This window comes from Daucus carota, chromosome 1, assembly GCF_001625215.2.
Source record: "Daucus carota subsp. sativus chromosome 1, DH1 v3.0, whole genome shotgun sequence".
Classification (NCBI taxonomy): domain Eukaryota; kingdom Viridiplantae; phylum Streptophyta; class Magnoliopsida; order Apiales; family Apiaceae; genus Daucus; species Daucus carota.
In genome coordinates, this window is record NC_030381.2 from 11,333,865 (window position 1) to 11,405,953 (window position 72,089).

General features: G+C 40.4%; 3 protein-coding genes across 4 annotated transcripts; 1 reads left to right on the forward strand and 2 right to left on the reverse strand.

Moving 5' to 3' along the window:
* Window positions 1–12,293: 12,293 nt before the first annotated feature.
* LOC108204794 (kinesin-like protein KIN-12E) lies at window positions 12,294–22,645 on the forward strand. The gene is made up of 22 exons (XM_017374409.2): window positions 12,294–12,658; window positions 12,883–13,038; window positions 13,121–13,204; window positions 13,406–13,525; window positions 13,975–14,088; window positions 14,361–14,453; window positions 14,893–14,982; window positions 15,093–15,163; window positions 15,291–15,365; window positions 15,522–15,609; window positions 16,773–16,831; window positions 17,100–17,163; window positions 17,347–17,412; window positions 18,429–18,587; window positions 18,657–18,761; window positions 18,833–19,068; window positions 19,261–19,330; window positions 19,413–19,469; window positions 19,556–19,618; window positions 20,118–20,177; window positions 20,280–20,359; window positions 20,471–22,645. Exons 1-22 carry the CDS (start codon window positions 12,437–12,439, stop codon window positions 22,563–22,565), a joined length of 4,227 nt encoding a protein of 1,408 aa, XP_017229898.1. The 5' UTR covers window positions 12,294–12,436; the 3' UTR covers window positions 22,566–22,645.
* Window positions 22,646–31,170: 8,525 nt separating this feature from the next.
* Window positions 31,171–35,991, reverse strand: LOC135151643 (uncharacterized). The gene has a single exon (XM_064090612.1). The coding sequence runs from the start codon at window positions 35,989–35,991 to the stop codon at window positions 31,171–31,173; it is 4,821 nt and encodes a 1,606-aa protein (XP_063946682.1).
* A 4,061-nt stretch (window positions 35,992–40,052) lies between these two features.
* On the reverse strand, window positions 40,053–43,525 carry LOC108205029 (uncharacterized). 2 transcript variants are annotated; one of them, XM_064091935.1, is made up of 2 exons: window positions 43,187–43,524; window positions 40,053–43,050 (listed from the first exon to the last, which is right to left on the reverse strand). In XM_064091935.1, exon 2 carries the CDS (start codon window positions 42,873–42,875, stop codon window positions 40,194–40,196), a length of 2,682 nt encoding a protein of 893 aa, XP_063948005.1. In that variant the 5' UTR covers window positions 42,876–43,050; window positions 43,187–43,524; the 3' UTR covers window positions 40,053–40,193. The 2 variants fall into 2 exon arrangements, with proteins under 2 accessions (XP_063948005.1, XP_017230265.1); XM_017374776.2 differs by having other exon boundaries at window positions 40,053–43,525.
* Between the last annotated feature and the right edge of the window lie 28,564 nt (window positions 43,526–72,089).

The following is a 72,089-nucleotide window of genomic DNA, read 5'->3' on the forward strand; positions in this document are numbered from 1 at the left end:
CCATTCTCCAGAATCCCAATGTACAGGGGATTAGCAACTCTGATGTACAGCAATATTTTCATTTTCCATTTGTTGTAGTCATCCTTGTCAAATGGAGGTACCTTGATTCCTAACTTGTGTGTCGACATTGTTATCAGATAAAATTACGATTGTACAGACATCTAGCTTCTCAGATTGGTAACAGATCTCAGATCTGTATATCGATCAGCGTGGCTCTGATACCAATTGTTAGGTCCAATCAGACGTAGAAGGGGGGTTGAATACGTCTATACCAATTTCTTCGATTAATTTAGTTGCGAAATAATTCTGTTTAAGTCTAGTTAAATCAATCGTAATCAAACAACTCTAGAAACTCGGGGAATATTCTTATATTATAATAATCCTCGGATGCTACAAATTCCAAAACGTATGTCGGCTACAAAGACTACAACCACTCTAATACAAACTCTCGATTAAATCGATATTCTAACTTGGCTCTCGAGAATGTGTATAGTGTGTGCACTTACAAAGTGTGTAGTTAGTTTCAAATGAAACTACAAAGCTCAATTTATAGGCTTCAACATCTAGCCATGGTTAACGAGTTCGTCCTGGACGAATTCATATTTAACTGTGGTTAGTTAAATATAAATTGGCCAAAACAAACTCAATATATATAAACTTGCGCTACTGACCAGAGATGGTCAAACCTTGCGCTTGACCAAACTTGCGCTTCCAGTGCTTCACTGTATGTATGTATATTACTTAGAATAAATTTTAAGTGACAACTGAACTTGTGCTAGTTGACCATAAGTCAAAGATTGCGCCACCATATTGTTCCACTGTGTTGTGTACTTAGAAGAATTCCAAGAGAAGGAATTTGCACCAGTGTTGCACAGAGTCGAAGTCAAAGCAGTACCTGGTCAAAGGTTGCGCCAATTAGGCCACAGGGAAGTTGCACCTTGACCTCGGTCAATGGTTGTGCCACTTCAGTAGAGAAAGAAATGACTTAGTCTATTTTGACTAAGTATGAACTTGCGCCAACAGTGGGTGACCCCACTGTTATCTTTCTTTTGACTGACTTGGACTTTAAAGTCAATACTTGCGCTTGACTTCGAGTTTGCGCCTCCTCTGTATACAGTAGTAATGCCTTAGCTTCTTGACAAGTTAGAGACTTAAACTTGCGCCAAGAATTATATATATATGTATATATATTTATACTATATATTGTGTTTAAATAATTACTTGAATTGTTTATATTCAAGTAATTCACAATTAATGATATACATATATATATATATATATATATATATATATATATATTAATTCAATTCTTTGGAGACTCTTCCTGGAACAGCTTGATTGACTTGATCAATAAATTCGTTGATCGAATCCACTGAATAATTTCGTACGTCCTGACGTCCTGTGCACTGGTCTGGTTCACGAACGACTCGAACTGAAATAATTTTTTAAATCCTTTTGCTTGATAATGTACTTGATCAGTCATTCCGGGTTAGATGTGCTTCGATAAGTTTGATTATAAAATCAAAATGGAGATACTGGAATCTTCTGGTCTTTGATACTTGATCGTCAGGCAATCTTTGATAGCAGAAACTGATTGAGCTTTATTCATCACTGAGGCTTGAACATATTAATGAACTTCTTCCAGTGGACGGTTGTTCGTCTCAGATATCTTGATTGTCTTTGTCTGTTCGTATCGGATCTCCAACCTGTAGATTCCTGTATTATACTTACGTATTGTTTCCTGTCCTTTTGTTGTGTTGAGTTATCGTAATTAAAATTAGGTTACATTATGCTTTACAGCTTCTTTCCTTTATAAAGTTGAAAAGGAGTCAAACTGTGAGATTTGGTTATCAATGATATATTTTGAGTGAAGCAAGCAGTGTTCATAGCCTCAGCCCAGAAATAGGTTGGCAATTGAGCTTCATTAATCATGGTTCTTGCAGCTTCTATCAGGGTTTTGTTCTTCCTCTCTACTACTCCATTTTGCTGTGGAGTTTTTGGTGCAGAGAACTCATGAATAATTCCCTTTTCTTCACAGAATTCTTTCATCACTGAATTCTTGAATTCTGTTCCATTATCACTTCTGATTCTCTCAACTTTGACATCTGGATTGTTGTTTAATGCCTTGATGTGATTGATAATGATTTTCCCAGCTTCATCCTTAGAATGTAGGAAGAAGGTCCAAGTAAAATTTGAAAAATCATCAACAATTATTAGACAAAATCTCTTCTTTGAAATTGACATAATGTTGACTGGACCAAACAAATCCATATGCAAAAGTTGAAGAGGCTTCACAATTGATGAAAGAAATTTACTTTTGAAAGAGCTTCTCTTTTGCTTCCCTTGCTGACATGCTCCACACAGACCATCTTTGGAAAATTCCAACTTTGGAATTCCTCTAACCAGATCCTTCCTAACCAATTCATTCATTGTCTTGAAATTTAAATGGGACAATCTTTTATGCCATAGCCAACTGTCATCTGAGCTTGCTTTGCTGAGAAAGCAAGTGATGGACTCAGATTTAACAGAGTTGAAGTCAGCTACATACACATTCCCTTTTCTTTGACCAATTAGTACCACGTTGCTGTCATCTCCTTTGGTGTCAACATAGGCTGCAAGAGTGAAATTAATCTTGAAACCTTTGTCACAAAGTTGACTAATGCTAAGCAGATTGTGCTTAAGACCAGACACCAATGCAACTTCATCAATGATGACATTTTCTTTTGCTATCAAGCCATATCCCATAGTATATCTTTTGCTGTCATCTCCAAAGGTAATGCTAGGGCCAGCTTTCTCTACAAACTTTGTGAGCAGGGGAGAATAACCAGTCATATGTCTGGAGCATCCACTATCTAAGTACCACAAATTCTTCTTATGGTTTCCCTACACACATGTTCAAAACAGATCAAGTTGATTTTGGTACCCAAATTGCTTTGGGTCTAGATTTTTTAGTCCTAACAGCTTTTCCCTCAATCTCAACCTTTCCCTTGGATTTCAATGGTTCAATCTTTGGTTTTGACTGAGAAATTGGGATATCAACATTACTATTAATGACAGGCATTTGAGGCATACACACACTGTTAATACCATGCAAGTTTGAGTGAAATTGAGGCATGTTAAAAGCATTGAAATATGGATTGAACATGTATGGCATGCTAGACTGAGAGTATGGATTGTGAGGCAATAAACCAGGCATCATGTTCATAATAAATGCATGTTTGAAACAGATGGCATAGACATAGGCATGGATAAATTAGGAGCAATCACAGTTAACAATTTGCAGACAAATGATCAACACTACCCCATTTACTGCAAGTTTTCCTAGGAGCACTAGCATTGGGGGTGTAATTAGTGTGCTTATTGACTCCAATTTTACCATTTATATTTCCTCTTTTCTTTTTAGTCTCTTCTGATTTGGACTCACCAACATTTAATTTCTTCTTAAGCTTCTTATCAAAATTGTGATTTCTATTTTTACTCTCATTTGTCTCAGAAGAATTATCCTCCCCTTTAAGAAAATTTTTGTTAACAGGACCATATTTCTTGTTTAATTTCTTGAGAATTTTCTTGTCAACTGATGAGCTGTTTTTCAAAGGATTCCATTCATCCGTTGAGCTTTTTGTTTTCAATGGATGATCACTATCCGTGTTCTCATCAGTTGAACTGACATCTGACATCTCAAGAACTTTATTGTCTCTCTTCCACTCATTCTCCACAAAGGTTTCTCTCCCTTGAATGTTGATTAAGTTTGCAGAAACATCTCTTCCAGATTTCCATCTGGCAATTATCTCTTGTTCCTTATCAAGCTGTTTTCTGATAACTTCTTCTCTTCTCAAAACAGCCAAAAGATCATCCTTGGCTGTTTGACACTCAATTTTCAGTTTCTCAAACTCAATAAATTGAGCTTCTAGCACACTGTTTCTATCTCTGAGAAATGTTTTAGCATCCTTAATTCTACAATTTTCCTTAGTGAGAGATTTTAAAGAAACATGCAAATGGTATAGTTCTGTAGACATTTCATTTATAGTAGCATTGCATTCATCTTTAGTTAACTCTACTAAGTTAGTGGTGAATACCTGACTGCTATTTGCAGTGCTCTCTTCTTGATCTGTGGAGTTGGCCATTAGAGCAAGATTGACAAACTTTTCCTCTTCATTAGAATCATTTCCAGCTGCCCAATCATCTTTTGTAATGAATGCCCTTTCTTTTTGCTTAAGAAGTTCATAATATTTCTTTTTGTAGTCCATACTTTCATTGGACCTCTTCTCAACCTTAGGCTTTCTGCATTCATTTGCAAAGTGACATGCATTCCCACAGTTGAAGCACTTGAACTTGGATCAATCCACCATGCTTCTATCAGAATTGGGATTGCCTTTGAATGGTTTTGCAGAATTAAAATTCTTTTTGAATTTTAATTTAGAGAATCTTCTTGACTGGAAAGTCAGATGCTCATCAATCCCATCATTATCTTCACCAGAATCATCTTCATCTTTCACCTTTCCTTTTCCTTTCCTTGATTCTGAGCTCTCTTCCTTGATCAACTTCTCAGTTTCTTCAACTTGAGATTTTCCCTTGTCCTTGACAGAGTCCTCAAAAGATGCAACCAGAGCCACATATAAATATCCTTTCTTTTGACTCTTTTCTATCTCTTCATCTTGTTCCATTTCAAGCTCATAGGTTTTCAAAGTTCCATACAGCCTCTCAAGAGTGTAGTCTTTAAATTCTTGAGTGTTCCTTAGAGAGACTGTCATGGGCTTCCGTTCTTTAGGAAGGGCTCTTAAGAATTTCAGATTCAAATCCTTGACCTGGTACATTCTTCCAAAAAGCTTTAGACCATTTAACAGTTCTTGAAATCTGTTAAATGTGTCACTCAAATTTTCACCAGCCTTGAAATGGAATGACTCATATTGTTGAATCAGCAACTGCATCTTGTTCTCTCTTACTTGCTCATTTCCTTCACAGATGGTCCTGATGGTGTACCAAACTTCTTTGGTACTTGTGCAGCTGATGACACTATCAATCATTTCTTGATCCAGACCATTGAACAGAAGGTTCATGGTCGTTTTATCCTTGTGCACTTCTTCAGTGTCTTATTGAGAATATTCATGAATAGGCTTGGGAACCATTTTTCCTATCATGTCTTCACTATCAGCTCCAATACTGGTACAGACCTTCATGGGAACATGAGGTCCTTTCTCTATACAGTTGACATAGCTTTCATCAATTGACAACAGATGCAAATGAATTCTCAATTTCCAATGAAAATAGTTGTCTTCGTCAAGAACGGGAATCTTCACTCCAGCATCCTTCTTTCCCATCTTTCTCTAGCAGTGTTGATCTTTTTCCCTGTTTGTTGGGAACCTGGCTCTAATACCAATTGTTATTTTACACTAAGTATAAGAAAGATTGTAGAAGGGGGGGGGGGGGTTGAATACAATCTCTTAAAAACTTAAAAGATTCAAGAACAAATAACACTTATAATAACCGAATGAAAAACACCAAGTACTAAAAATACGGGTAGATTGAATGATCCACCCCTGAGATTTTATATTGAAGAATCTGTGGATTGGTTACAACTCTCACAGCTGCAGGTTCAACACTTGAACTGTTTCTAACTCTCAGATTTTCTCTCAAGTAATTTGAACAAGTTCAACTGATGCTACTAACTTGGTTATATATTCCAAGTTTACAAAGTTTTAACTAGAATACAAATTCTGCACTCTAAATCTAAACTATGTTGCACATCTTTGTCTTATGCATGCCTTCTGTGATGTCTTCATCTTTGACCATCTTCTTGATTTGATCCAGATTGCATTGCATGAGATAAGAATATTTCTGGTTCTTCTTTATTTTCCTAATCAGGCTTCCATGTCCATTTTAGTGCAATTCGATCCATGTGACTTGTCAGAATTAAGCTCCAGTCGCTTTCAATGGATGTTTGCTTCATCCGTTGAAAATGCCTTCATCCATCGAGCGAATTACAGACTTTATCGATCGAGTACTGTTCCAGTCTCATCAGTTGAATACTTCAGCTTCATCAGTTGAACACTTTGTCTTCATCAGTTAAATGCTTGGTCTTCATTAGTTGAAACACAGTGCACTCTTCATCAGTTGAATTGTTACAACTCATCAATTGAATATCCTTCACTTAGAAAAAATTACATGGCATCGGATATTTACAATCAGCCATCCTATTCTATCCATCCGTTGATAATTCCAAAGATAAGTGATACAACAACTACAACTGAATTTTGATAAAGATTCTAATAAAACATGTTACAAGGTGTTTATGTTATCATCAAAATTATTGATTTCTAACAATTGGTTAATAGAATCTTACTATTAATTTTTCACTTACCTCAAAAATAAAAAATTATAATACATCACGTTTTTAATTAAATAATAAAAAATTAATCAAAACATTAAATAGAAAACATTTAGTATTCTACCAGATGTTCGTAATATCTAATAATTTTTTACGAACAATACTATTAAAATATTCTTATTTAACATCTTACAAAATATACACACTATTTGATTAACATAAATAATAATATTTGCAATTTATTAATTTCTTTTTTATATTATTCATATCTCAATCAATTAATCAGACTGACAGAGCATTTAGTGTATATTAAATTTGAATTTCAAATTTTATATTCAAAAGATTCACCTTGATAAATAGAATAGATTTAATCACATTACTTTAGCATTTATTTTTATTTATGATTTTTTGACGGAAGAGATTTCTTAAAGTGTTCCTTTGGATATTATTATAATTTTTGTATTAGGATTCTTTTTATATTAATTGGTTTTAGATTCTTCAAAATATTGATTATTAAAAGTACGAGAAGAGTCAAAAGAATTTCATACGGTAAATAATTTATACAAGAAAAATCTTAAATTTTAAAACAATTTTGCATATTAGAAATATCTATTATTAAAAATAATAAAATATCTTGGAGACAATAATCAAATCATTTGATATTAATATTTTAGATTATAGAACTTAAAAACACCCGGTGATTCTACATATTGATATCAGATAACATCACGGTAACATAGAATACCAAACATGTTGAAGACACAACGGAACTCTTATAAATTACATACTTAAACAACAAATTGAATTCTAATTAGAAACATAACTGCAGACTTTTTTTTGATAAGCAGCAGAAATTATATTAATAAGCGAATAAAATCCAGAATAAAAGACCCCAACAAAAATCCAAAATACAAAGACCCCAACAAAAGAAAACCCAAGTTGATAATAAAAATAACTAGAACACAAACTAGATCACCCAAAAACTAACTCAAGATCAACTTCCACCTTAGTAAAGAACCTAGTATTCTAAGCAGATCATTTAGAATCATCCAAGATTTCCAACTCCAAGAGAACCTGATCAACATCCATCAAGTCTTTACTCACGTCGCAGAAACGAGAAATCGAAGAATCAAAAGGGACGATCTTCGAGGAAAACAAAAGCTCTTCAGAACCTAGCTTAGCATCCTCTGATATGTTTAGATCATGGAGATTTTTAAGCATTTTACCCCTCAACACATCCTGAGCATTTTATCCTCTAGACTTAGGAACTCACAGAAGAACCAATTTTCTCATAAATCAGTTTCCACCTCGTTCTTCTTCGGCCCAACTTCTTCCGATTTCTCTTCCAACAACTTTCAACCCAAGAAAGCCACTCCATATCCGGACAAATTAATCGAAGTCACTTGATCCTTATCACCGATCACGAAAATGCAATCAACAACCAATTCTTACCTACCCCACCAACATTCATAGTCAATGCGGAAGTATTCCGAACAAGCAAAAAAACACAGCAAGATTCAAAGAAAATGCACAAATTGAATTAGTCCCAAAAATCCAATAATCAAAATGGAAATTCGAAGTCTACCCCAACAATATGAACTCAAAAATCAACCAAAGCACTGACAGAATCACAAAACAACATAGTGAAACATAATAAAGCGAAGTAATTGGGTTCAATTTAATCCCTTTAGCATCCAACAAAATCTGAATCATTACCACTCGTGTTGTCATGGAGATTCTTCTCCGTCATTGAATCCCTGACAGAGATTGGATGATTCTGGAGGTTATACGAACGTGATAACAAATAAATTTTATAATTTCATTTAGGATCCATGATAATGAGACGTAGTATAAACCTTGAATCGATGAAGCACGGTGTTTCATCGTGGCTGTCTTTTTCTTACAATGAGGGAGATTCTTCTCAGAGGAAAATATATGTAATGATTTCAGATTATTTTGTGCTTTGATTGAATTGTGGCAGATGCCAAAAATAAAAAATCTTAAATTAAGCAACAATAGATTCTTTATGATTTGCCCCTGTGTGTGTTAGATTAGGATATATATTTGATTGATTTCAATTTAGGAAATAGTTAAATATGACAAAAATAATCAACGGTATCTAGGAGGGTTCCTCGGTTTTCTTGATAACATAGTTTTCTATGGAACCTCATATATATATATATATATATATATATATATATATATATATATATATATATATATAAAGAGAGAGAGAGAGAGAGAGAGAGAGTCTTGCTATAATAGAAACCTCCTTATCCTAGAAACTAAAAACCCACCTCAAATATCACTAAATTCTAAAGCACATATCACTAATACCTACACCTTCTTCTCCATCTGCCCTGCCATCTCCATCGATTTTGTTCTTTCACCTCCATTGTCGCCTTTTAATTGCAACCCCTGTTGTCTTCCACAGCTCCGGCGAAGCTACACCGCCTGAAACCACAGCTTCATCTCGTTGTCTACCTCCTCCATCATCTCAGCTGCCTCCTCTGCCGCCCCGCCTCCTCTGCCGCCCTGTTTTTGTCTCGCCCCATCCCCTCCATGCTCCCGCCCTTCAATGTCCACCTCCTCTGCTATCTCCACTGTCGTTATTACTCCCAGAATCGATAACAAGCACAGATCTGGAGTTTTCGCTGACTCTTGGAGATTTTCACTAAATTTTCCAACACATATCACTAAATTTTAAAGAGAATATCACTAAGTTGTATTGAGAATATCACTAACTTGTATTGGTTTCTAATTTTTATTTTAAGAGTGGTTTATATATATATATATATATATATATATATATAGAGAGAGAGAGAGAGAGAGAGAGAGTTGGGCTCTATGGAGACCCATTTTTTTTTTTGGAGTATTTGGAGACCACTATATCCACCGTCAGATGAACTAAAATCTCATGGCTGATAATTAAAGATGATTAATAAATATTTTTAATTGAGACAAGGCTGTATTATATTCAACCCCAAACATCCTGCACTACCTCAATGGTAGTAACACTTTCAAAACACATCAATCCATCTTTACTCTTTAATTATGATTGAGAGATACAAAAGCACACATCACATGCAATTTCGAGACTAGGGTTGAGATCGAAATTGGTCAGTCAGGTATCGTTAATATTTATTAACCCATTGTGATTAGTGTGACCATATTTAATATAAAGCGATTGTACTTATTTATAGTTGGTTGTTCATCTCGATTTTGTTCTTTTATTTTGGAATTCTGCAATTCGTGTATTTCATGTTTGATACTTACATAATGATGATTGTGTTATGCATTTTTTCACTTTTATAAAAGAGTTATTGGATTTATCTATTGCTTGAATGACCCTGTTATACATATATATTTTAGAAATTTATTATATTTTAATCATAGGTCTTGATTCAAGTGAGAACAATTTGATTGTGAGAATAATGAGAACAGTTGTTCATTACTTTTCAAAAAGTGCAGAACAAATGTTTTACAGTTATTTTATGTTTTTAATGTTATATTGATCTGCAGCAGAACAACAGTGTTCCCAGTGTTTTCCATAGAGGGCGACCCTCATATGTGTTGTATGGTTTTGAGAAAAATGTTGTTCGTATTTAAAAATCTAAGGTCTAATCTTGTTTCAAAAAAATTAATATTATTTCTTGACCGTAAGTATTGTCCTTGGACAAGGGGAACCGTAGGACATGCGTGTCTAGTTTTAAAAATGTTATAAAATATTACAAGTTTTGGAATCAAGAATAAATGAGACAATAATTAATAATGAGACGAATTACATGCATAATAAATTATATGTATAACATAGCAGGACTTTATCATGTAAAAGTGCAGTACAAAAAAATATGAATGAAGTATCGGGAATTGATATGCTGGTAGAATAATTTTCGGGAAAAAAACCAAGCATAATATGATAAAAGTACTGGGAAAAAGGATGGATGAGAGACTGGTAGCTAACTGCAAGATAACTCCTTGAAGGAAACATAACTGTCAAAGTGCAACACAAATATAGCAACAAGATTACGCAAAATCTATGATTTTTAAATATAGAGTTTATTAGTAATTTGTTTTTGTTTTTTTGAAATATATTAGTAATTTGTTTTATTTGTTTTAATCAGGGCCATTAAATTTAAAAGAAATGGATGGTTGAGATGGAGGTTTCCAATACTCCACTTTACATAGGATTCCAGTGAACTTCTCCCTAATAGATGCTAATAAATCATTTATTTGTTAAAAAAAACATAATTGCTAAATGCTGTGAACTTTTACTTTGTGCAGTAAGTAATAATAAATTACAACAATATCCTTATATTGTATTCCACGTATAATCACACTCCGCCCCCTCTTTAATGTTATTTAATGAATCTGAACACTCTCTGATGAAAGCTTTTCACCGGGATTATTTTGTAAATCCTCGTCAACTTCCTGTATGTATTTTTTATAAATTGTTGTTTGAAAATTATTTTCTGAACACAAGTATAGTGAAAATATTATATTTTATAATTTGATAAATTAATAATCTCAATCAGCTAATTAGATTTTTCTCTAACCATTAATTTGGAGAGGTGTATTATTAATTTATTATAAATATTATATTATATTTTTTAAATTAATAACATCTTTACTTTTACTAATGCTTAATAAATTTATAGATATAATGTTTCAAAAAAAAAATTATAGATATAATATTATATTCTCATTTTATTATTTATACTTCTACTTTGAAAATCAATCTTGTTTATTTATATATTAAGATATGAAATTTAATATAAAAACACTGACAAAAATAAGTAAAAAGAAATAAATAAATGCTCTTTTGATGGTATATAAATTATTTGACATTTTTCGATTACTCTAAAAAATTTAGACTCCATTGTTAAACAAAATATTCCAATTTTTCCGAAAAATTTAATATATATAGTTATTAGAGAAATTTTTTTATAAACTAATAATATCAAATATTGAATAATAAAAATATATATAAGGTCAAGTAACTATGTTATAAATTAAAGTGAACTTTTTTTTTTTTTTTTTGAAATAAAAGGTTGATTTCATTCAATAATCAAAGCATCCGACAAGATTGTCTCCAACAAATAGGATGGAGGAGACGAGATAACAACATAGCTATTAGATACACATGAAATTTTAGCGAATTCATGAGCTACCTTATTCGCTTGTTTTCTACTCAATAAACTTAACCGAGATATCCCCTCGATTTCTAAGCAGATCCTTGCATTGCTGCACTAAAGTTCCGAGCTCCATGTGGTTCAGGAAGTCGTTTACGGCAGTAACTCCTAGAAGCGAGTCACTCTCAATAACTTCGTCAATATATTTTACAAGAATTAAAATATAACTTCTGATATTATATGATCAATATATCTCAATATATATATATATATATATATATATATATATATATATAAATTTAATGAATAACTAATTTAAAACAAGATTAATTATTATAATTAATCAATAAATAAAATATAAAATAAAATAAATAAAAATAAATTAGCCGAGAAAGATGAACATTCGGCTTTCTTATCAAGAATATATTTTTGTTATAATGAAAAGTAGCATCGATAGTGCATATAGACTATACGGCTTCTTAAATTAATTTTTCAAATTTCATAACTACACCTATGAGTGAGCTGAGTTGGGAGTCCGGGAGCTGAGCAATCGGTGAAGTCACGGAACAAAAATTAATCAGAGATTAATCGAATTGATCAGTGATTAATCGGATATTTAATCAGTTCAGTGAACTACGAAACATGGATTAATCGATGATTACTGGTGATTAATCACCAATTTTTAGAACTGACGTTAATCAAATGATAGTCGATTCCATTTAACGAGGCCCTGAACAATGAACATTACGCACAAAAAAAAAGGTTAGTAACGTAATTACACATTACTGCATTAAGCAAATTTTTACTGCATTTACCTATACTCAAAAAAAGTTATTTGCGTTACAGCTCCTCCTCCTCCTCCCTTCAAAATTTGAATTTTGAATTCAAACAACATCCCCCCAAAACTCCCATCTCAAAAACAACACACACAAACACACAGTTTCTAAACCCTAAAAGAAACGATCTGGATCTTGTAAAGATGCCATTCATTTCGGAAGCGGCGAGTGCTATTAAGAGCAGATTTGGCTTCCACGACCGCAATTCGGAGCACAATCCCACACCCATTCGCAGCACTCCGGATGTGCAAACGTCGAAGCAGCAGCTGCTTAATTCTTCAGCTCTACGGAACATTTCGTCGTCGGATCAGACTTGTTTCCAGATTTACGAAGATCCTTCCTTCTGGAAGGACCACAATGTTCAGGTATTTATCTATAATACCATAATACCATTATTGCTATTAATCTAATTGGAATTGGAATGAATTCATTATCTATTCTGCTTATTTCACTAATGAATTCTTCATGTTTGTATATAAATAAGTGTCTAGTATACTCATTTGTAAGTCTATAGCCTAATTATTCAATAAATAATAAAACACACACACACACACACACACACTCTTATGTGATTTTGGATTTTACTCAGGTGATTATAAGACTACGTCCATTGAGTAGTTCCGAAGTATCTCTGCAAGGATCCGGTAAATGTGTCAGGCAAGATAGCAATCAGACTGTTACTTGGACTGGACATCCAGAATCACGCTTTACTTTTGATATTGTTGCGGATGAAAATGTTAGCCAGGTATGTTGCTCAATCATTTCGTTTACTTATTATTTCATTTTAATTTATATACGCTGGGTAATTCATATTACTTAAATTGTAGGAAATGCTATTCAAAGTGGCTGGAGTACCCATGGTGGAAAACTGTATAAGTGGCTATAATAGCTGCATGTTTGCATATGGGCAAGTGAGTTCATTTTTATTCTTATTTTACATTGTTTAACTTATTATTATTTACTTTTACTCCCCTTTTGTTAATACACCCTCATATTGAACAATAACCCGTTTCTCTCTGAATTCATGTCATCAAAGGGCTACTTCCAAATTTTAAAGTTTCTAAGTTTTTGGCATAATTTATAATGTCAATAAATTATTTGTTCATATGTAGACTGGAAGTGGAAAGACTCACACAATGCTTGGTGACATTGAGGGTGGCACTCGAAGGCATAGTGTGAACTGTGGGATGACTCCTAGAGTTTTTGAATACTTATTCTCAAGAATTCAAAAGGTAAATGCTTTCACCTTGATTCACATTATGAATCTGCCTATAGTTTTGGAAGATGAACTCATTGAGAAGAACATATGAATGCTATTTCCAGGAAAACTGAAGTTTCTATGAATTTTGATATTGAACTGTAATTGAATATTTGTCATTGTTTAAGCGATTATATGACCGGTGGTGAGTGAATTTTCTTTCATTTTCTCTTCCACTTGCAAATATACATGTCTATATGTTTTTTGTACCTTTTAACTCTCATGATTTAATTATAAAGGCATATGGGAATAAGTATGCAAAAGTTATAACAAGTGTGCGAAAATACAAATTTACCTTGCTTGAAAGTGGCTAAACTCTTTAAATTTTCTAATTTCACGTAATGTAATTTTGCAATCTATCAAGTTTCTTGTAATTTGTATACAAACATTTTTATATTAGAAGTAATTATATTGATCTCCCAGGAAAAGGAGGCACGCAGAGAGGAAAAGATCAGATACACTTGCAAATGTTCATTTCTGGAGATATACAATGAGCAAATTCTTGACCTTCTTGATCCTTCGTCTATCAACTTACAGGTAACTACAACATTCAATGCTTTACATGTTATAACAGCTTTACTTGCTGCTTAGTAAGACCAACCCTTCACTGTACTTGAAAATAAAGTCATTAACTTACCTACATGTAAGTTTAATACTTTGATTATTACATAACTAGTATCCCTGAGTTTCACTTGGCGTGTAATGGACTTAATGGTCATATATACTGTTTTCAGCTATATCGCTATTCTCTTGATATCTTTTCTTTCCAACAAACATGATTTAAATCATTTGTCCCTCTATGTGCACAGATAAGAGAAGACACTAAGAAGGGGGTTTATGTGGATAATCTTACTGAGGTGGAAGTTTCAAGCTCTCGAGATGTGCTTCAACAACTTGTTCAGGTACTGCAGTTGCATACCTATTAACAATATGCTTCTCGGTATGAGAAATACAATCCTCAACTGTTAGAATCTTCTCCTTTACTAAGATAGCACTCACTTATATATTGCTACAGAACCTTTTAGTTTGTAATGGACACTTGCGAGTAGTAAGTTCTCATTTGTTCACCAACATAAATTAATCTTGTAATAGTTTTATTCTGTAGATCATTATCTGTTACACATATGAGGAAACTATAATTTGTCAAATTAGAATTTAAGCTCACAACATTCGTCTACCACACCCTTAAACTTGCCTTTTCTATGATATATAGTCCAACTTACATGCCCTTATATTTTTCTTTTAGCATCCCCTCATGGTTTTCTAATTCTATCTGATCCTTGTTATTTATGGCTGGACTCTAACTTAATCTATATTCTGATAAATATTTATCCTATACAGGGCTCAGCAAATAGAAAGGTAGCTGCCACAAATATGAATCGTGCAAGTAGTCGTTCTCATAGTGTATTTACATGCATCATAGAAAGTAAAGTAAGTGTTATCTAATCTTCTTTTCTGTTTCAAATTAATTATGAAATTGTCAGATATATCCAGTTTTCTACGATAAAAAACTGGACAAGCTAACTAGTGTTTCTTTGTAGTGGGAATCTCAAGGTGTGACCCATCATCGCTTTGCCAGGCTTAACCTTGTTGATTTAGCAGGCTCTGAGAGGTAACTGATTGTTTTGCTATGCAAACTCTTAAAATTTGCGAATTTTCCTCAGTGTATTGTGGTGTTGACCAAGATATTATCAAATGTTATCTGTACATAAAATTTGGCCTTAATTTTTTTCATTTAGGCAGAAGAGTTCTGGCGCTGAAGGTGAACGCCTTAAAGAAGCTACCAACATCAACAAGTCTCTTTCGACATTGGGGTCTGTTGTTTATGCTTTACAGTTTGCATACTCAATGAATCACGTGTAGCTGATTAATAAGTTGTTCCCAGATAATTTATAGAACTAGACATTTATCATATAGTATGCTTTCTGTTCCTGACAATCGATTTTAAACTGAACTTGTGTGGGATGCAGACTTGTGATTATGAATCTTGTGAGTATATCTAATGGAAAATCACTGCATGTTCCTTACCGTGATTCAAAGCTCACATTCTTGCTTCAGGTAATGATCCTACACTATAAGCTTCAACCCATATCATGGTTGTCACGTCGGTAAGACTAAGCGAGTTCATGACCTCTGGCTAGTCTACTAGTCGATAGCTGTAGACTAGTCAGCAAAAAACAATATATTATTATGTATTAAATATAATAATATATACATTTTGTAATTTAGGTTTATAAGTTCTAACACCTTCACAATATTATATTCCAGATTCTAAGGAATTAAAGATCGAACACTTGAAGAGAATGATGGAAAAGCGGAAAGAGTTAACAAATAACAACAAAGCAAATTACTTGTGATCATGTAAAATATGTAACAATTAACAAATAACAAATAACAATTGTGTGATACTGTGATTTGATCTAATTGTAATTAATTTAGGTACTGGTAGTGCAGCGCAACAACAAAATTATACAAAAATAATATATATATATAATTATAAATGTACAATGCAGATTACTAATAAATAGAGCAGAAGCAATAATCTGCAGAAAATAGAGAAGAAATCTGCAGAAGTGCAGAAAAAAATCACAGAAAATAAAACTGCAGAGTGCAAAAATTAAAACTGTAGAATGCAAGAAACAAATAACCAGAAACAGTTAACATATCAATAAACAGTAAACACATTCTGCTGAAAAGTGGAAACAATAAGAAGTCAGCATTTAAAAAAAAAGTCAGAGTGCTCAATCTGCAGTTCAAGTAGTCGATCGCTTACTCAACTAGTTACCCGACTACTTGACCAGGCGACTGAAATATCGACATTCAGCTAGTCGACATCCCTTTATCGCTTAATCGACTAGTAGTTGACTAGTCGACCGAGATGACAAATATTCAATGAACTCCTATCTTCATTCAATCAGTACATGATATCAATCTAAAGAATGGAGTTCACATTTAGGTTAGTATGGTCAGGTGCAGTGTGTCTATAAAAGTTTTTGATTGTGCCAATCATATATGAAGCATATGCAAATGATCTATATTGATGTTCTGCACGACTTCTCTCTCTATATTTACCTAATACTTATACTTTTTTATTTAGTGTCCTTATCTCAAATTGTGATATTGCATTAATCTGATTCTTAGTCAAAGTATCGGTTGTTTGAGAAAGTCTGAAACCTTCTGTGGCCTCTAACGTTTTGTTTAAACGCTTTTTACTCTTTCAGGATTCTCTAGGAGGGAATTCGAAGACAACTATAATAGCAAATATTAGTCCTTCAAGCTGGTTAGTGATTGTCTGTCTAGATTTTCCCCATAAAGTCGAGAACTTTTGTCCGCTTCTAATATAAATACTTAACAGGGGCATCATTTTATATTATTTTATTGAACAAAGTGGTATCATTTTATTTATTTCATCGAACAAGATTAATACATCAATTGCTTATATAAGAAATTTCAGCAATCTGCATAGTCCAACAAGTAATTGAATTATGTATTTGGTTTCGATTTTGGTGATGGTTTATTTTGTAACAACTTTTTTTGGCCTTGCACAGCTGTTCTTCGGAGACTCTAAGCACATTAAAGTTTGCTCAGCGGGCTAAATTCATTAAGAATCATGTATGTCATCTGTATTGGTAAATCTAACACTTTCACAATAGGCTAGTGATCAGCTCGTATCCTATATATTTGCGGGATCACATTCAACTTGCAGAATTTATAGATTGTATAGCGTCGTTCTCTATTTTGAACTCGTGTATTTGCGAATGTTGGTTCTAATAAAATACATATAATTTTCCTCAGGCTACTGTCAATGAAGACGCTTCTGGAGACGTCCTTGCTATGAGGATGCAAATTCAGCAACTCAAGGTCCTTTCAGTTTTTCTGATTCCATCTACGATTAGATTTGACCAATATTTAGAAATAAAGCTCTACTTTCATGTGTGCGGGTATATAGATTTACTAGTCTCTTATAAATTGACATTCTATTAGAATGTCTTAGCTTATAAATTATAATCCTGATTTACTCTAGTAGGCCTACTTGCTTGACCCCCTCTTACCCCTCCATCTCATTTGCATACATTGTGTGCATGATGACAGGCCTTTTAGTTTCGGTTTTTATTTATCTCCTGCCGTTGCAAGTGGACACTATCCTAGTACATGTGTTCGGTAAACCGTAAACATAGCTGCAGCATTAGACTCTTAAACCAGGATTTTATAGAGTACCCCCTTTAAACCAATATCTTTGCGACATTCTCAGCAGAATGTTTCGAATTTCTTTGTAACTCCCGCATAATCTTGTAACCCGACTCAGTTTTCGTGTGTACAGTGTGCTTTGGCTGTTGTCATATTACAAATTAGAATAATATTACATCAGATACAGACATGTCTCCATCATTTACAAACTCCTTTATAATAGATCTACAAGTCTTACAGTTGTCAAACGTCTGAAACAAGTGACACCCGCATAATCTTGTAACCCGACTCAGTTTTCGTGTGTACAGTGTGCTTTGGCTGTTGTCATATTACAAATTAGAATAATATTATATCAGATACAGACATGTCTCCATCATTTACAACCTCCATTAAGTACAACCTTGTTATGGTATAGACAACTTAAAACCATATGAACTTTTGTGAAACAGAATCATGTTCATTGATTATAACTTTTTCATTCTTAGTTATATGAGAAAGGAATGTCCACTGGTGTTTGCATTAAGATAGAAATCTATTGAGTCTCATAAAGTTGCATTTTTTTCCTTGTTGAAGGATTAAAAATATTAAAGTTTAAGCATGATATTTAGGTTTATGCCCTGGGAGGAATGTGTGGTCTTCCATATATGTTAGTGATTTAGCAAATCTCATTATTAGTGTCTTATTTGCAGAAAGAAGTTTCACGGTTACAGAATGTAGTCAATGGAGGAGCTGAAAATCTTGAGAGTGACGCTTGGTCTGTATCCTTTCCAGGATCTCCAGGATCCTTTAAGTGGGAAGGGCTTAATGGATCATTTAGTCCATTCAAAGTTGATAAAAGGATGTCACAGGTACTACTTCTTTGCAGAGAGATAGTTGTCTAGCTGACCTAAATTTTAAGTAGTTTTATTCCATTTCAGAAAAGAGAGTACGAGGTTGCCCTTGTGGGAGCTTTCAGGAGGGAGAAGGACAAAGACATGGCATTGCAAGCATTGACTGCATCAAATGTGGCAGCAATGGATTTGGTAGGTTCACTAATATTGCTTTTTGGTTGAAGAGAAATGTTAAATGGTGCATGTACTACTTTGAATTTCAGGCTACACAAAGAGAAAAGGAGGTACAGGGATTGAAAATGAGATTAAGGTTCCGAGAATCTGGAATAAAGAGACTGGAAGATCTTGCTTCTGGGAAGATATCAGCCGAGACACACTTGCTGAAAGAAAAGGAAGAATACCTACAGGAAATTGAAATGCTGCGCACCCAGGTGGACAAGAATCAAGATGTCACAAAATTTGCCATGGAAAATCTGCGCCTAAAAGAGGAGATTAGACGGTATGTTAACATAATTACAGTGAAAATCTTGGTTCTCTAAACTGATATATTGACCGGCACACTTTATTCTCTCTGCCATATGTTCCACAACCATTCTATTATCAAGTTACTGAAATGGTTCATAAATTCCAATAATGTGCTGGATTTTAGAACTAAAACAGTTCTTTGGATTGCTGATGTTTGAAAATACAGATTAAAATTAATCTCCGAGGAAGGTGAATGGGAAAGGATGAATGAACAGGTTACGATTTTACAGAATAAGGTACACCTGTTGGCTGCATCTTTTTCTCGTGTCTAATCTTCCTGTCCTGATAATTATGTTTATATTTTCTCACAATATGCAGTTACTCGAAGCCCTTGACTGGAAACTTATGCACGAATCTGATCCATCAACTAATCAGGTTCTCAGAGAACATGATAACGTTTTAAGATTTCACATTTTTGTTTTATTTTGAGCCTGAGTTTTTTTGCTTTTCTGTTTCTACAGAGAATTGTATCTGAGATGGTTATTGATGCTTCAAATGATATTAACATGTTGCCTTCCCCCAAGGTAATAACTTAATATTTTCATGTCAAATGAGTGCCTATAATTTTTTGATGTTAAATGAGTGCCTATAGTTTGTTGATGTTATTTATAACACAAAGTACGTGTACTAAACCTTCTTATGTACAATTAACAGGTTTTTTTAATAGAAGTCTGTTTAAGTGGCCAATTTAGTGCCAGGCTGTTGCTGATACTTCATATCATCTATAATTTACGAGCACTTTTGTTGTTGCCATAATGCCATGTCTATATATTATCATATAGTTCTGGACTTGCTATGATGTGCATAACTATATAAGAAGATGAAGACGAACTACACTTCTAACAGGGTGGTATTTAAATTAACATCAAGATTATGCTGCCCTTGTCTGTTCCTGATAACTAATATAAACTCTGTGTTTTGCCTTTATCTGTACTTGAATTTTTTTGCTACGAATCTTCTGAACATATACTTTCATGAATACATTGTCCTCACTTGTGGATCTAATATCCATGCTAATGGTAGGAACCAACATCACCTTGGAAGGCTGGAGTAAATGAAGAGAATGAGTTCCTACGAATGCAGGTATGGATGCCTTTATATTGTAGTTTTTCTGTCGCTATCAACATTACCTATTTCCAAGGGGTTCAGAAGTTAGCTATGTTTGAATATAAACCTTTGCCTCAGGCTATTCAAAACCAATCAGAAATGGAGTCCCTACGCAAAAAACTCAATTCCTGCATTGGGGAGAAAGATAAATTGGAAAGGTACGAATGGTTCAGTTTCTCCTTAAATCACAATCACGAGGCTCACTAGTAGCTGGCATATATAAGTCGCTGATTTCTATCAACAGCATAGTGATTTAGAATCATTTGCAGGAGTCTAAATGACCTGAGCAAAGAACTAGAAGCAGAGAGATCATTACAAGTTGCCATGAAGGAAGATAAGCAAAACTCACAGCTCCAATTTCCTCCACTAATATCTGATCAACTGATAACTGTTGCTTCAAATGATCAAATCGAGCTCAAAACTATGGTTGATGCAATTGCTTCTGCAAGCCAAAGAGAAGCAAAAGCTCAAGAAATTGCAGTTGCCTTGTCCAAAGAAAATGATGAACTCAGGATGAAACTTAAGATATTGATTGAAGACAACAATAAACTGATTGAAATATACGAACATGCAGTTGCTGAAAATACGAATAAAACGAATCCCCTTGCTACCGAAGAAGAAAAAACTAATAACCAAAGTGGTCACGTAATTGGATTTGCTGAAGAGACTGTGCTACAAAGTAAAGAAGTGGAGGATTTACAACATCAACTTGCAGAAATGCATGAAGAGAATGAGAAGCTACTCGGTCTATACGAAAAAGCCATGCAAGAAAGGGATGAATTGAAAAGAATGCTTTATTCTGCTGAGAGGACGACTCCTATTAATCAGAGGGAAGACATTAATTGCCTCGAAATGCTTGCAAGGGTCGGTGAAGGAGATTCTATAGATTTCAATGAATCTTCCACACCTGACAAAACTGTCGAAAGTGCGGAAGCAGATCCTCTTGCATCATATGTGCATGATGAAGAGAAAGGTACCCAGTTGGTGGATATTCCTGCCGAAACTAAATTTCTACAAGAGGAGTCTCTCTTCGAAGTGAAGGTGCATGATGATTACAGCATATATTCTGGAAGTCCACGAATAAATGATTATCTTGACATAGATGAAATGCCAAGTTTTGTTGATGCAAGGAGTGTTATAGAGTGTGATTTTATGGACCACGATTTCCAAGAGACTGCACCATCTGTTGAGTTAGAAGCATCAGGTGAAGATAAAATGTCTACAGGTCTCGCTCAGTTGAATAAGTCATCAGATGACACTAGAATAAGGGTTTCGAAGGATTTGTATTCAGATCTGGACAAAGTTCAAGACATGCTTTCAACTTCATCCAGTACTATCTCTGCATATCGTTCGCTTGAGAGCGCAGTCATTGAGATTGGTGAACTCTCCAGAAAAATAGAAGCATTAGATGATAGTGTCATAGTTAAACAGCAGGAGCACAAGTCGTTAAAGATCCTCTCTTCAGAGATTCTGGAAAATGGTTCATTGATTGAAAAGAAGTTGATGGCACTCAAGTACTCTGTTTCAAACTTTTCCTCGTCAATCGATTATTTTGAGCAGCGAGAAGGTCAAGCAAGGACAATTTTAGACCAGTTGATATCTAATATAAACCAAAAGAAAGAGGAATTAAGGCAACTCGAAGTTAACAGAAGCAAAACTGAAGAGGCCAAGAAAGCAATTCAGCAATCTAAAGTTGAACTGAAGAGTAATATTGCAGAGCTGAACAGTAAAATTGAGGAGGAGAATAGAAGGCTAGAAAGTGAAAAGGTTCTGATTGCCATAGATGATAACAAGTTAGAGGTTCACCAATGGAGAGGCAGTAAAGCTACTGATTTACTCAAAGCCGAGGAAGACAAATCAAAGCTACAACTTCAAATGAAGCAGGTTCGCCAGAAACTCGGGCTCTTAAGGGAGGAATATGAAGATCTTGGCAGAAAGTTTGAGAAAGTGGATTACCAGACACAACTTGTTCGGAAGGAGATACACAAAGGTTCAGAAAAGGTCAAAGAGGCAGAGCAGAAGCTTCAGAGTATCATCGAAGAAAAGGAGTTTATACAGCAAGCAAAGGATGAAGGGATGACTGAACTAGAAAACCTGATATTTGAGTATCAGCAATATTTCTTTGAATATCAATTGAAGGGCGAGGAGCTGATTATTTTAGATGAAGAATTGCAGATCGATCTGGAAATATTGGAAAAGTTGCAGACGGCAAGAAGTACAGCTATCAAGATGAATGCTCAGTTGCTGGATGAAATGGGTCACTCTGGCTCTTTATCCGACAATATTGTGAAAGAACTTCAAAAAGTGAGGGTATTCATTAGAGAGTTGAAGTCATTATTTGGTGATGACTGCTCACTCAACTGATGCCTTGTAGCTATTCTTTTCCTTTGGCTTGTACAAAACACAATGTTCTCAATGCTGTTATCTAACTCAGTTCGAAATTACCCTGGCGTTCCCTCTTAACAATTCAACAGGCTTTATATATGTTGTATTCCACATGCTTTGAACTCCCAAAATTTTTTCAGTACACCCCGCTTATATGTTGTATTCCACGTGCTTTGAACTAGACCCTGTAATTTCGTACACGACACGATTGAATGACACGAGAAATTCGTGTTTGTGTTTAAGTTTTAAGTACACGACACGAAAGTACATGAACATGAAAGTACACGACTTAGGGGGGTGTATTCGATTGGGATTTTAATGGATTGTTTTTAGTATATGGATTTTAATGGATTGTATGTGATTTTGATTTTGTGTGGATTCTTGATAAAATGTCGCGGAGTTGATTGGATTTAAGCAGAATGCTTCAAAATCTCATGTATTTTGATGGGATTTCAAAAGACTATGCCACAAAATCCATCATTTTATGAAGGCCAAACAAATCCATCAGCATTTGAATACCATCCGATTTTGTTGGATTTTAAACAATCCCAATTGAATACCATCGGATTTTAAAGCATAATTTAAAATCCCAATTGAATACCACCAGATTTTATAGCATTTTTTAAAATCTCAATCGAATACCTCTAGATTTTGATGAATTTTAAACAATCCCAATTGAATACCCTCGGATTTCATGAATGCAAAAAATGTTTTAAAATCCCAATCCAATACACCCCTGTTAATTTCATGTCGGTTTTGAGTTACCCATCGGGTACACAACACGATACGAAGTACACGATATAATTAATTAATTATAATAATAGATAATTAATAATAAATAGTAGTAACATGATTTATCATATATAATTTAATTGTTATAGTAGTTTTTATAAATAACATAGATATGATATCAAAGAATATATAAAACTTAATTAAAAATCAATTTTTAAAATATTAAAAGGTAATTAAATATTCTATTTTTCATTTCATGTACTTTTCGTGTACATTTAGTGTCGTGTACCAGGGGTGAGCAAAAAACCGAATAAATCCGAAACCGAAACCGCTATAAATCAAACCGCAAAAAATCGAACCGAAATCGAAACTGAAAATTCAAAAACCGAACCCGAAACCGATTATTCGGTTCCGGTTATAACTAGGAACCGATCCGAAAAAAACCCAAAAAATTCGTGTATTTCGTGTCGTGTCGTGTTGTGTTATTTCATTTTTTTTTTCATGTCGTATTCGTATTTGGATTTCATATACACGAATTCATTTCGTGTCGTGTTCGTGTACGTATATCAGGTACACGACACGAATTGCCAGGTCAAGAACTCCCAAAATTTTATCACTAGACCCCGCTTATGCATTTTGGTAGAGGGGCTCACAACTTTTTCTTTATTAATTTCTTTCAGGGGCTCAAAAGTTTTTTTTTTTAAATTTAATTTCCAACTAATTAGTACTCTGATAAGAGATCAAAATTTTGCTCAAGGGAATACCAAAATATAAAATAATCAGAAAATCTATATAAAATATCACTTTACTTTTCGGAACGTGTTTATACTTCTTTATATAAAAGAAAAGCCTAAGATAATCGCACAGCCTACGTGCTGTTCAAATTTATGGCTTATTTGTGAAGTTGCTTAAACTGGCAACAGTCATCAAAGCTTCGCAGAGCAGGTTGCCTGTAAGGTTGTATAATTGAGTCCTTTACAACATTTTCAAGTTTTCTAGATTTATGAAATGTTAAAGCTCAAAAATAAAGTGCAGAACACAGACAAAGACCGCAGGTAATATTGTATTTTGTTGATTATTCTATTTTGAACGTAATGGAATGAAGATTATAAATAAATTTTTTTAATTAAAGAAGAAAGTATGGACAATCATACTAAATATGATTTAGTGAAGATCGTAGGGAATCCTATGTGACTGTTATCACTTGAATGGAATCAAATGTAACGAGAATAGAATTAAATGAAAAATTATAAATAAATTTTATGATGAAAGAAAAAAATATGAGATAATTTCTCAATAAATGTTAGTAGCGGGAAAGACATTATTTTTGGAAAATACAATGATATATAAATTTCTTTCAATCCATCTATCTTCTGTGTTAAGTTTAATTTTTTTTTGAAAACAAATGTGTTAATCTAATAATAAAAAACCATACGACATCTACACCAATGATCGAAACAAACAGTAAATTGTAATCGCCTGTTCTAATTAAAAAATCAGTTAAATGATATTTTGAAGATAATATATATGCAAATACAAGTACTCACTTCATGCATTCTTTTTGAAATAGTGGTACCCTCTTTATCGTGCCTCGATAGAGTTGTCCTTTGAGCTATCGACCAAAACTCTGGTTGCATACAAAATTTCATCACCAAATCAAAACACCTAATTGAAAGGATAGAAAGTCTTCCCCGATGAGGAAGATTATTGAAGAAAATAGATTAACTAAAACAAATATAAGAGTTTGAGGGCTTTTCCACCGATGAAAACCAAATAAAAATCCCTCAAATAATGGAGGCGGCTACTCCTAAAACAGAGAAAATTTTAAGATTCGAACGAGAGAGGAGTTTAAAATTTGGGGGTCTTAAAAGATACGGGACCGTATGTGTTATGTTTAATTAATTATCTTTCGGTATTGTTTCAGCTCTGATAACGCCAATCTCCGATCCCGGTCCTTCCTCCGCCGTGACTGGTGGTTCCGTGGTGTAGCTGCTGGATGGGAGCCTACAAAACAACGCCGGCGGGGGGGTTTTGCCCCGAAGCGCCTCCGGCGTGAGAGTAAGCGTAGGCTTCGGAAGGATAAAGATTAGAGAGAGTGCTATCTATATGTGGTGGGTGAAGGTGTATGTGTTGTGGTTGCTGGTGGCTGGTGGTTGAGAGTGTTTGAGTATATGCTGAGTGTAAGTGTGTGTATGAATGAGTGTAAAGAGAGTGAAGTTACCCTTAAACTCTGGATCCTTGGTCTATTTATAGGCCAGGGATTAGGGTTTAAGGGCGCGTACCTGGATCCTGGTCCTACACGTGTAAGGGTTTGATCCCCTACACGTGTCCAGGTGTCAGCGTAGGAGTAGTATTTTGGAATGTTCCCTGGCTTGTCTCTATCGCCAGTAGTTGACCGTTATATTTGTCTTTATCGTGTCAGTCTGTGGCTTGTGCAGTAGTTGTCGGCTGGTACATGTGCGTCCGGGTGAGTAGTAGGTTTCATATACCCGGGTAAGCAATCATGCCCGGGTTGTATCACCTGTCGAGGAGGGGGATGCCTTGTGGTGTTGGCGGTTACCCGGGTGGGGGCTCCCCTAAAGGATCCGGGAGTGGCTTAACCGGGTTATACCCTATCATTTGCCCCCACTCCCTTATATAGATTCTCTATGTGAGGGAGTATAGTATCCCGTTTGATCCGGATATCGAGTGAAAATTTCCGTCTTTCCCGGCCCATGTCGACCCGGGTAGGGGTTTGGGTCTTTGGCTTCTGCCCCCCTGCTCGGGTAAGTCTCATCTGCCCGAGTAGGACCAGGTAAGAGGTTGGTTGATTTCTGCAGCCCTACCCGGGTAAGGGTGGTGAGATGTGGTAAGGTTTGCTTTTACTTTCCTGCCCGAGTGAGTCCGGGTGAGAAGTGAGGTTGTTTCGCTTTTGCTTTCCTGCCCGGGTCCGAACAGGCGAGAGGTGCCCGGGTCCGCAGCACTCAAACCGTTGGGAGTCATTGGTAATTCGAAGGGACTTCACAGTTGTCCATTTTTGAAAATCGTGCTATCGCGCCTTTTGAGGGGCGATAATAATTACTGTTGTAATAACTGTTGCTTGTCCAATGGAGGGGTGCCACGTGGATAATGAAGTGACTGCTATATATAGGGGTCTAGCCCCTTACTCTTCTTTTTTCATTTTTACTTCGAGTTCCCCTTCTTTTTCTTCATAGTTCTTCTTTGCGCTTTTGCCAACATTCGTGTGTTTGTTTTTCGAAAAGCTTCGCTGGAGTTTCAGAGGTCATTGTCGTCGCAGTTTTTGCTCCGTCGCCGGTTAGCACGGTAAGTCCCCTTTCTACTCTCCTTCTCCTTTTCGGCTGCTTTTCCCTTGTGAATGTATATACGTATGAACCCGCTCGATCATTATTGTTTGTAGATTTTTCGAATCTGGATGTTGTGTTTATGTTTGGATTTGTTTGTGGAGTGCCAGTTTATGAACGTGTTTGTGTTTATGCGCGTTTTTTGGTGGGTTTTGGGTTTTGATTTCGTTTTTCTGGGTTGAATATGAATGTTCTTGGTTTTGTGTTTGTATATATCTTTGTGTGTATAGGCGGGTTTTGGTTGTTTTGATCTATGATTTTGGTTTGAAATGATTTAGAAGCTGTTTGTGGCTGTTGGGATTCTTGGGGTTTTGACTGAACCCGGGTAGGGATTTCTTGCCCGGGTTGGGTAGGTGGCATGGAGGTTTTTGTGTGGATGGGGGGGATTACCCGGGTAGATGTCTTGTTGTTTCTTGGTACTTGTAAACTTTTCCGTGATAGTGTGGTTGTAGGCTCGGAACCCGGGTAGCGTTTCGGTGACTAGGAGTCTTCTCTCCTTGTAGATATGAGAATGGGACCCGGGTAGATTATCTTGGTGAGTCCGGGTGGTTATTCTCAATAACCTCTTGCCCTCATAAGTTTGAAAGAGGAGGGACCCGGGGAGCTGTCGTCGCATTCTAGTAGTTCTTTGACTTGATGCTTTTCACGTAGACTTAGGCGGGATCCGGACCTATATAAAATTTGTAAATAAAATTGGTTGAATGTTGAACTGACCCGGGCTCTCGTTTTCCTCTAGGTCTGTGGTCCGGATCCATAAGAGAGATATTGTTGCTTTTTCTGGGGTGCCCGGACAATATTCGAGCGATAGTGATCTTGACGAGCATCAATCACTAGCAGATCGTGCTCGTGAAAAGATGGCCGAGAGGGAGATAGCTGTATCCGGGGTTGTGTCGGAGTTTCAAAAGGTGGCTAAAGCCGAGGGGAAGCAAGTGATTATGACCCCGGAGGGTATGTGGATGGACACAAAGTCTTATTTCGTCGCCAAAGCGCCACTGGCCGATGAGAGGGAATTTTACCGGGGCATAGCTTCTTTTTACAAGTTTAAGCACCCGGATGGTCCTCTAGGTCCTTACAAAAAGGAGGAGTTTGACGAGCGGTTTAAAGAGTATGCTGTTTCCCGGCCTCCTTATTCCGTGAAGAGTTCTTTTAGGGAGTTGCCGTGGGAAGTTCAGGATCGATTGATCCGGGTTTCTTTCCAGCTCCCGGATGCGGTTGAGTGGAGGTTCCCTGAGCCCGGGGAGAAGATTTTCCACCATCCCGCCGACGGATTCATCCCGGTGTGGATGGAGCATTTGAGGTCCGGGTGGAACCCGAGGTGGCACTTATTTTTCAGGCACCTCTGTAAGTACGAATATAAATGTTCCCCCATGCAGATCACCCCGAATGCAATTAAATTGATGACCTGGTTTTTGTGTGCTTGTAATAAGATGGGGTATCAACCTACGTTCAAGCTTTTTCACATCCTCTTCCAGTTCAAGAAGTCCGGGGAGAAACCACTGTACGAGCTCCGCTTCCGGTCCAAAGAATGTGGTTTTGGGCCCGATTTTCTGAAACCAGTGATGCACCAGTCTTCTTTGAAGAACTGGAATCGCGAAGTGTTGATGCTGAAAGGCTTGGATATCCACTACATGCCTTATCTTGTCACAGATGATAAGTTAGTCAAGACAAATTTTGATGCCCCGGGCGCATCTGGGAAGTTCCGGGATCAGCTTAGGGGGTTTTGTGAGTGTCTTGGGCAGCAGTTGACCCGGGATACCTTTATGCAATTTGATAAACTGCATGAATGGGGGTGTAAGTATAATCCGGATTAAAATCCTTCCATACTTGTGTTTTTCTTTCCTCTTGTTTGTTTCCTAGAATTGTTAAGTAGTCCGGGTAATCATGTTACCCGGGTCGTCTTCATGTGTTTTGTGTACTTGTATTTTTCTTGCCCTTTTTCGCTTTTCGGAACTGTTAAGTAACCCAGGTTGTCTGTCGCTTTCTAACCCGGTCATTGTCTGTCTGCAGGTTTGCCGTATTTTGATAAAAATCTGTGGAAGAGCATGGCTAACGAGCATTTTGCTGCTGCTTTGAGGAACCTGGGGGGAATTCATTCGATCCCCAAGCCTACCCCTAAGCCTAAGACCGGAGCTGGGAAGAATGATGAATCCGGGTCTTCTAGGCAAGAGGCAACCGGCGGTGAATCCAGCGCTGCAATGGAGAAAATCGCCTTGGGAGAGACTGAGGAGGTTGTGGAAGCTGGTAGCCAAGAGTTGGTGACCCGGGGGAGGAAGAGGAAGTAGGACTCGGCGCAGAAGGCCCCTGCTAAAGTTCCCAAAGTTGGCCGGGGGAAAGGGGTTTTGCTGGATTCTGACTCGGACTCTGATGATGAAGATGATGACGGGGAAGGTGCCCGGGTTCCCCTTGGCGCCGGGAAGTACTCTGCCCGGGAAATAATTAAGATAATGTCGGAGATTCCGACCGAGGAAGACTGGGTTAGGATGGATGATTCCGGGATGGTGAGCACTTTCAAGGAGCTGGGGAGTCTTTGGGGTCAGGTGAGTATGTCTTGACTTTCATCTTGTTTTTTGTATGCTCCTCCTTATGTATATTTCTGATCCTGTGAATTTGGTGTTTGCAGCTGGGGTCTCGTTTAGCCGGGTTTAATACCATCGCTTTCAACTTGATAAAGTCGGAAAGGGACACTGCTGAGACTTTTGGGGCGAGAGCCCGGAAAGCTGAGTCGGATTTGGCCCTGGAGAGGTCGGCCAAGGAGAAGTTGGACTCCGAGTTGGAGAAGCGGGTGAAGGAGGCCGAGACCCGTCTGGAAGCTGAGTGGAAGCGGAAATTGGAGGAGGCTGAGACCCGGGCGGATGACTCCGAGAAGAAAGTGGCCGGACTCGAGGAGGATGTGGAGAAGTTGAAGAGACAACTCGAGGGCCGAAAGGAACCAGCAGTTGTGATTGCTGACTTTAAGAAATCTGAGGAGTATAAGGGTGAGCTGGCTAATGCTGCTGCTGCGGAGGTTGTCCGATGCTGGACTGTTGCCGAGAGGCACATCAAAACAGACCCGGTGGCAGATCTGAGCAGCTTCATCAACCTTTATATCCAGGCCAAGGATGATGTTACGGCCGGTAAGGGTGAACCCGAGCCCTTTGAGGGTCCTTCTCCGAGTTTCATTGCTCCAGCCAATCCGGTGGCTCCCGTCGATGCGGCTCTCCAGACAAACAACCTTCCCCCTGCTACTTAGTCACTTTTTCTTTGATCTTGAATATGTTCTTTGAAACAATCTTTTGTATCTCTGGATTAGTTTTTGCTGGATTTGAATATTTATCCGAGGTCCGTGTGGACCCGGGATTGTGGAAGCCTGCTTTGCTGCTTTTTATCAAATATTTTCTTGTCATATTTGTTTGTGAATGCTTTTGTATGCTTTGTGTATTCCAGATTGGATGTTTGCAATAGTTCTGTACTTAGAAAATTTTCTAAGTAATTATAACGCAGGGTGGATCGCTTTTAGGATACTTTGTACTTAGAAAATTTTTCTAAGCAAAAACAATGTAGTTGTACCCGGGGTAGAGTGTACCCGGGTTGATTGCTTGAAATGGTCTTGTACTTAGAGATTTTAATGTTTGTCCGGGTTGATTGCTTTGTACATGTTTGCACTTAGAAATTTTTCTAAGTAGATAAAAATAGATGGACCCGGGCAACATCTACCCGGGTTGATTGCTTAAATATGTTTGCACTTAGAAATTTTTCTAAGTAGATAAAAATAGATGGACCCGGGCAACATCTCCCCGGGTTGATTGCTTAAATATGTTTGCACTTAGAAATTTTTCTAAGTAGATAAAAATAGATGGACCCGGGCAACATCTCCCCGGGTTGATTGCTTAAGTATGTTTGCCCTTAGAAATTTTTCTAAGTAGATAAAAATAGATGGACCCGGGCAACATCTACCTGGGTTGATTGCTTAAATATGTTTGCACTTAAAAATTTTCTAAGTGAAATGAAATGGATGGACCCGGGCAACATCTACCCGGGTTGATTGCTTAAATATGTTTGCACTTAGAAATTTTTCTAAGTGAAATGAAATGGATGGACCCGGGCAATGTTTACCCGGGTTGATGTGTTTGTACTTAGAAAATTTTTTTAAGGGAATAGAATAGATGGACCCGGGTAGATTTTTCCCGGGGTGATTGCTTGAATATGTTTGTACTTAGAAATTTTTCCAAGTAAATGAAATAGATAGACCCGGGTAGATCTTCCCCGGGTTGATTGCTTTCTTTAGCTTTTATACTTGGAAATTTTCCAAGTTAGATTGTTGCATGGATGGATCTGGGTAGATCCTTCCCGGGTTGGTTATTGATATTGTTTGGTTGCCTTAGAAATTTTCTAAGTAAATAACAATATGGATTCATAAGTAGCAGAAGACTTCATTGATATTCAGATGATTACACAGCTTTGATAATCAAAAATACATGGTTGCTTTTTAGGAATATGTAGCTGTCTTCTAAGGTCTTTTCTTCCTGTTGGCTTTACTGATAGAATTTCCTTAACCTGAGGCCATGCCAGGTGTTAGATACTTCTGACCCGTCCATATGCTCCAATTTGTAGGTGCCCGGCCTTAGGACTTCTTTGACTTTGTAAGGGCCTTCCCACTTAGGCATCAGCTTGCCTGTGTTGGTCGGATCAGAGGCTTCGGTGTCTCGTAGGACCAGGTCTCCTGTTTGAAAGTTTCTGACCCGGGACTTTTTGCTAAAGTGATCCCGGGTTTTTTCCTTGTATTTTTCCATCCTTGCGACCGCCTGATCTCGAACTTCATCCACTAGGTCCAAGTTGACCCGGAGTCCTTCCTCGTTCGCAATTTCATCAAAGTTGATCGCTCTGTGGGAAGGTGACCTGACTTCGATTGGGAGCATTGCCTCCGTTCCATAGGCCAACTTGAAGGGAGTTTCTCCGGTGCTTGTCCGGGGACTGGTTCGGTATGACCAGAGAACATGTGGTAGTTCTTCCGGCCACTTGCTCTTGCTTTCTTCCAACCTCTTCTCAATTCCTCTCAAGAGGATCCGGTTAGTAACTTCTACCTGGCCATTCCCTTGAGGGTAGGCGACTGAAGACTTCTTGTGTTTGATGCCTCTTTCAGTCAGGTAGCTTTCAAAATCCGACCCTATGAACTGGGGTCCATTGTCTGATACCAGGACTCTTGGTAGCCCGAATCTCATTAGGATGTTATCCATGAACCGGATGACATCTTGTTGGTTGATTGTTCTCATTGCCTTGGCCTCGACCCACTTGGTCATATAATCAATGGAGACAAGCAGGTATCTGAGGTCTCCTTTAGCCCGGGGAAAAGGTCCCATGATGTCTATCCCCCATACAGCAAACGGGATTGGGGATAAAACTGAAGAAGGTAGGACAGGGCTTACCCGGGGCACGTTGCTGAACAGTTGACAGTTCTTGCATCTTTTCACAAATTCCATTGCATCCTGGTGGATAGTCGGCCAGTAGTACCCCTGTCTGATGATTTTGTGGGCTAAGCTTTTGGCCGACATGTGGTCTCCACATATTCCTTCGTATACTTCTCTTAGACAATACTCGGACTCTTCCGGACCGATACATTTCAGGATCGGGGCTGAGTAAGTTCGTCGGAATAGGATCCCGCCTTCAACAAAAAACTTGGCTGCCTTAGCCTTCAGCCGTTGCGCTTTCCCCTTGTCTTCGGGTAACTCTCCCTTCTCTATGTAGTTGATCAGGGGAGTCATCCAGGTAGGGTCGTTGCTGATCTTGAAAACCTCCTCATGTTCTATTGTTGGCTTGTGCAATTCTTCGAAATAGACTGAGCTATCTAGGTCCGCTGAATTTTGGACCAGCCTGGAGAGGTTGTCTGCTTCAGCATTCTCTTCCCTGTTGACTTGCAAGATCCTGCATCCGGGGATCAGAGTAAGGTAGCTTTTCACCAAGGCTTGATACTTGGTCAGGGTCGGGTCTTTGGCAAGGTATTCTCCATTGGTCTGCCTGACCACGATCTGGGAATCACTGTAGATGGTGAGATTTCGGATAGACAGGGTCCGGACTAACTTTAAACCTGCTAGAAGGGCTTCGTATTCCGCTTGGTTGTTGGTTGCTGCGAAACCGAAGGAGATTGCTGTTTTGATGGTGAACCCGTCCGGGCTCTTCAGGATTAGCCCGGCTCCTGACCTTTCGGTTGTTGAGGAGCCGTCGACATGTAGTATCCAAGACCCCGGGTTAGAGTCTACCGGGGCTTTTGGTTCGGTCTCCATGGGAGTTGTTTGATTTTCTGGGAAGTTGCACTCTACTACGAAATCTGCCAGGACCTGGGCTTTGACTGCTGTCCGGGGTAGAAATGTTAGGCTGAACTGGCTGAGCTCGATTGCCCAGTTCACCAGTCTCCCGGATATGTCTGGTTTGTGAATAATTTTCCTTAACGGTTGGTCCGTGACAATCCTGATCTCTCTTCCTTGAAAGTAGTGTCTGAGCTTCCTGGATGCGGTGACCAGTGCAAATGAAAATTTTTCTAAGTTGGGGTACCTGGTCTCCGCATCTTTGAGGACTTGGCTGACATAGTAGACAGGCTTCTGTTGCCCGGCTTCTTCCCGGATCAAGGCTGCCCCGACAGCAAGGGGTCCGGCCGACAGGTATAGGTATAGAGGTTCTCCGGGTAAAGCCTTCGTCAGGATCGGAGGCTTGGATAGGTATGTCTTGATTTCTTCAAGGGCTTTTTGGCAATCCGGGGTCCATTCCACTGATTTTTGATTTTTCGCTCCTTTCAGCAATTCAAAGAATGGTAGACATCTTTCAGCTAGCTTGGAGACAAACCTTCGGAGTGCCGCTAAGGACCCTGCTAGCTTTTGGACCTCCCTCTGAGTCCGGGGTGGTTGCATCTCTTGTACTGCCTTAATCTTTTCCGGGTTGGCTTCGATTCCCCGGTTGCTCACCATGAAACCCAAAAATTTTCCAGCTTCTACCCCAAAGGTGCATTTGTCCGGGTTGAGTTTTAGCTTAGTCCTTCTCATGTTCTCAAAACATTCTTTAAGGTCTGAAATGTGTCCTGGTACTGAAGTAGATTTGGAGATTATATCGTCGACGTAGCATTCCAAGTTCCTTCCCAGTTGGTCTTTGAAAATTTCATTCATTGCCTTCTGGTATGTAGACCCGGCGTTTCTTAACCCGAAAGGCATCAGTTTGTAGGCATATACCGCCCGATGAGTTATGAAGGCTGTTTTGGCTATGTCTGCTGGGTTCATCTTGACCTGGTTGTACCCGGAGAAAGCATCCATGAAACTTAGCATCAGCTGTCCGGACGTGGCATCGATAAGCTGGTCAATGCTTGGTAGAGGATAAGGGTCCTTGGGGCATGCTGCATTCAGATCCGTGTAGTCGACACACATCCTCCACTTTCCATTCGCTTTCTTGACCATGACTACGTTGGCGAGCCATTCCGGGTATTTGATTTCACATATGATGTCCGCCTTCATTAATTTCCCGACTTCCTCGTCTATTGCCTTCTGCCTCTCCGGGGCAAAATTCCTTCGCTTCTGTTTAACAGGTTTCTTTTTGGGATCAACGTCAAGGCTGTGCATCGCCAATGATTCATCCAACCCGGGCATGTCGTCCGAGCTCCAAGCGAAAACATCTGCGTAGCTCCGAAGTAGTTGGATGAGTTCTTCTTTAAAGACGGTATCCAGGCCTTTTCCAATTTTGATCTTCCTTGTCGGGTTGTCTTTCTCGATCAGGACAGACTCGGTTTCGACCGCAGCTTCGACCTTAGTCAATTCTTGTGCCGAGATCATTTGTTGGATCCGGGCATCGGTGTTCTTTTCAACAAAATTTTGAGCTGGGCTCATGGTTGCTTTCTGGTTGCTTTGTCCAGGATCAGGGTTGGTTGCTCCCGGGTTCTGACTGCCCGGGTCTAGGTCGATGACCTGGACTTCACCCTTAGGGTTTGTTCTCGGGTAAGGTCGATGTTTTTTGTTGCTTTTCTGTTTTTGGAAGACGGTAGCCTTTCTCTTGTTGTCCATATGGGTTTCCGCCATGACCAAGGCTTGGCTGTAACACATCCCGGCCGTTGCCGAATCTCCTCTGACTTCCCCTACCCCGAACGGGGTTGGGAACTTGAACTTTAGGTGTGGGATGGAAGTAATAGCTTCGATCTTGTTCAGACCTGGGCGGCCGATGATCACGTTGTAAGGGGAGGGTGTATCCGTCACATAGAATTTGATGGTGTGGGTGACTTGGTTCGGGAGAGTTCCGAATCGGACCGGGAGATAAAGTGTGCCAAGGACCGGGACAATGCTGTTCCCGAATCCATATAAAGGATCCTCCCTGTAGTCGTTCATCCGGATGCTTCCTAGTTCCATTCGATCCATGGTGTGTTTGAACAGAATGTTGGCTGAAGAGCCGTTGTCTACCAGGATCCTCCTCACTTCATTTTCGGCCATATCGAGGGTTACCACTAAGGCTTGATTGTGACCCCGGGTGACTCCTTCGAAGTCCTTGCTGCTGAAGGAAATCACTTGTTCGGGGAAGGCTTGAATGGACATTACTTCTTGACAGGAGTCCGGGCTGGGGGGAGGGGAGCAGGATCCGCCCAGTACCACGTTGACAACGTTTTTCTGCTTCCCGGATCCTCCTGTTTTGTCAGCCGTGTTCCGGGCTACGTATTGTCCCATGTTTCCTTTACTGATCTGTTCTTCAATGAAGTACTTGAGGGATATGCAGTTTTCGGTTTTGTGACCATGGGTGCCATGATAGTCACAGTGTCTGTTGGTGGGTCTGCTTTCAGGAGGAGTCTGCATGGGTTTTGGTGGGTAGTAGAAGGGTTTGTCCCTGACCTCCTTGAGTATGTCTTCGCGGGATCTGTTTAGAGGAGTCCATTCGGGCTCTGGTTTTGGTTCCCTGGTTGCTTTGTTTGGACCGGGGTCACTTCTGGACCCGGATCCCTGTTGGTTGGTCCTCTTGGAACCTGATTGCTGGATGAAATTTGTCTGTCTGTCCGGTTTGAATTTCTTATCCTGGTGATATTCTTTCCGGGGTCTATCCTCGACCTGCTTCCCTTTTGAACTTCCCTGTCGGGTCATCCTCATTGCTTGGAGCACATCGGTTTCCTTAATGAATTTTGCGGCCATGGCATAGGCAGCTGCCAGGCTCTGGGGTTCTTTGTTGATCAACTCGACCACATATCTCTCATTTTGCTCCGGGTCCAGGTTTCTTCGGAATATGCTCAGAGTCTCACGCTCATCCAGGTTGGAAATTTTGTTGATTGCTTCCTGGAAACGTTTCATGTAGTCTGAGAGTGCCTCATTGTCATACTGGCGAACCGTTTCCAGGTGACACATATGGAGTTCATGTGTCTTGTTTGCTCGAAACCTTCTGAGGAAGGCTTCCCTGAAATCTTTCCAGGACCCGATGCTCCGGGAGGGGATCCGGCTGAACCATCTCTGGGCCCCTCCCTTGAATGTGGATGCGAAGAAGCGACATTTGGTTAGATCATTGTACCAGTAAATTTGGGCTATCTATTCAAAGTAGTGCAGATGTTCCTCCGGGTCTCCCAGTCCATTGAAAGATTCAAAGTTGTAGTGTTTCATACCCTTTTGTCGGGGTATGGATTCCAAGGCGTGGCTGAAGGGAGTCAGGGTTTCCCCAATTTCAAGCCCGGCATCATTCCCGATTTTCCGGTTGAGTTCATTGATCATGTCTCTCAAGTTGGTCTCCCCGTGCCCATTATTCTCATCGTCAGAGATGAGCTCGGGTGTTGGCTCCTTTCGGTATCGCTTGGACCGGGATCCTTTTGTCAATTTTTCCTCTTCGAGTTGCATCCGGAGGGCAATTTTTTGTTCAAGTTTTTCCTCTTCCTCTTTTCGGATCTGTTCTTTCCTTTCAGCTAAGATTTTTAACCGGGTTTCCTCACTATCCTTCTGTTTCTTTTTCTTTGCTTTGTCTCCGATCCGGTCGAACACGGAACCCCGGGATTGACGGCTGTTCCCGGAGTCCTCAGATTCATCGACGTCCTCAAGTCTGCGGTTGCTTTCCCGGCGATCCTGGTACTGTCGGATGGCCTCAGCCAGATCCTCTTTGGTGAGCTGGGACAGGTGGAGGGTGGTGATCGGGACGTCGGTGTACTTGTATTGGTTCATCTCAATAGTGACCCGGGCGTCATTGGGGTTGACGGTTTGGTTCTCCTCCGGGTTCACAAGGGTGAAGAGAGGTCCTGTGGCATGATCCGGGTTCGGGTTATCTTGGTCTGTATGGTTATCCGGGTTCGGAGGAAGGTTGGAGCGTGTTCTTTTTGCCATGATTCCAAGAACTCACCCAGGGTGTATGGTTGCTGTTTTGGTGACAATGCTTGCAAACAGTATAGATAGTGACAGGGTGACAGAAATAGTGTGTACAGGTAGTCAACTTACTATTTTCAGAAATACTATAAGTAGTTGAGTGACAAATTGTGACCAGGTGTGAGACAAAAAGATTTTATGTGCTACAGACAAGATTAGGGTTTTGCTCAGGCAGGGTTTGCTATCATGCACACATCAAGAAAAACCATGGCTGAAGGTTTTGAGGAGCTGGGTGTTTTACGAAAGCTTACTGGTGTGATTTGGACCCCCGTTTCGGGGGTTTGTTGAAGAAGATGAGTCCAGTGGCACCGTGACCACAGGACAGAGGACACCTTCCCCTCCTTCTAGCGCCAAATGATAACGCCAATCTCCGATCCCGGTCCTTCCTCCGCCGTGACTGGTGGTTCCGTGGTGTAGCTGCTGGATGGGAGCCTACAAAACAACGCCGACGGGGGGGTTTTGCCCCGAAGCGCCTCCGGCGTGAGAGTAAGCGTAGGCTTCGGAAGGATAAAGATTAGAGAGAGTGCTATCTATATGTGGTGGGTGAAGGTGTATGTGTTGTGGTTGCTGGTGGCTGGTGGTTGAGAGTGTTTGAGTATATGCTGAGTGTAAGTGTGTGTATGAATGAGTGTAAAGAGAGTGAAGTTACCCTTAAACTCTGGATCCTTGGTCTATTTATAGGCCAGGGATTAGGGTTTAAGGGCGCGTACCTGGATCCTGGTCCTACACGTGTAAGGGTTTGATCCCCTACACGTGTCCAGGTGTCAGCGTAGGAGTAGTATTTTGGAATGTTCCCTGGCTTGTCTCTATCGCCAGTAGTTGACCGTTATATTTGTCTTTATCGTGTCAGTCTGTGGCTTGTGCAGTAGTTGTCGGCTGGTACATGTGCGTCCGGGTGAGTAGTAGGTTTCATATACCCGGGTAAGCAATCATGCCCGGGTTGTATCACCTTTCGAGGAGGGGGATGCCTTGTGGTGTTGGCGGTTACCCGGGTGGGGGCTCCCCTAAAGGATCCGGGAGTGGCTTAACCGGGTTATACCCTATCAAGCTCCACAGATATAATGTATCAGTTCATTGTACTTGGCTTGAAAATCTATTAAAGAAGTAGATATGCTATACAACTATACAAGTCACTAGACTAGATTTGGAAGTACCTGAAACCCTAATTTAATTTCTCCCTCAAAATACATATACTATATGATTAAAAGATCTTCTCCCTCAAAATACATATATATGATTAAAAGATCGGGATTGGATTCTTTAGAATTGATTGTTGCACAAGCTACTCCCTTCATCCCAAATTAGATGACCCTTTTGAGAATTTTTTTAATCTCAAAATAGATGAGCCTCTCTCTTTTCAACACATTTATCAACAATCTTCCAACTTTACTCTCTCTTATTTATCATTTCCAATATACCAACCACATAATACAATCAAAAGTCAACACAATAAATATGGGTAGAGATGGAAAAAAAATTTATCATTTAATATTTCTTAACATGTGTGAAATGAGGAAAGAGCTCATCTAAATTGAGATGAAGGGAGTATAACAGAAGAATATTTATACTTGTATTTTTTATGTGTCTGCTGCGCCTACCAGCTCATCCGTGCGCGGTAATAAATAAATAAATATAGATTGTTGTTATCAATTACAACTACCAGGATCATCTCTTGTAATGGCCCTATTCTGGGAATTAACAGTTAGCTATTATTACATTGAATTACATGTTTTGACCAGCTGATTGAAATAAATATTTTGACTGGCGGATTAGATTACAGTTTCGTGTAAAACTGTTTGGTAAATAGCTGTTTCATTAGCTTTTTATGACACATACCAAAAGCTATAACCCAAAAAACTCCTCAAAGTAGCTTTTTGAAAATTAGCTTTTTGAACCTAAACCTCTGTTTCAATCCCCTAACTATCAAACACTACCATTAGCGGATTGAAATGGTCAAACCTTTAAATCTCCCCGACCTTTAATTTTAGCACAAACCGCTAACTTCTAAACACGGCCAATATATCATAGCTAGTTTACATATACGCCCCATGTAAAATGACATATCAGCAAAATAATTCATGTAATCTTTTTAAAAAACCGATTATATAATTTAACCAAATGACTAAAATAATAACGGTTTTTCTAATAGGTGCCCAAAAACACACTATAAGTACCAACTCTAATGAAAATGACTTCTTTTAATTGGTGGAATTGGTGTAATTGCAGGAAGACCATCAACATTTATTATCCCTCCACTAATCAAAATCTAATATTCTTATGGGAGTTAGTGACTATTGTGTGCCCATGAGCACACCATAGAAAATTCGAAATAATAAAAGTGATAATATTGAGTAAAATATTTATAGACGGTAAGTTTCCAAAATGGACAATAGTCTAGTGGAAAAGAAAAAATCTATTTTCTCAAACATCAAAACACTGTCATCAGAATACGAAATAAACAGCAGCAGGCAGCGTTCTTACTAGGGTTCATGTCACAGCGGCACGGGCATGCCAGATTGGGCATGCCAGACTGGGCATGCCCTAGGCATGCCTTTTGTCCATTTGGCATGCTTTTTTACTAATTTTTTATATAAATAATAAAATTTATATAAATATTATATCTTATAAATATTGAAAATTTTAAATATAGTCCAACTCCATAGTTAAATATTAGATAAACTACTAATATAAGTTAGTATTGTACTAAGTTCGGTTCTTAATATTTACTAACTTTTGTTATATTTGTAAGTGCACTTTAGTATCAATCCTGTAATGATGCAGCAGTTTTTGCTATATTTAATGGAAAATGGCATGCCATTTGGGCATGCCTTTTTGTAAAATACATGCCTATAGGCATGCCAGTGAGAACTGCTGTGACATGTACCCTAGTTCTTACCCCCTTCCCTGTTTAGTGAACCAAGTGTTCCTAAAACCCCGTTCAAATATCAACTTGGAGGAGAGAGGGGGGGTGCCTTTACATGGTTTAATATTCTCCCCCAAGTCATGGAAAGTATACGCAGCAGCTTGTTAGCAAGGATCTCAACTAGTTTAATCTCTATGTAAGATGCATGTAAAAGTAAAGTTTTATAGTAACCAGTGAAATTGTAAAATACTACATTTAAAGTATTACACCTTCCGAGCCAGTGTTCTCTGCTTTGTTGTGTGCTGGACAACTTTCTCCCCCACAGGGAGGCCCTTTCTCCGCCTTACACCTTCCGAGCCAGTGTTCTCTGCTTTGTTGCGTGCTGGACAACTTTCTCCTCCACAGGGAGGCCCTTTCTCCGCCTTACACCATCAATCAGTTTCCTAGCAGTATTGGGCAGTACACTAGCACCATCCCCAAATTCTTCCTTTTCTTCTTCAGTTTTAGGTACAAAAAAAGGATCCTCCGGAAGTGCTTCCCAATGACTAAGAACAAGTAAAGCACTTGAAGCTCCTGATGTCCATCTCCTTAATTCATCAGCAAACCCAAAGCTCTCTGTAACTGGCAAATAAGCATGAACCGTGAACAAAGGAGACCCTTCCTGCATTTCTTCCTTCAGTACTCGGGCTCGCCTACGTGCAAGAACTGCATACATAGCACCTAAATATTCTGTTGGAGTATTTAATTCACAAAAGTACATGCCTTCAACAAGCCGGGGTTTCTTCTGGAGTACGGCCGCTTTGCATGCGTCCTTGACAGCTGTCATTACTTGTCCACTGAACATGCCATATTGCTCTGCTTGTTGTTGAGAGTTTGAGGAGTCATTTATTTGCCCAGTTGATGCGGAAACGTAAGCCTCAACAACAAATGCCAACCCCCACATAGGTTCATCACACAAAGGACCAGCTGCTGACGCAAGTTGAAACCCAGACATAACACTGCTCTCGAGAGTCTCAACTTCTTGGTACAATCCATTTGTTGTAGCCATTGACGCCTCATATTTTCTAATCCTTTGGCTTTCTTCTACATCCAGGAACCCCAATCTCTGAGATACATAAGGTGAACCCCGGAGAAGAACAGAAGAATCAACATTGGCAGCTTTTTTTATGTCGGGGGTGAGGAGGATGTTAGGACCAACCTGTCTCGGCCCAAATGCCCATATCCTTTTCAGAAAATTCTGCCACAACACTTTATATTTTTCTACCAAATCCTTGTCAATTTGAGAGCTCCAATATAAACTATCTTTTTCAACAGCAGCTATTATGCGCTTTTTAAGTGATTCGATAGTATTATCATCTTCTGTGATGCTAGCTTTATGAGCCTCCAAACTATTATAGGTCTTTCCCATTTTCCCCCCCACAATATCTCCAAGAAATTCAGAACTCTCATCGAGCAACTTAGTCAGGGCAGTAGGAAGCTTCATAACCTGCACGCGGACGACACACCTTCCATTGGCTGTGGTTTTCTCCACAAAGTCCGTAGTCCCGGTTAACAACCTTAGATTCTCTAGTGGATCGGATTCCTCACATTCAATTGTCTCTCTAAAGGACACAAGAGGTGGAGAGACTTCCAAGCTTACCTTTGCAAATCTCTCCTTCAAATCCTTTATGCATCTTTCGAGATGAACTTCACCTGCAGCAGCAAGCACATGCTCCCCTCTTCCAGAAACAGTAACCTCGACAAAAGGGTCAGCACGGTTTAGGAGCCTCAAGCCTTTCATAAGGGCTCCTATATCGGCTGGATCAGAAGGTTCAATTGCCACTTTGAGAGTTGGAGAAACTTGGAAAACCATACTAGAGAAAGGCCAACAGCTCTTTGTTGATGAAAGTGTTGCACTCTTTAGTATATGCTGCCCAAGGCCTCGAATGGCAACGACATTACCAGCCTTTACAAAGGCAACCGGCTTCAGACCTTGACCCATCATTAAATACAGGGAGTGCAACTCAGCTTCCTGCACATGCTTTTGCATATTTTCCTCCTTCAATGGATCATAGAGAGCTGAAAGCACATATACCTTCTGTCCAGCATAAAGGACCCCGCTGAATATCCTGGCAAAGGCAAGAAAACACTCATCTGAATCTCCATTTCCACCATCTTCTGTAAAATTATTGATTATTTCCCCATGTAGGCCTCTCTGGGGAAGCATCTTTACTGGAACTGCAAACATCTTAGACACAAAAGCAACACATGGTGCTTCCGGCCTTGAATCACAAGCCTCAACAGATTTTCTTGCAGCCTCTGCCTCAGCAAGTACCTCGGACTTCATACCCTCATCTAAAACTTCACGCTTTGGAAGCAAACGGGATACCCGAAAAGACTGCGCCTGTATAGGGTCTGGCATACAGTTAACAACCATTGACAAAATAGCATCTGATAATGGAAGCCAATGACACATGACAGCTTGTAGCTTGGATTTTGGGTCCTTATTCTTAAGTTCATGTTCCAATCCTTTCAAGCCAAAATTTCTGATGACCTTTTGAAGTATAGCTATGTCTCCATCTGGTTCTAAACATGCCTTGTAAAGCTGCCAAATTGGCTCTAGTACCCACTGCACAAACAGCGGTTGAGCATTGCTTATCCCAGCTATCCCCTTCTTACCCACAAACATCATAGTCTTAGGATTGTAATAGCGAGGACCCCATAAGGCCTTGTTGACTGTGGCAGGATTCACCTTATGCAGTGGGTTGGGATTCTTACTATTCAGTTTATCCGCACAAAATTCAGCAAACTTTGAAGTACGAAATCCCCATCCATCAAACGCACACACAAAGGCGACATTACCCTTTTGTGGCTGGAAGGTATCTTCCTCATCATCCTCAATCAACTCAAAATTGTCATCAGTCAAGTCCCCTGACGGGGCAGCAAGAAGAGAATCAACATCAGACAAATACTTCTGAGACTTATAAGTACTCATTATTCCATTAACCTCATGAACAATCCTCTGCAACCTAATAAAGGCCTCCATAGGAGTCAATTTCAATTCACAAATCAATCTATCAATCTTATTCAAAACCAAACAAGGAGTAAGCTTTTCAATCCAAGCTTGACGCAAGACAGCATGAGTCTGAATATGAACACCCTCAACGGCATCAACTAAAACCAAAGCCCCATCACTCAAGCGTGCAGCGGTAGAAACCTCACTACAAAAATCCATATGACCAGGAGAGTCAATAAGATTAATAGAATGGTTATGAAATTGTAAAGCAATAGAAGAGCTCTTCATAGTAATAGCCCGCCTTTGCTCCTCATCCAAATAATCCAAAAAACGAAGCCTACCCGCTTGCTTGGGGTGCAACACGCCACCGCCACAGGAGGCAATTAGGTGATCAGCAAGAGTAGTCTTGCCATGATCGACATGAGCAAGAATGCAAATATTCCTAATATTCGACATTCTGTAAATCTCAATTCAAACCAACCGATAAATTCTTTTCTCTATTATTATTACAATTAAACAACAGGATTTCAACAGGATTTCAATTTAACAACAAACAAACAAAGTCAGACAGACCAACCTCAACACAAACAAAGATTGGAGGCGCAGGGCTTGCCTCCTTTTCCTCGCTAAATAGGGTTTGCTTTTGTGTATGTTTGTGTAATGTCTATATGATGCTTAAACAAAATAAATCATCACTTTTCCGATTCTTATTATCATTTTAATTTAATATTAACATTTACTTTCTCCTTTTCATTATTTATTTCTATATATGATCTGCCAAATCTTTTAATATAATTATATATTTCATACTTGAAAACTAGAAATATTACTACTGCTTAAACAAAATAAATATATCACTACTACTACTGCTCATCACTTTTCCGCTTCTTATTATCATTTTAATTTTAATATTAATATGCGCTTTCTCCTTTCCATTATTAATTTCTATATTCTGTATAATCTGTTAAATCTTTTAATATAATCATATATTTCATATATTTCTAGAAATTATGCGTGTCCTTTGCGCGTGCTAAATCATTATTAATTTTAAATATTTATAACAATTTTAGACTATCTTTTTATATTTTTAATTGACAATTTTCACAAATTTTCGATTTTCACGCAAAAACAAATTATTACAATATGCCCCATTGCTTTCATGCAGAAACCAATTTCATATGTATAATTTCAAATATTTATAATAATTTTTAGACTATTTTCTAGTTTTTTTTTATAATGAGAATGAATCTCAACAAATATGAATCGGCAATTCATCGTGATAATTATTTCATTCAAGAAAACTTATCATCTAACCGTCGGACATGCAAGATGACCGGGAAAATTTAGATGATAAAACTTTAATGTCCGAAAAAAAAACCCGTCTTCTTCCAAACATCCTGAAAATATAAACAAAGGAAACAAGAATAATATAAATCAATATATATAACAGATTATATATATATTATAAAAGTAAAAGATAATATAGAAACAATATAGCGAACACTAAAGGAAACAACAATGTAGAAATAATTTAAGACACGTAATTCATATAATTAATTACAAAACTATAGACAAAGACTATATCCAATAGTCTTGACTTACCTCTATGTGAGGTTTTACTAAACACACTCCTATCACAACCTACATTCTGATTTCAATAACTTATAACCTACAGCTCTGATACCAACTGTGACATCTCTCAAATTCGGGGTCTGAATTTGGTGCCACAAAAAAAACATTTAAAAACCTGTATTTGCGGAAGAAGGTAAAACAGATATTTAAAAATCTGGACATTTTAAAAGAGATTTCAATCAAAATCACTTTAACCCCCTAAAAACAGGATCGCTAATAGGTTACAGCATTGAAATCAGAAATCAAAACTTCTTATCTTATTACAACTTAAACTACATCATCAGTTAAATCTCGATAAAAAGAGTAACTGATAACCAAATAAATAAATCTATTTACAACAGAACTGAAATAGAACAATTCTAACCATAATTGGTTTCACAGACATCTCCCTGGCATTCTCGCGTAGCATCAGTCATACGTGCAACTCAACAACTCATCTTACTCCCTAGCTGAAAGGGGTTAGAAAAAATATCAAGGGTGAGCGAAAATCCTCAGCAAGGTAATATGAAAGGCAAGAGCCACAGGATATAAATTCTTTTGAATTAAATCAGAGTATTCGAAATAAATCAACTTTTTCTAAACATTTGTAATTTAAAAGTTTATCGAACATGTAAATCAATATGCTTGAAAATTTCACAGAATATATTGGACAGTAATCAAAAGCTATCATAAGCTTAAACATAATGACCAGGTTTTATACAACAGCATACTATCACAGTTGATCAACCCGTGTGATAATACCGAGGCATACTTCGTAGAAGCATGTCTCAAAACATGTACCAATACAAGGCAAAACATTGGCCTTTGGCAGAAAAGTATTATAATATTTCAATAATACCTAGATAGCCCTCCGCTGGACCGTCGTCCTGGCCACCAACGCAAAACAAAGAAATCCTTCGATTTCTTCCGGAAGCAGATGATTATTCATCTGTTCTCAAAACAATATTTTGCTGGTCTATCTGGTAGGACTATTAAATAGCCCCTTATGCCATAAAATCATTTCTTTCGAAACTTTTCTGAAAACTCTTTTGTTCTCAATCTTAAAATACTGTCAAAACAATTTTATCAAAGTTTGAGTATAATTTTGAATACACCGTCATACGGCTCAAAGGAATCAAAAGGCTATTTTAGCTATTTAAAATTCAGGATTTAAATCTAGGACAGAAGACCAGGCTTATATTGTAATATCGAAATATGACTGCTATAGAGTCATCAATAGTTCCAAACTGTAAAAGAACTCAGACAATAATCTTTCATAAAACTGATTTAAATCAAAAATTAGAATGCCTTATAAAAATGTTGTCATTGTACAACAATAAAAGTATCGAACTTGGAATATTCGATATTTTAAATCACAAGATAAACCTAAAAGCATTTGTACTTTTAAATATCAGAAATCATAATTATGCTTGCAGGAAATACAAGTCATACATATAAAACTTGATTTATCAAATGATGGAGTTGAAATACTTGCTCTTTAATTAAAAGAGAAGAATAGGAATACTTGCCTTTGGTGGAAACACAAGTGACAACACTGTCACTCTACTCGAGATTCCTATATTGGCTTCAACTCTGCTAATCTCTGCAATGACTATATTCTCTTGGACTATAATCCAAGCTAATCTGAATTACGAATCCATTTATAATTCAGTCACAGCTCAGCCAACTAGAAGTCCACTTAATAATAAATTTATAAAGTTGGACATCAGATCTTTTAAAATCGAGGAACTCCCGAAAACTCAATCAACAAAACAATCATGTCGAACTAATATAAATATAAGTCAAAACGCCAGCCTATATAGCTAAGCATGTGATTCAAATAATAATCACATCCGACAATTAACAAGTCAGAATCGATAATAATTTATAATCAACAACCAGTTCCATGATTTAAACAGAAATAATATTATAATTTATTTTAATCAGAAATAAACAATTTGATTTTCAGAAGTAGATAACAACTTCCAGAATTTAAATGAAATTCATAATTGTCGCGAGATTTTAGGTAAATACAACCCGAAATTTAAATCACCACTACAATCAATATACAAGCCCACACTTCCATGATATTAATCGACATTTACCTATAACTGGCTCAATAAAATATTAGAAGATTATTATTATCATCGTCATTATCATTGTTAATAAAACAATAATAACAATTCTAATAACAGTAAAATTAATATTTTATTCTTCCGACATTGCTAACACCGTCTCTCCAGAACCTCAACAACCCATTGGCTTCCCTATAACAACACCAATGCCTTACCCCTTCATTACATCATTTCAAATTCCATTCCCTAAATCAGCCCCCCTCCATCAAGCTCTCCTTTACTTCCTTTTCACCTTATTGCCATCCTCCCTATAAATCACCTTCTACACTGTTACATGCCTTTGTCTAACTTCGGCCAGCCAGAGTGAAGGACACAACTAGACAAACCACAAATCAGCTTCCATTGTCCGAACCTTCAACCAACCTACCACTCACTCGCAACTCTCATTGCCAACATCCCGCGACCCTGTCTTCTCCTCCCCTATGTTTTTCGGAGTTTAGAAACCACTCAAACCACCCCAATCTCTCTCTCAGCCCCGCATTATACCCAACTTTGACCACTGTCTAACACACTCCCCACCAGACACATATATACCTTAATCTCTAACATCTACTCAAACTGTAAACACACCACAATTAATCCCAAACTACCCTTCAACCTTCAACCATCCCTACTTATCCAACCTCCCCGCCACCCCTTTAACCACCCCTGAAATCTTCCAATTACTACAGTGGTGACGGCACCGCTGGCGGTAAACCCTCGCTGCCACCTCCTTCGATCTCCACCCATCAAAGCTACAGACTCCTTCTCCGGCTTGAAAGCAAGCCACCTCTGAGGTCAGCCGCCGCGGCTCCAGCAGGAGTATCACCGCCGCAACAGCACACCCCCATACACCAGCCTTCTATCCCACTACTCTCAACACCGCCAGTCCGTAACTCTGTCTTGCCCTTCCCCCTCTGTCTCCGCTGTGACACCACCATTAAAAGCAAGCCACCACCATCTCAGTTCTCTCCTGCTGCGTGGCATCCACCCGTTACTACACCTCCAACACCCTCTGAGAACACCTCCTCAGCCACCCACGAAGCTCCGATTCAACCACTAACAACAATCGTGAAGAAAAACAAACATACATATACACACAATCACCTTGTTAGGGTTATACTGAAATATTCGTTTGAAGTATATAACAATTATTTGAGAATCTTGAATGCATGTTTTTGATGTATTATTTTATAACTAACCGCAAGCGCACGGTGTCTATTATAGTGTAGACTGACAAATGCGGGTCGTATCCTCAAGGAGACAGATGCGATCAATTTTTATTCAGTTACAATTGATTGTTTGAAGAGCAAACGATTATAAAAGATATTTTAACTAATTAAATTAATGCTAACTAAAGAGACACGAAATAAATATATTAAAACCTAGGGCAATCAGGTCCACCATGCTTACACAACAACTGGCTTTAAGCTAAAGCAATTAAAGCGGTCATGTAACTAGAGTTTGTTAATCTCTCTCAAGCATCAACACTCTCGAAACATGCTTACACAAATAATCACTTTTAGTAATTCAATTGATTGGGAAATTAAAGCAAGGCTAATCTCTCTCGAGTATTAACGCTTTCAGAAATCCAATGATGCTCTCGCACTCAAATTCAATTCTGCTAATTGTATGTGTGCCTCTAGTAGTATATCTCTCGATCATACTCCTATTCGCATAGAATCAATTCATGATATCGACCGATTACACAAATCAATATTAAAACACATCAATTAGAATTTCCACAATAAATCAAATCACTGTAAAATCATGCCAATATCATAGTGCAAACATGGCTTCCCCTTAAGCCCTAGAACACACTACTCAGTAATAACTAAACAAACAAAACAACTAAAATAACCAAAAGACATAATTAAACTAACAAGAAGAACGAAGAAGACTAGAGAAGAAAATCCTTAACTTTCAATGTTGTCACTTCCATGAAAAGCTATGGCCTCTCAACAAGTCTCTCTAACTAACCATAATTCTATTCTAATAGTGTACAATGATAAAACCCTAATAATTCTCCCTAATAATAAAAGTTTTTTTAATATTTAAAACTAATATAGAAATAGAAATCCAAAACAAGATAGAATTTTCTCTCAAAATTCGTAACTGACTTTGCTGCTTTGTTTTCGGGCCTTTTCAGCTGGACTTTGCTTCTTAGACCACTTCTAAATTAAAGGAAATTTCAAGAGCTTCTCGTGGGCTGTAAGATCGTCCAATTCTGACATCTAGAACTCAAGATATGGCCCGAACAGTGCAGAATTCGGGTAGAACCCAATAAATCCGAATTTTAATAGAATTTAGCTACAAAATAGCTAATATATCTTCCAATCCTTCTCAACTTGGAATTATTTATTTTCTACAATTAAACAATAAAATCTATTAAATAAAATCCAAATCCGTGCAAAATATAATAAAATATGAGAACAAAATCATATAGAATATATATAAAAATGTATTCTATCAAACATCCCCACACTAAGCTTTTGCACGTCCTCGGGCAAATAAGCGAAATGAACTAAGTTCTAACTAACTAACACCACTTTCGTAGATGACACGATTGCATTGAGCGTATGCAACAAGCCGTTAAACCCTTAGGCAGCCCTAGTAGGACGAGTTTTGTCTCATGAGGGTTTATAGTGAATCTGCCCACAAAATTCATTATTTTCTACCAAGTCTCAAACATGCAACTACTATAAATGCAATCTAAATGAATAGGCCTAAAAAAAAACGTCATGAAAGTATCAACCTCGTCAATATATAATCCTCAGAATATGCAACAATCGAGGCATTCATCCGTGTCACATATTAGTCATGCAACTCTTCCACTGGAAGTACGGAGTGAATCGTGTGTGCTCAACATGCTTTCTAATGAAACAAAACATAGACTGACAAATTTCAACAGAGTCTTAAACATGAGTCGTTTATCAGAATAATGCTTAAACACTTCGTTACATTAGAGTCACCTACAGCTCAGGGTCGCAAAGGAATTTTTATGCCTCTCTTATATTTCTACTTCTTTTTTTTTTTCATGCTCAGTCAAAGGTTGGGAAGCTTCTCATGGTAAGTGAGTTACGACCACCATAAGACTTTGCTAGCTCATGTTTTTCTTTTTTTTTTTAAAGTGAAGTAATTCTCCAGTAACCAAGGGTTGTGAAAAGTCACCAAGAAAATTTATTTCTAGTACAATTGCACTTAATACCAGCACAAGTACATGGATCGTTCTTTTCAAAATTTACCCCCCGTTGATCTCAAAGGAGTACTCGATACTTTATTTGCAATATTCTATTTTTTTTCTTTTTTTTTCTTAGAAAGGCATATACATTCTAAAGCTCCCCTAAACTTAAGATTTACATACTCTAAGCTCAAATGGGAATAGTCAAAATTCTATACTCGACTCATAGATAAAACTCAAGAATTAAGTTAGCCTAAGTCTTGTCTCTAAAGCATTTTATAGTGTAATTAAAATTTCCTCACAAACAATTTCTAAGCATGCAAGACATCACATATGATCAAGATTACTAGCCAAGAAAATATGCAAATAAACTCATCATGAGAAATCAACTCGGTATTATATACTTTCATGAAATTATGCAAGCTAAAAAAATAATAAAAAAACTACTAAAAAAATGCAAGCAATATTAAATAACTAGATGCTCTAATTTAAATGGAGCTAACATGAATATCCTAAATTTAAGACATGGCAATATACAATTTTTTTTCTAATTTTCTATTTTTTTGTTTGAATTTTATAATATATAATTTTTTGGTTTTTTTTTTACATTGAGAAACCATCACCACACTAAAGCGGTTCATTGTCCTTAATGAATAAATATGACAAAGATATATAAATATAATAATATAATTATATAATATTAGTTAAAAAGAATACTCCCCTGAAATGTCATTGACGAAGTGAATTGACTCAGGACTTCTTCGCTTTATATTAGCGTGGATTCACCCTCTTGACATCTGCATGAGTTGGCATGGTGGTTAGAGAGTGGCTTGTAAAATCTGAACACCGGAGATCTTGTGTTTAATTCTCAGCAGCCTCGTTTATTTTTGAAACACAGGACTAGGGACTCAGGGAGCTCTGCGCTGGACTCAAGGAAAAACATGTCACACGCTAATGGGCTGGGCTTCCTGAAATTGTCGTGAGCTTTGGCATGTGCTCCTGATAAATCTGGAATCAATTGAGCTTGTATTGGGCTTGAAGCCCACGAGTTAATCAAGCAGCGGAGAAAAGTAGCGCGCCTATGTATGTGTTCCAGGCAGTAGATTGGGAGCCGCAGCTAGATATTACAGCACTGCAGCTCTTTCTTTCCTGTTGAGCGCTTGCTCCTTTTTTTTTCTTTTTTGTATCATTTTTTTCCTCTTATGCAAACAGAAATATCTGTACCATCTTTAAACCACGTGAGCTCAATAATTTATCTTTTCATATCTGAAACACTTCACACAAATTCATCAAGGCATCTTATGGGAGTAAAAACAAATGAAAATAAAAATTATAAGCTCCTAAAAAAAAGACAAAAATATATTATATAATATATTAACTATTAGGGACCTTGGGTTGCCTCCCAAGTAGCGCTCTTTTAGAGTCATTAGCTTGACTTTTTAGCTCCAAAAAGAATCTGTAAAAGGCGGAGTTTCCGCTTTCTCAAACATGATCTCACCACCAAAAATAAAATCTTGAGTATCAAATGTTGTCTTTATCCTGCAGAAGGTCTCCAAACAAGCATTAATAAAATTAATTGTCGCATCAAGATGTAACAACTGATCAATATATTTCATAGATTTGGAGAACTTTGTGATAAAACAACGATAGAATTCACATCCATCAAAATATTGAACTCCCTTGATATTCACATGAGGTGGAGGCTCTGGTGGTGGTTTTTCTAAACTCCTCACTTTCGCAGGAGTTAGTTGAATCTCTTGGCTTCTTTTTGTTTCAATGAATAAAAAGTCAGTATTGCAAACACTTTCTTCCGAGACTTGAGGTGTAAGAGCCTTTTGAAATGGATCATAGGACAAATTCTGAGAAATCTCATCTTGGACAATCATCATGTCAACTCTTAAACATGTGCTCTCAAATATGGGAGCAGAGGTCCGAGTAAAAGCAAAGTTTTTCATATCAAATTGTTGATCTACCTTGATTAAGTTGATTCCTTTCGAGAATGGTAATTTAAGCACACAAGGCGGAGGAGAAACTGCTACCAACTCGATATTGCTCTCTTCACTTAGCTCATCATCACACACATGGTCCACAACATCAACAACATCATCAATTTCATTGGCAATGACATGATCCTCCCCTTTATCAATAGGTGCATCATCATCACAGATCGAAAAACTATCACAGTCTTCATCACTTGCAAGAATGATAGTATTTATGTCATCTTCAACTTGAAGACATGGAGGTAGAGAGGATTCGGTTTGCCATGTAGAAGAAGAACTAGACAATTGTGCAATTTGACCCTCCATAATCAGTTGTTCAGCTTTTAATTCTTTAATCATCATGGTACTATCTTCAATGCATTTCCGGAAGTTCATGATACCATCCTCAAAACTCTTGGTCATACATATCAACATATCACATACCTCATTCGTCTGATACGATGTTAAAGGAACCTGTAGCTCTTGTTGAAGTGGATAGTGATACTGCTGAAACTGAGGTTGCTCATATTGAGGTTGATGATATTCCTCCTCAAACTGATCATATTGCTGTAGTGGTGGTTCTTCATAACCATGTTGCTGAAATTGTTGTTGATCATGATATGAGAAATTCTGAAATTCATTGTCCATGTAAGAGAAATCTGGTTGATCCATCCATTGTTGATCACAAGAATTAGGATAGTGATTGTACTCATATCTTTCTTGATAATCATTTACATGTCCCAACTGAGCATTCTGAGAATTAAAGACATTGTAAGAACATTCATAACCATAGTGACCCTGAACACCACAAACTTGACAGAAGTTATAAGTCTTCGGGGTAGCTTGTGACATCTCGTTGATACTCAGTGGACGTGTAGTGGGTGCAAAGTTATCAACTCCGTCCATTGACAACCTGAAAAAAAACTCAACAAAGCCAAGAAGCATAGTAAAATCTACCTCACTTGGCACGGAAGTCCCAAGGAGGCAATGGAAACAATCTAAATAGCCAAATAAAATCAATAGAAACTAGCAGTCTCCCCGGCAGCGGCGCCAAAAACTTGATGTATTATTTTATAACTAACCGCAAACGCACGGTGTCTATTGTAGTGTAGAATGGCAAATGCAGGTCGTATCCTCAAGGAGACATATGCTATAAATTTTTATTCAGTTACAGTTGATTGTTTCAAGAGCAAACGATTATAAAAGATATTTTAACTAATTAAATTAATACTAACTAAAGAGACACGAAATAAATATATTAAAACCTAGGGCAATCAGGTCCACCATGCTTACACAATAACTGGCTTTAAGCTAAAGCAATTAAAGCGGTCATGTAACTAGAGTTTGTTAATCTCTCTCAAGCATCAACACTCTCGAAACATGCTTACACAAATAATCACTTTTAGTAATTCAATTGATTGGGAAATTAAAGCAAGGCTAATCTCTCTCGAGTATTAACGCTTTCAGAAATCCAATGATGCTCTCGCACTCAAATTCAATTCTGCTAATTGTATGTGTGCCTCTAGTAGTATATCTCTCGATCATACTCCTATTCGCATAGAATCAATTCATGATATCGGCCGATTACACAAATCAATATTAAAACATATCAATTAGAATTTCCACAATAAATCAAATCACTGTAAAATCATGCCAATATCATAGTGCAAACATGGCTTCCCCTTAAGCCCTAGAACACACTACTCAGTAATATAACTAAACAAACAAAACAACTAAAATAACCAAAACACATAATTAAACTAACAAGAAGAAAGAAGAAGACTAGAGAAGAAAATCCTTAACTTTCAATGTTGTCACTTCCATGAAAAGTTATGGCCTCTCCACAAGTCTCTCTAACTAACCCTAATTCTATTCTAATAGTGTACAATGATAAAACGCTAATAATTCTCCCTAATAATAAAAGTCTTTTTAATATTTAAAACTAATATAGAAATAGAAATCCAAAACAAGATAGGATTTTCTCTCAAAATTCGTAACTGACTTTGCTGCTTTGTTTTCGGGCCTTTTCAGCTGGACTTTGCTTCTTAGACCACTTCTGAATTAAAGGAAATTTCAAGAGCTTCGTGTGGGCTGTAAGATCGTCCAATTCTGACATCTGGAACTCAAGATATGGCCCGAACAATGCAGAATTCGGGTAGAACCCAATAAATCCGAATTTTAATAGAATTTAGCTACAAAATAGCTAATATATCTTCAAATCCTTCTCAACTTGGAATTCTTTATTTCCTACAATAAAATAATAAAATCTATTAAATAAAATCCAAATCAGTGCAAAATATAATAAAATATGAGAATAAAATCATATAGAATATATATAAAAATATATTCTATCAGTTTTCACATTGTCTGAATATTATATATTGTAGACAATCTAGTATCAAATGGGATAGCAGAAGATTAGATTGTCGAGTTCCTTATATAATATAATAAAGGTTCACAGTCTAAGTGGTGTTAGACAAACCATTGGAACGACTGAAGTATTATTTGGAAATAGTTTTGATATGGCTCTGAAATTGGCCCTAAAAATTATTGGGTTATTTTTGGCCCGGGTCTGATTAAAGGCCAGAATATGAGGCCCGGATTCTGGGTTTATCACCCAAAATTCGTGGCTAGCAGATTGAGGTTATAAAAGGCCCGTTGGGCATTCATGTTTGAGAAACATGGGCTGCCCAAACTCAAGGCACGAGCCCCCAGCCCGGTCAGGGCCCAGAACTCGAATCCTAGTCCTACTAGGAGTCTGACTGACGAGTCCAGGACTCCGAGAGTCCTACAAGAACTCTGAATTTCGTGGATAACTATCTAGAGTCCTAGATAACCTCCAGCAGCTCAAGATAAGGATCAAGGATCAGTCCTATCCTATCTCTGACTCAAATACCTATTTCTACTAGGACTCTAACACCAGGGATCCTACTTCTAATCAGTCTCTAACCCTGAGACATCTATATAAAGGGCTCTACCCCTCCAAAATAGAACTACGTTTTTTGACTTGATTCTTCACCCCGCTGAAGATACGTAGGCACCTCGTGAGGACCCGTCTGAGTTCCGACTCGCGAGATCAGTCAAAAAGCACGAAGCTCACCCCTCGATTTTTGATCCATAACATTTGGCGCCGTCTGTGGGAAAGAAGACAACAACCATGGTGTCCACCAGATTACGCTCAGAAATTCATGCACCTTCAAACGGAGACAACACCGCAACCCAGGATCCACCCTTGTCTCAGGTCACCGCTGGAACCTCAAATCCCATCACCACCACACCACCAGTCACGTTGACCCTTGCTAGCAGTGGCACAACCACCGCTGCTCAAACCTCGATTCCTATGATTTTTGGCACGCTGCCCCCTCTGACTAATGTTGTGGCCACAGCCACTGATCATGGGACTCATTACTCTACCGTTGTGACAACCACAAGAGGACCAACAGATGAGTATGTAGTTTATACGGACGACTCTTCTGAAGATTCAGAGAGGGACTACGATATTCCCCCACGAAGAAGGAGAGATGGAAATCAGAGCCGAGGCTCCCAGCACAACATTAGGCCGAATAACCCCGAGTCCCGTCGACCCACGGACCAGGAGTATGAAGCTAGGATTCGAGCTTATGAACAGGAGATAGCTCAATTGAAAAGAGACAGGGCGGTACAACAGGCCAGGCAGCCACCGCCCGAACCTCGACAAAGGACTGAAAACCCTCAGAACTCAGGTATGAATAGAATTCACTTGTTGGCTGCAGGTGATCCAGAGAACCCGATCCCCCCATTCACCGAGGAAATCATGGCAGCAAGGATTTCTCGAAAGTTCAAATTGCCCACTATTAAGGCATATGATGGAACGGGTGACCCCGCGAATCATGTACGAACCTTCATGAATGCATTGCTGTTGCAACCAGTCACGGAGGCCATCAAGTGTCGAGCCTTCCCCCAAACCTTGAGCGGGATGGCTCAGCACTGGTATAGTCGACTACCCCCTAACTCTATATCCTCGTTCGGAGATTTGAGCCGAGCTTTCATAGGCCAGTTTATTGGGAGTAAGACCCACGCTAAGAGTTCAGCCTCGTTGATGAACCTTCACCAAGGCAGGAACGAATCCCTTCGAGACTATATGAATAGGTTCACCAAGGAGGCGCTCAAAGTCCCGGATTTGGACCAAAAGGTAGCGATGATCGCCCTTCAACAAGGAACCATGGATGATAATTTCCGCCGCTCACTAGCCAAGAGGGCCCCTGACAACATGAATGAGCTCCAAGAGAGAGCCGGGAAGTATATTAAGGCGGAGGAAAGCATGAGAAAATCCCAGAATAACCAGGGACCAACCACGGACTCTAAGAAGCGTGGGAACGATACTGAATATGATGCTGATAACAAGTATTTGAAAAGGGAAGATGGTGAAAAGTCACCTACCAAGAAGCAATCAGGACCGAGGTTCACTGAGTATGCAAGGCTGAATGCCCCCAGGAGTCAGATTCTGATGGAAATTGAGAAAGAGGGAGGAGTTCGATGGCCGAAGCCAATTAGGACTGACCCCGAAAAAAGAAACAAGGACTTGTATTGCAGGTTTCATAAGGATACAGGACATAAGACCGATGATTGTCGGCAGTTGAAGGATGAGATTGAGTTTTTGATCCGGAAAGGCAAGTTTTCCAGGTATACTAAGGATGTAGATAGGAATCCCCATGACAATGATAGTCGCGATAGGGACAATGATGATCATGATAGGAGAACCGAGCCTCGAGGGCCCGTGATCAATATGATCTCTGGAGGACCGACTGCAGCAGGCTTGTCTAGTAACTCACGAAAAGCTTATGCTCGTGAAGTGATGTGTATCGTTGGAGAACCCCCGAAGAGGGCCAAGACCGAGATTGCGTTAACCTTTGATGATTCTGATCTAGAAGGGGTGAAGTTCCCCCATGACGACCCGTTGGTCATAACTCCCGTTATTGGAAACTCATCTATTAAGAGGGTTCTTGTTGATAATGGAGCTTCTGTAGACATCCTCTTCTATGATGCTTATCAAAAGATGGGGTATGCTGATTCGCAGTTGACACCGTCCAACATGCCGATCTATGGTTTCAACGGAGTAGAATCCAAGATTGAAGGAATAATCCAATTACCAGTAACCATGGGAGCAGAGCCACGACAGGCCACTTATATGTTGAATTTTATGGTCATTAAGGCCTCATCAACCTACAACGCTATCCTAGGAAGGACAGGGATGCATGCTTTTAAAGCCATAGCATCCACATATCACTTGAAAATCAAGTTCCCCACAAGAAACGGGGTAGGAGAAGAAAAAGGAGACCAGAAAATGGCCAGGAGTTGTTATGTTGCAGCCTTGAAACCCGGGGGAGTCGGGGGGCAGGTTCTATCAATTAAGGAATTGGTTCCCATCTCCTTGTTCCGAGGTAAACCAGAAAAGGTTATGGCGTTTGATCTTAAGAATGCAAGAGCCACGTATTGGCGCTTAGCTAATAAGATGTTTAAGCATCTAAATGAGAAGACCGTGGAGGTCTATGTCAATGATATGCTAGTGAAGAGCTTGAAGAAAGCTGATCACCTTGAGCGCCTGAGAGAGGCTTTCAGAGTCCTGAGGACAAATAAGATCGAAGTCTTGACTGACCAACCCCTTAGGATGATAATGCATAGCCCGAAGGCTAGTGGAAGATTGATTAAGTGGGCAGTAGAGCTTGAAAATTTCGACATTCGATACAAGCCACGGGTGGCAATCAAAGCTCAAGCTCTGGCTGACTTCCTAGTTAAATGCACCATTGACAACCAGGAAGTCGGGGGGCAGGAGAGTAGGGTAGAGGAACCCAAAGAAGAGGAGAAACTTAATGAGCTTTTTGACGAAGTTTCAAAAACAAATGGTGCAGGGCTTGTGCTCCAAACCCCTAACAGGTTCGTCATTGAGTTTTCTACAAAGCAAGATTTCCCGGCCACAAATAACGAGGCTGAATGTGAAGCCTTATTGGCGTGCCTTGGACTAGCTAGAACTCTGAGAATCAAGAACTTAAAAGTCTGTGGAGACTCAAGACTTGAAGTCTTTCAGTTAGCTTATGGAGCCAAAGCAGTGGTGTCACTAGTCGCGACTCGTACAACTTTCAGACCCTGGATGGAACCAAGGTTCCAAGGAGTTGGCACGCCACCAACTTGAAGATTTATTATGTTTGATTGTCTTAGTAAGTAGATAACCATTGAATAAGGTCTGATAGACCATTGTCATTTAGTTTTAAACTTTGTTGATTTCAGTTATTTATCTCTTCTACTATAGTTTCAATAAAATTTCTCGAGGATTGTTCCCTATCTAATGTTTCAATGTTTTCCTTGAGTATTTGTTTATCTACAACGAATTAATCAACTCGAAACAGGGGTTCTATGGTCTTTCTGTGGCCCTCAGCTTGATCCTTCCAAGCTTTAGCCTGAGAAAGCCTAATACAACCCCATTATAGAATAAGCCTAGAAAGGGCCCCTAAAACACATGCCATGGCTCGGTCTTAGTTAAGAGATTGGCCTATGATATGCCTAAGTGATTATTGTTTGACTTAACAAATAAAAAACTAGTCTCGATTAGACAATAAGCTAACTAGACACAGCGAGTCTCGGCTTTAAAAGCCTTCTAAACTCTTAGATCAACCTGAACTAGGTCTATCATAATCAAACATGATTACGCTCGAGAGCGCCCAATGAGCGCCTTGGGAGCGCCTTATAAGCGCCCCAGGAGCGCCAAGAACGCCTGAGGAGTGCCTGATAACACTCACCATGGAGACCTGGGCTCCCAACACGCCCAAAATCGACCTGGGTGAGGTCGACAATCAACATGGTGTTGGAAAACACCCAACGCTCGAGAGCGCCCTATGAACGCCCCAGGAGCGCCTAGAACAACCGAGGAGCGCTTGAGGACCCAACGCCCTAAGTGCGCCTTGCAAGCGCCCTAAGTGCGCCTGATGACCTGGGTGAGCTCCACAATCGACTTGGATGCCAAAAGGCACGCAACGCCTGAGTGCGCCCTAGAGCGGCCAACAAGCTCCCTGGGAGCGCTCTATGAGCGCCAAGAGCGCCCGAGGTGCGCCTGAGGACCTCACCAGCGTCGCCCTGGGCACCAAGGATGCCCTAAATCGACCTGGGTGAGGTCGACAACTGACTTGGGTGTCAAAAAACACCCAACGCCCGAGAGCGCCCGAGAAGCGCCCTGGGAGCGTCCTATGAGCGCCCCAGGAGCGCCAATAGCGCCCGAGGTGCGCCTGAGGACCTCACCAGCGTCGACCTGGGCACCAAGGATGCCCTAAATCGACCTGGGTGAGGTCGAAAAATGACTTGGGCGTCAAAAAACACCCAACGCCCGAGAGCGCCCGAGAAGCGCCCAAGAAGCGTCCTATGAGCGCCCCAGGAGCGCCAATAGCGCCCGAGGTGCGCCTGAGGACCTCACCAGCGTCGACCTGGGCACCAAGGATGCCCTAAATCGACCTGGGTGAGGTCGAAAACTGACTTGAGTGTCAAATAACACCCAACGCCCGAGAGCGCCCGAGAAGCGCCCTGGGAGCGTCCTATGAGCGCCCCAGGAGCGCCAATAGCGCCCGAGGTGCGCCTGAGGACCTCACCAGCGTCGACCTGGGCACCAAGGATGCCCTAAATCGACCTGGGTGAGGTCGAAAAATGACTTGGGCGTCAAACAACACCCAACGCCCGAGAGCGCCCGAGAAGCGCCCTAGGAGCGTCCTGTGAGCGCCCCAGGAGCGCCAATAGCGCCCGAGGTGCGCCTGAGGACCTCACCAGCGTCGACCTGGGCATCAAGGATGCCCTAAATCGACCTGGGTGAGGTCGAAAACTGACTTGGGTGTCAAATAACACCCAACGCCCGAGAGCGTCCAAGAAGCGCCCTGAGAGCGCCCCAGGAGCGCCATGAGCGCCCGAGGTGTGCCTGAGGACCTCACTAGTGTCGACCTGGGCACCCAACACGCCCTAAATCGACCTGGGTGAGGTCGACAACTAACTTGGGTGTTAAAAAAACCCCAACGCCCGAGAGCGCCTAAGAAGCGCCCTGGGAGCGCCCTATGAGCGCCCCAGGAGCGCCATGAGCGCTCGAGGTGTGCCTGAGGACCTCACCAGTGTCGACCTGGGCACCCAACACGCCCTAAATCGACCTGGGTGAGGTCGACAATTAACTTGGGTGCTAAAAAACACCGAACGCCCGAGAGCGCCCGAGAAGCACCCTGGGAGCGCCCTATGAGCGCCCCAGGAGCGCCAAGAGCGCCCGAGGTGCGCCTGAGGACCTCACCAGCGTCGACCTGGGCACCTAAGATGCCCTAAATCGACCTGGGTGAGGTCGACAATTGACTTGGGTGCTAAAAAACACCCAACGCCCGAGAGCGCCCAAGAAGCGCCCTGGGAGCGCCCTATGAACGCCACAGGAGCGCCAAGAGCGCCCGAGGTGCGCCCGAGGACCTCACCGGCGTCGACCTGGGTACCAAGGATGCCCTAAATCGACCTGGGTGAGGTTGACAAATGACTTGGGTGTTAAAAAACCCCCAACGCCCGAGAGCGCCCGAGAAGCGCCTTGGGAGCGCCCCAGGAGCGCCAAGAGCGCCCGAGGTGCGCCTGAGGACCTCACCAGCGTCGACCTGGGCACCCAAAACGCCCTAAATCGACCTGGGTGAGGTCGACAATTAACTTAGGTGTCTAAAAACACCTAACGCCCGAGAGCGCCCGAGAAGCGCCCTAGGAGCGCTCAATGAGCGCCCCAGGAGCGCCAACAGCGCCCGAGGTGCGCCTGAGGACCTCACCAGCGTCGACCTGGGCACCAAGGATGCCCTAAATCGACCTGGGTAAGGTCGAAAATGGACTTGGGTGTCAAACAAACCCAACGCCCGAGAAGCGCCCTGGGAGCGCCCCAGGAGCGCCAAGTGCGCCCGACAGGCGCCCAACGCCCGAGAGCGCCTTAGTTGCGCCCCACTAGCGTCCCGGGAGCGACCGAGGACCTCACCAGGATCGACCAGGGCACCCAAGGCACCCTAAATAGACCCGAGTGAGCTCTACCATCAATTTCGGTGCTAAAAAACACCCGGAGCTCGAGAGTGCTCGAGAGTGCTCGAGAGTGCTCGAGGTGCGCCACATGAGCGCCCAACGCCTGAAGGCGCCAGACTTGCGCCTGAGAGCACCCGAAGAGCTCACCATGATCGACCTGGTTACCAAAAGCACTCTAAATCGACCTGGGTGAGCTCCACAATCGACTTGGATGCCAAAAGGCGCGCAACGCCTGAGAGCGCCCGAGGTGCACCCCATCAGTACCCCAAGAGCGCCCACGAGCGCCCGGAAGGCCCAAGAGCGCCCCAGGAGCGCCCCACGATCAACCCGGGTTCCCCAGGATCGACCTGGGCGCCCCACGGCACACTGATTCGACCTGGGTGAGCCCCAAGGTCGTCATGGGCTCCCCAAAATGTCCCAAATCGACCCAGATGTCTGATTTTACTCAAAAAACTCTGAAAAAATTCTAGAAAGTTGGAGTCAAATATGAAAATTCCAAGAAAAACAGAATTGAGTCCCGGAAAAACATGAAAATGCTTGAGAGCACTATAAACACATACGATGTGGCCTATAGAAACGATTTTCTTCATAGGAAAGGCTTGAAAAGCCGGAAAAAGACTCGTAAAGTCTGTAAAAATCATTAAAAAGGCTTGAAAAGTCATCTGAGATGCTCTTAAACTTTGGAAAAGTTTCTACGAAACTTATCCAAAGTTGGGGGGCAAATGATATGGCTCTGAAATTGGCCCTAAAAATTATTGGGTTATTTTTGGCCCGGGTCTGATTAAAGGCCAGAATATGAGGCCCGGATTCTGGGTTTATCACCCAAAATTCGTGGCTAGCAGATTGAGGTTATAAAAGGCCCGTTGGGCATTCATGTTTGAGAAACATGGGCTGCCCAAACTCAAGGCACGAGCCCCCAGCCCGGTCAGGGCCCAGAACTCGAATCCTAGTCCTACTAGGAGTCTGACTGACGAGTCCAGGACTCCGAGAGTCCTACAAGAACTCTGAATTTCGTGGATAACTATCTAGAGTCCTAGATAACCTCCAGCAGCTCAAGATAAGGATCAAGGATCAGTCCTATCCTATCTCTGACTCAAATACCTATTTCTACTAGGACTCTAACACCAGGGATCCTACTTCTAATCAGTCTCTAACCCTGAGACATCTATATAAAGGGCTCTACCCCTCCAAAATAGAACTACGTTTTTTGACTTGATTCTTCACCCCGCTGAAGATACGTAGGCACCTCGTGAGGACCCGTCTGAGTTCCGACTCGCGAGATCAGTCAAAAAGCACGAAGCTCACCCCTCGATTTTTGATCCATAACAAGTTTATCTTGAGTATTGAATAATACTTATGTACTTTGTGTATATTGAACGGGATCAAAATAGTAGAATAATTGTTTCTTTAATTCTTACAATAAAGAACTAAGATTCTACGAAGTTATTATTGCTTAGGTTCTTAATCCGGATATAGTGATTGACACTTGTTTTTAATGCACATGCCTTGACTCATAAGTTAAGTAATTTATTTTAAATTACGAATTTATGTATTGGGCAATGACATTACATACAGAGTGGGATATTGACTATAGAAGGAAACCGTTTCTGAAAAATATATTCGGATGATGATATCCTCTTGAAAGCTCATAAAGATAATTATGCTTTAGTCCTGCAGGCAGATTTGTTCTTGCATAATTATAAGGTTGGGTGGATGATCAAGGATAAAAGATATTGATTAAATTAATTGTCAGAAATTAATTTAATTAATGGACATGCGATATCTTAAACATGGGGAATTTATAAGCAATTAATATGGGAGCCGAATTAAATAATTTACGGAATTAGGAAAGGTAGTGCAAATATTAATTCTTTAGTGGATTGAATCAATATTTAATGACATTGGGCCTGGCCCAGAATGTCATTGGAAGGCCTGACCTAATGGTCCATGATCCCTACTGTAGCCTATATATATTCTCGTTCTCCTAAAGCTGAAAGACACATCAAAACGAATTCATCCTAGAGTTTGAGAGAGGCAGACGTTTTTCTCAAGGAGACGGCTAGGGTTTTGGGTTTTCTAAGCTTTAAGGAGAGTCACACCTTGGGAGATCGAAGACCACACTTCGTCTAAGGAGAATCAAAGAATACAGTAGAAGACGTGGATTTGAATCGCTTGCGCCGTAGCGATTAAGGTTAATATTCTGTTCGAACTTTTAATTAATATCATAAAACGCAGGGCCAAGGTCCGATTGTTCCTACACACCTAACAATCACTGAGAGGCAAGTTTAAACCACGAAATCCCAGTAGAACATATGGATTGAGCTCTGATTATGCAAGCCCTAATCTTACAGCCGGCATCCCCTTCTGTTTTCTCTCGACCCCCAATTTACAAAACCCTAATTCTAAAAAAACACCGACCTCTGCTTTTATCCAAATAGAAACAGCTGCGTGGGTGTATATGCAGCCGCTTGATTAAAAACTAAAAAGAAAACTAAACCCCAAACTTTGGTTTAAAAACTATATTTTAATCATAAATAAAGTTGGGGGCTTGAAATATTCCGAAAACTTAAAATGAAAATTTTCTGAAATTTTAGAAATCCCGAATACACAATATTTGCTAAAGTAATATTTTAAAAGCTTTCTCTACATCTTCACAAATAATGCTCAAAATCATTTTCAAATCGCAAATAATTAAAATAATCATTTGAAAAGTTTTCAAATATTTTCAAATCCAACTGAAATATAAAAATATCAAAATTTGAATATTTTGGTGATTTAAATCAGACAAAATCTTTGGGCTCAAATAAATACAAATATTGATTTTGAAATCAAAAGACAATTTTGATTTAATTAAAACTAGAAATAAATCAAAATTCTAAATTAACTGCTTAGACAAAAATAAACAATTAAAACTGCACATCTAACACGTAACACAATTAAATCAATTAATTATAATTAATCACATAATTGTAGTAACTCACAAAATTTGTTTTTGAAAATCCAACAAATAAAAAATTTTATTCCTCATCTTTTAGAAAATAATAACCAACTAGTAAATAATTATATAATTTTCGGAGTCATCACAGACTTCCCCCCTTATAAGGATTCCGTCCTCAGAATCCGCGAAGAAAGAGCTAGATCATGACATTTCTTGCAAGTCGCATTGTTATTAACTTTTGTTGTTATAGTTCTATAAGAAATCTTGAAATGTATTGGCAATATTAGCTTGTTCAAATCTGACCGGCATATCCTCAAAAGTAAGTGGAGGAACAAGAGTCATAAAATCTTAAAATATATCTGCTTTTAGATATCAAAGCAAGTGTCAAATGTATGAGTTTTCAAAATGAACTGATTTGAAATAAAGAATTACTGAGGGATCCGTATGATCCAGAGAACTTAATGTTGCGTATCTTAGTGAAGATACTACTAAAGGTAATTAGCCTTCTTGTAATGCACAACACACAAGTGATGGCGTCCCATCAAACTTCTATCACATAGACAGATAGTCCTTGTGTCCCTTATAAATAGGGTTGTTCATCTCAGTTAGAGTAGAAAATATAAAAGAAATTTAAAATCAATTAACAATAATTGACTTTTGATGAATGAATCTTAAATGTGCACTTTGGGTTCCAAATATGCTAATTTTCGGAGAAAAAGAATAACCGAAAAATCATTAATCATAATGAGCAAATGGTGATAAATTAAAATAGGAATCATTTACCACTTAGGAGAAATGAACTTTGAATTAGCACAATGTGACAAGGCCTTACACCACCTAAAATAGGTATCATATCGATCTCTATCACACTTCAATTCAAATATGAGTAAACACAAGTATAGCAGTACAACTCAAGAGAGACTATATGTTTTTTAATAAATTAACATCTTTATAAAAGTGATGTTAAAAAAATCATTGACTGAGAAAATATTCAATATAATCAACAATGTGGAAGATATTGCCAATATAGATTAAAGATGTCTTCTCGATTGATTCTCCTGATGGCTCGTTTCGATTCTATCGATTCCTCTCGATGTCATAATATTCTGGCCGACTCGTATTCGACTCTAAAGATTCCATCACCGCAATCCACTTTAGTAAAAATCTTATCCATCTTGGCACGGTCAGAAGCCATGCATCTTCAACTTTAAACAATCAGCATTGTAGAGCGTTGGCGTTCTAGCCTACTCATAGCACTATATCAAAATAGCCTAACATGAATTCTATATAAACTCTCAATTCAAGAATTCTACACTTGGCTTCTCTCTTTGAGCCAGCTGTTATGGATCAAAAATCGAGGGGTGAGCTTCGTGCTTTTTGACTGATCTCGCGAGTCGGAACTCAGACGGGTCCTCACGAGGTGCCTACGTATCTTCAGCGGGTGAAGAATCAAGTCAAAAAACGTAGTTCTATTTTGAAGGGGTATAGCCCTTTATATAGATGTCTCAAGGTTAGAGACTGATTAGAAGTAGAAACCCTAGTTTGAGTCCTAGTAGAAATAGGTATTTGAGTCAGAGATAGGATAGGACTGATCCCTGATCATTATCTTGAGCTGCTGGAGGTTATCTAGGACTCTAGATAGTTATCCACGGAATTCAGAGTTCTTGTAGGACTCTTGGAGTCCTGGACTTGTCAGTCAGACTCCTAGTAGAACTAGGATTCGAGTTCCGGGCTGGGGGCTCGTGCCTTGAGATTGGGCAGCCCACGTTTGTCAAACATGGATGCCCAATGGGCTTTTTATAACCTCAATCTGCTAGCCAAGAATTTTGGGTGATAAACCCAGAATCCGGGCCTTATATTCTGGCCTTTAATCAGACCCGGGCTCAAAATAACCCAATAATTTTTATGGTCAATTTCAGACCCATATCATTTGCCCCCCAACTTTGGATAAGTTTCGTAGAAATTTTTCTAAAGTTTTAGAGCATTTTAAAATACTTCTCGAGCCCTTCTGAGCAAAGTAAGGCACCTGGGCCTTTTCTGGACTTTCCTCAGTTGATCCGAGGGATTTTGGGGCACATCAAGTGTTCTGGGCCGCTTCCCGAACGTTTACCGAACGCTCTAGGGTGCTAGACCTCACCCAGGTCGACTTAGGGCGCTCAGGGCGTCCAGGTCGACACTGGGGCGCACCTCGGGCGCTCGGGGACGCTTCTAGGGCGCTCTCGGGCGTGTGGCGCCTTTCAGGCGCTCATGGGGCGCACCTCGAGCACTCTCGAGCGCTGGGTGTTTTTGTTAGCAGCTAAGTCCATGGTAGAGCTCAGCCAGGTCGATTTTGGGGGCTTTGGGTTCCCAGGTCGACCATGGTGAGCTCTCCAGGCGCTCCTCAGGCGCTTTTGGACGCTAGGCGTTCTTGGGGCGCTCATCAGGCGCAGTTTGGGCGCTCTCAGGGGCCTGTCGGGCGCTCTCAGGTGTTGGGTGTTTTTTAGCACCTACGTTGATGGTGGAGCTCACCCACGTCGATTTAGGGCGTTTTGGGTGCCCAGGTCGACCGTGGTGAGGTCCTCACGCGCTCCTCAGGCGATCTTGGCGCTCCTGGGGCGCTCATAGGGCGCTTCTCGGGCGCTATCGAGCGTTGGGTGTTTTTTTAACACCCAAGTTGATTCTCGACCTCACCCAGGTCGATTTAGGGCATCTTGGGTGCCCAGGTCGACCATGGTGAGGTCCTCAGGCGCACCTCGGGCGTTCTTAGCGCTCAATGGGCGCTCAGTGGGCGCTCCCAGGGCGCTTCCAAGGCGCTCTAGGGCGTTGGGTGTTTTTTAGCACACACGTTAATTGTCAACCTCACCCAGGTCGATTTAGGGCGTCTTGGGTGCCCAGGTCGAACATGGTGAGATCCTCAGGCGCTCCTCGGGCGCTCTTGGCGCTCATAGGGCGCTCCCAGGGTGCTTTTAAGGCGCTCTCGGGCGTTGGGTGTTTTTTAGCACACACGTTGATTGTCGACCTCACCCAGGTCGATTTAGGGCACCCAAAGGTCGAACATGGTGAGGTCCTCAGGCGCTCCTGGGGCGCTCTTGGCGCTCCTGGGGCGCTCATAGGGCGCTCCCAGGGCGCTCTCGGGCGCTTCTAAGGCGCTCTCGCGTTGGGTGTTTTTTAACACCCAAGTTAATGGTGGAGCTCACCCACGTCGATTTAGGGCGTTTTGGATGCCCAGGTCGACCGTGGAGAGATCCTTAAGCGCTCCTCGGGCATTCTTAGCGCTCGCGGGCCGCTCATAGGGCGCTCCTAAGGCGCTTCTAGGGCGCTCTCGAGCGTTGGGTGTTTTTTTAACACCCAAGTCGATTCTCGACCTCACCCAGGTCGATTCAGGGCGTCTTGAGTGCCTAGATCGACCTTGGTGAGGTCCTCAGGCGCACCTCGGGCGATCTTGGAGCTCGCGGGGGGCTCATTGGGCGCTCCCAGGGCGCTTCTAAGGCGCTATCAGGCGTTGGGCATTTTTTAGCACCCACGTTGATTGTCGACCTCACCCAGGTCGATTTAGGGCGTGCTGGGTGCCGAGGTCGAACATGGTGAGGTCCTTAGGCGCTCCTCGGGCGCTCTTGGCGCTCCTCGGGCGCTCTTGGCGCTCCTGCGGCGCTCATAGGGCGCTCCTAGGGCGCTTCTAGGGCGCTCTCGGGCGCTTCTAAGGCGCTCTCGGGTGTTGGGTGTTTATTAACACCCAAATTAATGGTGGAGCTCACCCACGTCGATTTAGGGCGTTTTGGCTGCCCAGGTCGACCGTGGAGAGATCCTTAAGCGCTCCTCGGGAATTCTTAGCGCTCGCGGGCCGCTCATGGGGAGCTCCCAGGGCGCTTCTAGGGCGCTCTCGAGCGTTGGGTGTTTTTTAACACCCACGTTGATTGTCGACCTCACCCAGGTCGATTTAGGGCGTCTTGGGTGCCCAGGTCGAACATGGTGAGGTCCTCAGGCGCTCCTGGGGCGCTCATAGGGCGCTCCTAGGGCGCTTCTTGGGCGCTCAAGGGCGCATCTAAGACGCTCTCGGGCGTTGGGTGTTTTTTAACACCCAAGTTAATGGTGGAGCTCACCCACGTCGATTTAGGGTGTTTTGGATGCCCAGGTCGACCGTGGTGAGATCCTCAAGCGCTCCACCGGCGTTCTTGGCGCTCCTGGGGTGCTCATAGGGTGCTCCCAGGGCGCTTTGAGGGCGCTCCCAGGGCGCTTTTAGGGCGCTCTCGGGCGTTGAGTGTTTTTTAACACCCATGTTGATTGTCGACCTCACCCAGGTCGATTTAGGGCGTCTTCGGTGCCTAGGTCGAACATGGTGAGTGTTATGGATCAAAAATCGAGGGGTGAGCTTCGTGCTTTTTGACTGATCTCGCGAGTCGGAACTCAGACGGGTCCTCACGAGGTGCCTACGTATCTTCAGCGGGGTGAAGAATCAAGTCAAAAAACTTAGTTCTATTTTGGAGGGGTAGAGCCCTTTATATAGATGTCTCAGGGTTAGAGACTGATTAGAAATAGGATCCCTGGTGATATGGGTCTGAAATTGGCCCTAAAAATTATTGGGTAATTTTGAGCCCGGGTCTGATTAAAGGCCAGAATATAAGGCCCGGATTCTGTGTTTATCACCCAAAATTCGTGGCTAGCAGATTGAGGTTATAAAAAGCCCGTTGGGCATCCATGTTTGAGAAACATGGGCTGCCCAAACTCAAGGCACGAGCCCCCAGCCCGGTCAGGGCCCAGAACTCGAATCCTAGTCCTACTAGGAGTCTGACTGACGAGTCCAGGACTCCGGGAGTCCTACAAGAACTCTGAATTTCGTGGATAACTATCTAGAGTCCTAGATAACCTCCAGTAGCTCAAGATAAGGGTCAGAGATCGGTCCTATCTCTGACTCAAATACCTATTTCTACTAGGACTCTAACACCAGGGATCCTACTTCTAATCAGTCTCTAGCCATGAGACATCTATATAAAGGGCTCTACCCCTACAAAATAGAACTACGTTTTTTGAATTGATTCTTCACCCCGCTGAAGATACGTAGGCACCTCGTGAGGACCCGTCTGAGTTCCGACTCGCGAGATTAGTCAAAAAGCACGAAGCTCACCCCTCGATTTTTGATCCATAACATTTGGCACCGTCTGTGGGAAGAAGACAACAACCATGGTGTCCACCAGATTACGCTCAGAAATTCATGCACCTTCAAACGGAGACAACACCGCAACCCAGGATCCACCTGATATGGGTCTGAAATTGGCCCTAAAAATTATTGGGTAATTTTGAGTCCGGGTCTGATTAAAGGCCAGAATATAAGGCCCGGATTCTGGGTTTATCACCCAAAATTCGTGGCTAGCAGATTGAGGTTATAAAAAGCCCGTTGGGCATCTATGTTTGAGAAACATGGGCTGCCCGAACTCAAGGCACGAGCCCCCAGCCCGGTCAGGGCCCAGAACTCGAATCCTAGTCCTACTAGGAGTCTGACTGACGAGTCCAGGACTTCGAGAGTCCTACAAGAACTCTGAATTTCGTGGATAACTATCTAGAGTCCTAGATAACCTCCAGTAGCTCAAGATAAGGATCAGAGATCAGTCCTATCCTATCTCTGACTCAAAAACCTATTTCTACTAGGACTCTAACACCAGGGATCCTACTTCTAATCAGTCTCTAACCCTGAGACATCTATATAAAGGGCTCTACCCCTCCAAAATAGAACTACGTTTTTTGACTTGATTCTTCACCCCGCTGAAGATACGTAGGCACCTCGTGAGGACCCGTCTGAGTTCCGACTCGCGAGATCAGTCAAAAAGCACGAAGCTCACCCCTCGATTTTTGATCCATAACATTTGGCGCCGTCTGTGGGAAGAAGACAACAACCATGGTGTCCACCAGATTACGCTCAGAAATTCATGCACCTTCAAACGGAGACAACACCGCAACCCAGGATCCACCCTTATCTCAGGTCACCGCTGGAACCTCAAATCCCATCACCACCACACCACCAGTCACGTTGACCCTTGCTAGCAGTGGCACAACCACCGCTGCTCAAACCTCGATTCCTATGATTTTTGGCACGCTGCCCCCTCTGACTAATGTTGTGGCCACAGCCACTGATCATGGGACTCATTACTCTACCGTTGTGACAACCACAAGAGGACCAACAGATAAGTATGTAGTTTATACGGACGACTCTTCTGAAGATTCAGAGAGGGACTACGATATTCCCCCACGAAGAAGGAGAGATGGAAATCAGAGCCGAGGCTCCCAGCACAACATTAGGCCGAATAACCCCGAGTCCCGTCGACCCACGGACCAGGAGTATGAAGCTAGGATTCGAGCTTATGAACAGGAGATAGCTCAATTGAAAAGAGACAGGGCGGTACAACAGGCCAGGCAGCCACCGCCCGAACCTCGACAAAGGACTGAAAACCCTCAGAACTCAGGTATGAATAGAATTCACTTGTTGGCTGCAGGTGATCCAGAGAACCCGATCCCCCCATTCACCGAGGAAATCATGGCAACAAGGATTTCTCGAAAGTTCAAATTTTCCACTATTAAGGCATATGATGGAACGGGTGACCCCGCGAATCATGTACGAACCTTCATGAATGCATTGCTGTTGCAACCAGTCACGGAGGCCATCAAGTGTCGAGCCTTCCCCCAAACCTTGAGCGGGATGGCTCAGCACTGGTATAGTCGACTACCCCCTAACTCTATATCCTCGTTCGGACATTTGAGCCGAGCTTTCATAGGCCAGTTTATTGGGAGTAAGACCCACGCTAAGAGTTCAGCCTCGTTGATGAACCTTCACCCAGGGCAGGAACGAATCCCTTCGAGACTATATGAATAGGTTCACCAAGGAGGCGCTCAAAGTCCCGGATTTGGACCAAAAGGTAGCGATGATCGCCCTTCAACAAGGAACCACGGATGATAATTTCCGCCGCTCACTAGCCAAGAGGGCCCCTGACAACATGAATGAGCTCCAAGAGAGAGCCGGGAAGTATATTAAGGCGGAGGAAAGCATGAGAAAATCCCAGAATAACCAGGGACCAACCACGGACTCTAAGAAGCGTGGGAACGATACTGAATATGATGCTGATAACAAGTATTTGAAAAGGGATGATGGTGAAAAGTCACCTACCAAGAAGCAATCAGGACCGAGGTTCACTGAGTATGCAAGGCTGAATGCCCCTAGGAGTCAGATTCTGATGGAAATTGAGAAAGAGGGAGGAGTTCGATGGCCGAAGCCAATTAGGACTGACCCCGAAAAAAGAAACAAGGACTTGTATTGCAGGTTTCATAAGGATACAGGACATAAGACCGATGATTGTCGGCAGTTGAAGGATGAGATTGAGTTTTTGATCCGGAAAGGCAAGTTGTCCAGGTATACTAAGGATGTAGATAGGAATCCCCATGACAATGATAGTCGCGATAGGGACAATGATGATCATGATAGGAGAACCGAGCCTCGAGGGCCCGTGATCAATATGATCTCTGGAGGACCGACTGCAGCAGGCTTGTCTAGTAACTCACGAAAAGCTTATGCTCGTGAAGTGATGTGTATCGTTGGAGAACCCCCGAAGAGGGCCAAGACCGAGATTGCGTTAACCTTTGATGATTCTGATCTAGAAGGGGTGAAGTTCCCCCATGACGACCCGCTGGTAATAACTCCCGTTATTGGAAACTCATCTATTAAGAGGGTTCTTGTTGATAATGGAGCTTCTGTAGACATCCTCTTCTATGATGCTTATCAAAAGATGGGGTATGCTGATTCACAGTTGACACCGTCCAACATGCCGATCTATGGTTTCAACGGAGTAGAATCCAAGATTGAAGGAATAATCCAATTACCAGTAACCATGGGAGCAGAGCCACGACAGGCCACTTATATGTTGAATTTTATGGTCATTAAGGCCTCATCAACCTACAACGCTATCCTAGGAAGGACAGGGATGCATGCTTTTAAAGCCATAGCATCCACATATCACTTGAAAATCAAGTTCCCCACAAGAAACGGGGTAGGAGAAGAAAAAGGAGACCAGAAAATGGCCAGGAGTTGTTATGTTGCAGCCTTGAAACCCGGGGGAGTCGGGGGGCAGGTTCTATCAATTAAGGAATTGGTTCCCATCTCCTTGTTCCGAGGTAAACCAGAAAAGGTTATGGCGTTTGATCTTAAGAATGCAAGAGCCACGTATTGGCGCTTAGCTAATAAGATGTTTAAGCATCTAAATGAGAAGACCGTGGAGGTCTATGTCAATGATATGCTAGTGAAGAGCTTGAAGAAAGCTGATCACCTTGAGCGCCTGAGAGAGGCTTTCAGAGTCCTGAGGACAAATAAGATCGAAGTCTTGACTGACCAACCCCTTAGGATGATAATGCATAGCCCGAAGGCTA

Excerpts from the sequence above, each read along its gene's own strand:
- LOC108204794 (XM_017374409.2), top strand. The coding sequence starts at position 12,437 with ATGCCATTCATTTCGGAAGCGGCGAGTGCTATTAAGAGCAGATTTGGC. Across the intron at positions 15,610-16,772 it reads AGCTCACATTCTTGCTTCAG|GATTCTCTAGGAGGGAATTC; the intron begins GTAATGATCCTA and ends TTACTCTTTCAG. Across the intron at positions 19,470-19,555 it reads CTGATCCATCAACTAATCAG|AGAATTGTATCTGAGATGGT; the intron begins GTTCTCAGAGAA and ends CTGTTTCTACAG.
- LOC135151643 (XM_064090612.1), bottom strand. The coding sequence starts at position 35,991 with ATGTGTCACCTGGAAACGGTTCGCCAGTATGACAATGAGGCACTCTCA.
- LOC108205029 (XM_017374776.2), bottom strand. The coding sequence starts at position 43,301 with ATGTCGAATATTAGGAATATTTGCATTCTTGCTCATGTCGATCATGGC.